This window comes from Aythya fuligula, chromosome 1 (genome assembly GCF_009819795.1).
Source record: "Aythya fuligula isolate bAytFul2 chromosome 1, bAytFul2.pri, whole genome shotgun sequence".
Taxonomy (NCBI): Eukaryota; Metazoa; Chordata; class Aves; order Anseriformes; family Anatidae; genus Aythya; species Aythya fuligula.
In genome coordinates this window covers 176,852,719-176,915,066 of record NC_045559.1, presented here as the reverse complement: position 1 = coordinate 176,915,066, position 62,348 = coordinate 176,852,719, and the positions used below count along the sequence as shown (strand labels likewise).

The 62,348-nt window shown below is 44.6% G+C and overlaps 3 protein-coding genes across 7 annotated transcripts; 2 read left to right on the top strand and 1 right to left on the bottom strand.

Annotated features, from left to right (window-relative positions):
- The first annotated feature begins 1,888 nt into the window (after nucleotides 1–1,888).
- LOC116485582 (GPALPP motifs-containing protein 1-like) lies at nucleotides 1,889–8,506 on the top strand. 5 transcript variants are annotated; one of them, XM_032181083.1, is made up of 5 exons: nucleotides 1,889–1,927; nucleotides 4,915–5,049; nucleotides 5,264–5,416; nucleotides 6,020–6,085; nucleotides 8,271–8,506. In XM_032181083.1, exons 1-5 carry the CDS (start codon nucleotides 1,913–1,915, stop codon nucleotides 8,436–8,438), a joined length of 537 nt encoding a protein of 178 aa, XP_032036974.1. In that variant the 5' UTR covers nucleotides 1,889–1,912; the 3' UTR covers nucleotides 8,439–8,506. The 5 variants fall into 5 exon arrangements, 4 of the variants coding, with proteins under 4 accessions (XP_032036974.1, XP_032036981.1, XP_032036988.1 ...); XM_032181090.1 differs by lacking the exon at nucleotides 1,889–1,927 and adding an exon at nucleotides 2,194–2,517; XM_032181097.1 differs by lacking the exon at nucleotides 1,889–1,927 and adding an exon at nucleotides 4,434–4,585.
- Nucleotides 8,507–14,206: 5,700 nt separating this feature from the next.
- On the bottom strand, nucleotides 14,207–21,564 carry GPALPP1 (GPALPP motifs containing 1). Its single transcript, XM_032195239.1, has 8 exons — nucleotides 21,510–21,564; nucleotides 20,015–20,159; nucleotides 18,896–18,991; nucleotides 17,171–17,279; nucleotides 16,639–16,773; nucleotides 16,242–16,406; nucleotides 15,526–15,621; nucleotides 14,207–14,612 (listed from the first exon to the last, which is right to left on the bottom strand). Exons 1-8 carry the CDS (start codon nucleotides 21,562–21,564, stop codon nucleotides 14,394–14,396), a joined length of 1,020 nt encoding a protein of 339 aa, XP_032051130.1. The 3' UTR covers nucleotides 14,207–14,393.
- A 192-nt stretch (nucleotides 21,565–21,756) lies between these two features.
- On the top strand, nucleotides 21,757–43,946 carry NUFIP1 (nuclear FMR1 interacting protein 1). Its single transcript, XM_032205465.1, has 10 exons — nucleotides 21,757–21,988; nucleotides 22,134–22,222; nucleotides 23,351–23,455; nucleotides 24,072–24,134; nucleotides 24,444–24,520; nucleotides 30,624–30,716; nucleotides 34,200–34,462; nucleotides 38,143–38,271; nucleotides 39,797–40,029; nucleotides 42,669–43,946. The coding sequence occupies exons 1-10, from the start codon at nucleotides 21,757–21,759 to the stop codon at nucleotides 43,002–43,004; spliced, it is 1,620 nt and encodes a 539-aa protein (XP_032061356.1). The 3' UTR covers nucleotides 43,005–43,946.
- The last annotated feature ends 18,402 nt before the right edge of the window (nucleotides 43,947–62,348 follow it).

Here is a 62,348-nt window from a genome sequence, read left to right as displayed (position 1 = left end):
GCAGTGAAACCAAATTCTTCCTCATAGGACTCCCCAGCATAAGGGCAGTGGGGGAGAGGGGGACAGGAATATGCTTATAGCTTTCACATGTGTATGTGTGCAGGGGAAAAGGGAAGAGGGAAATGGGTTCTCCAGGTTCCCATTGGAAAGAAAGTGGAGAATTCGGCTTGGCTTGCAGAAAAGGGCACTTATTCCCTTTAAGGACGTGAAGCACTGGATCTGGTTGCTCCAGAGGGGACACAGTCTCAGGCACTGAACGTTTCTGGCTTTTGTGCGGCTGGTTCTGCTCTGAGAAGGGCTGCTGGACTCAGATCCCCTCTGTACAGCCCTTTGGGCCCTACTGTATGACTTGTTCCCCAGCACTGGGAGTTTTTCTCAATGTCTAGACTAAGCTTCCCCTGTTGCACTTGGAGCTCATTATTTCTTTGCTGTTCACTCTGGACGTGGAAAGCATTTGATTACCTTCAGCTCTGCAGTTTCACTTTATCCCTTTACTGAGACAGATCCCTTTGCTTTGTTGCCAGCGTACTCAGCCACCTCAGGTCACCCAATTTGGTCTCTCAGCTCCTGTTTTCTAGACCTCTGGTCACGCCTGTTGCTCTCGAAATTCTCTGCCATGTGGGTTCACGTCTTCCTTGAAGTGTGTTCCACAACAGTGAAGGCCATATTCCCTCTGAGACTACACTAGCACCAAGCAAAGCACAACCCTGGCTCGTTATGCAAGGCATTGCTCACGTGGCTTGAAAGCAGGCTCAGTATGACATCTCAGGTAGGGCAGTCTGTCTTTTGAATTGCAGGCAAGCACCTAGCTAACCAAGAAGGGTAATGCTTTTTGTATGCCTGAAGGGACAGCAGCTAACGTGGAAATACTCTGATAAGGATTAATTATGTTTCATATATTTGGGGTTGGTTTAGTTTTATGTTAGAACTATATGTGTCTGTAGAATTCATCTGGGAGGGTGGCTTAATCTATACAGTTAGTCAGCTGCCACTAAAAACAGATTTCATTAAGATTTCATTAAGACAATAGTCACTTCAGAGCATCTCCTGAAATACAAAGATGTAATTTTTGGATGTGGCATGCCCCGCTGATGCTCTGTGCTGGTGATAGGGCATTTTTTTCCTGGGGGCTCTGAGGATGACCTGGGTGCAATCCCTCTAAGGGAGGCCCAGAGGCATGGCTGGATAGCCAAGGCGATATGGGGGCAGCCGTGACCTCACTCTCCTCCAGCGTAACTCCACAAAACGCTGCACCCACAACTGCACCCAAATCCTCTCTGGGCACTTCCCAGCTGACATGTTGCTCCCTGCCCTGCTGTAAAACAGCTCAGGGATGGGGCTGGCACAAATGAGGAGCTCAGCAATGTCATTTTCCTCTAGAACAGGCAGCAAGTTAGCGACAAAGTTGTCTCTCTGCCTCCTGTTTCAGCTCTGTTGGTGTGCTCAGGTCACATCCACCACCACTTAAAAACCAGACAGAGGAAGGAAGGAATTTTTCTGGCCCACGTAAGATGGCCAGCAGTGTGTTGTTACGGCTGGGTTGCTCTTGTGAGTGCCACATCCCTTCCCTAGGGCTGGTAATTGCAGGTGAAGAGCGTGGTTTGCAAGAGGCATGGGGGCAAGCAAAGGCAGCACGAGGAGCTGGCTTGTGACTTGTTGGAGAAGGCTCTGTTCAGGGGTGCCCAGCGCCAGGCCAGGGGCAGTGGGCACCAAGGGGCAGGCAGGAGGCTCCCTCAGAGCACCAGGCTATCTCACAGAACCTATTCCCTCTTTCCCCTCCCCCGGCCGCCATTTTGGGCGTCCCCGGGGCGGGCGCTCGGAGCCTCCAGCCCCGTGTCCGCCATCGGCCGGGGCCGTGCCATGGGGCGAGCGGGGCGAGCTGGACCTGAGTGAGGCGAGGCACAGCACCGGCATGTGGCTCGGCAAGGTGAGCGCTTTATCTGACAGCGGGGGGGTTGTAACAGCAGCCAGGGGTTTCCTATAAGCTCGGGGTTTTGCGTGCTGAGCCGCCTTTTCTCTCTCCGGGACAGCTCCTTTCCAAGCCGGCAGGGAAGTTGCAGACACCAGGCTGTGCCTTGTTATATATGGACATGCTTTTTCTTAGCTCTGTATCCCGTTCTTGTAGAAAAGCTTGTTCCGTGTTACCTTTTCCAGACCTCTCAAATAAGCATTCCCAATTTAAGAGCAGCTCGAGTGGCAATTTATGGCTTTTCAAAAGTATTTGAATCATTCCAATGTAAAATATATACATGTATGAATGGATTTCCTTCCCTTGTAGAGGGGATGTTGTTGTTTATCGATGTTATGCAGAAGTCCGGTACTTGTAAGTTTTCCAGAGGTATTGGTGCATGAAGGTAAAGAGCACAGATGATCTTAAAATGTGTACGTGAGCCATCAGGAAGATGCCACAACGCCCATCTTCTTGCTTGTCTTAGGAAGGACTCAGTTCCCAACACCATGAAAGCGTCCTTTGCATCTGTGAAATCCCAGGTGTATTAAAGGAAAGCTTAATTCATGGTAAGCTAGAGCTTTTCTTGAACCCCCTTCTGGGTTTGGGGGGTTCACCGCTGCCCTTGCCATGGCCTGAGCTCACGTTTGTGCTTGTGGCTGGATTTTGATTTCCCCCCCCTCAGATCCTGGTCATAACATCGCTACAGCGGGGCTGCACTGGTCAGGTTGTCCGTCAGCTCAGAGACCATAATTAGATTAATTCAGTTCACGTCACATTACGTTTAGTTGCCCAAAAGCTCAGAGAGTGGAGATCATCCTAAATCCAGCCTCTGCCTGATGCATTGTGAGGCTTCTGTCACCTGGATATTTCTGCAGGTGATAATTGTTTGGGTTTTTCATAAGCTTTGAGGAATATGATGGCAGATTATTAAAGAGCTCTTTCCAGTACAGCAGGCACAGTTTGTAGTCTGCTTTGAGCTGTGCTCACCATTGGAAATAAATTCTCACCTTTCTGTGTTCCTGGAGATAGCTTAATTATCACACTGCTTGCTAAGTTGCTGTCCAAAACCAAATCGGTGACATTAAAAGGCATCACAAAACCTTTCTTCTCTCTTCCCTTCTCCAAGGGAAAGCAAACTGAAGTTGATAGCAGTTTGCTGATGCTGTGCCTTAAAGGGTAGTGAAGCTGCCCTTGCAGTGAAGCAAGACAAGAAGGAGCAAACATGGCCTTGGTGCTGGAGAAAGAGCAGCATGCGTTTGGCCTCAGCTCCCTAAAGGAAGGCCCCTGGTACCATTCTCAGGGATCTGTATCACCTGCAGAGGGCTGGCAGATGGTGAGTGGCACCTCGGAGAAACCCACAACCTTCTTGAGAAGTACCTCATAAGCAAGCTTTTGACAATTAATTTATATTTCAACTGCTATTCTGTTTATTTCGAAGATACTGAAAATGTTTGGGTTTAACCCCCAGACGCTACAGGACATACGAGGAAGGCATGAGACGAGGGCTGCTCTGAAAGTTCAATTTTGATTTGTATCTGTGATGTGTGTCATTCACCAGCCTCCTACAGTGAGAGTTGTCATAATCTATCATGAAGAATGATTGTCTGACACTTCTAAGATACACATCATCTTGTATCTCCAAATAACGATTAAGCAATTTATCATCATGACAGATCTCTTGAGGTAGGGATGTCAAAACTGGTCTGCTCCTGTATTTTACAAACAACAGAAAAGCCTTTTTTTCCCCTGAACAAATCAAGCATCAGCTTTGCTGCAGAGAACTTAGTTTATGATACTGTTGTTTCCTCTTCTTGATAATGTATTATTTTATTTTTCTAACCTTTGACTATGATGAGTAATTTTGTATTTTGTTTTAATGTTATTTCACTATTTTGTATTTCAGTACACCTTTAGAGACAGCGTATTCCCTGCTGACTCTTGACTTCGTATCGATTTCCCCTTCAAACATGGGGCTGTATTTTTTAGTGTTTAATTGCATCTCATTTGCAGCAGGTGATAATGGAGTGAATTGAACTTGAGACTAACAAGAAGGGAAATGAGACGTGGTTCCTCAATTAAAACCCAGCATGGAGTGTCTTTCATCCTTAACTACTTTACAGCACAATTTATTATGAAAGCTTTATATCTCTGTAGTTTTCCATTTGTTTGTATACAGAGAGGGAACTGTTTTATTAGCTTGGCTTCTCAAGGTAGTTATTCCCCTTCTCTACCAGCTCCTTCTTTAGAAAATAGAGGAAATGCAGGCTCCTCAGTCTCTAAAAGAGCTATTGCAGTGGTAGTTAGCTAGTGAATATTTGGCTTCGTAAATCCTTTGGAGAAAACTTACAGGAGAAATTGGTGTTAGCTACTCACCTTGGTCGTGTTCATAAATGCCTGGTTATTTCTTCCCATCCTCGGCCTTTCAGAGCCTTTTGGTGCAGCTGGTCATAAAGGCATTTGAATTTTTTAATGCCTTTTCTTGCACCTTGGGGTCCATACGTGGCTGTGTCTCTTGCTATCTGCAGGCTTGCCTTCTCTGCTCTTTTCACAGCTGCTGACTGCTGCAGGCAGATGGAGCTGACTGGCTTGGCTGGCTCGGAGCAGTGTCATCACAGCACACCAGGGTAGCACAAGGTGCCCACAGGAGTGATTTCACACCTGCTATCCTCTGACTTCCTTAGCCCAAAGCCCTCAACAGCAGCGAGTTGCTGTCCGTGAGCAGCCATAAGCATTAAGCTTGAACTAAAACTTCTTTGCTGCCACCTCGTGTTCCCAAGTAAAGCTCTGTGCATCCGGAGCATCCAGCCTTGTTAGCATCCTGCTCCTGTTGCTCTACCACCCGCGCTCAGGCTGCATCATTTCACTTTTGTAGATATCAGCTCCTTAGCTTTGCTTCCAAGGCACTATACTGTTCCTTCAGATTCTTAACAGTGCGACTGAAGGAAATGTTTTATTTTTGGAAGGTAACAAGTGGCAGTGAGGAAGAAGACACCATAATAGGCCCAATGCCTGCCAAAGGACCAGTGGAGTCTGATGTGACTAAAGAATTTGAACGCAGAGCTCAGCGAATGAAGGAAAAACTTACTTCAGCAGACAGTGTAAGTTGGGTTTTTTCACTTACAATATTTTGTTGCTGGAGTGTGTTTGTGTTTTTCTTTGCCTGCCTGTGTCTGCTTGAGCCCTGTCACTGTTGTGTTCGTGATGCTAAGTGTTAAGACAAAAAAAGTTCCTGATTCCTGCTGGAAGCTGAAAGATGCACACAGTAGGTTTTGCTTATCTGCTTGTGTATTTTACACTCACTTTCTTGCCAAGCCAGTTCCCAGGCAATCATGGATGTCAGAACTTCCACCTGGATTGAAAAGCGTTGGGTTTGGCCCAAGAACAGTCAGGAGAGGAGCCGATGACAAATCGGGCATTGGATGTATTTGGACAGATACTCCAGCTGACAGAGAGAGACAAGCCAAGGTGAGCATTTATTCATTTGTACATCTATTTGTATATATGTGAAATATATGATCGCTTTATATGTCCAAATATATTCATGTGTATTTATATTCATATAAATATACATTTATGTATATGCACTTACTGCCCTCAAGTATATATGCAGACAGTTATTACATATGTTGCTGGTACTCTGTGAAAACAAAGCTGAGCTGTTCAAAGAAAAAAGTTCTTTTCATTTTTTTCTCCAATGAGTTACCAAACTTTGTAATGGAGACTTAAAGGTGAAGGAGAGGAAATAACCCTTTTAAGTAATGTTGGTATTTATTTGCTCCCTCACTCTTCTGCAGTAGTCAGTTATCATCAAATTTCCAATGCATGTGTCCAACTTCTTCTTCCATCAAGCTAAGCAAAATCTTGTGGCCTCTGCCCTTCAGGTTTAAGTAAAATAAACATGGATTTCTTTTTGTTTCAGACGTTCTGATAACCAGAGCATGTAATTTGCTTCTACTCATCAGGAAAGAGAAGAGGCAAAAAAGTTCAGCATTTAACAGCATGATTGAGAGAACTGTTTTATTTTTGGAAGGTAGCAGATAGTGAGGAAGAAGACCACCATTATCTAAGGATAATGAAGGAACTGTGTTATCTGGAAGAGACGAGAGACTTGCTGAGCAGGTGACTCCTTACAATGTAAGTGCAATAGCAGCATGCTTCCTCTTGGTGCGTTTCCTTCCAGTCTTCACTGTGTTCTTGTTCTTGTTGCTAGCACTGAGGCTTTCCATGGTGATGCCACTATGGTCTTCCCTTTTCGACCCCAAACCTATTGTTTAAGTCATTAGGACATTTGCCATTGACTTAAAAGATTTCATTTTTAAGCTGCTGCTGGAAACACTATGATAGTCTGTGGTTTGGTGTGTAGCGTCTCAGTTTATGTCTGTATATTATTTAAATTACCCTTGCATCAGGACTTGTTTGCTGGGAGTAGATAACTTCAACTCAAATATTATCCCAAGTATCCCAAGGAGAAAAAAAAAAATAGTAAAGGTTGAACTGTTAGGATGACATACCCAGTAACCCAAAAGGAGCTTCGTGGGCTACGCAGATCAATGCTGTCATCAACCACCTTAGTATAACAGCATTATTACATGAAGGTTTCTCAATCTCTGCAGAAGCATGTAATTTTTACAGACATGTTGATTAGTAAAAACTTAATTCCACGTCAAATTCCCTCTTACTTTCCTGGCTACCAACCCTGTGTATGGAGCATTGCCTGCCTTACAGCTGCTCTAACCTGTTCTTCCCTGGTTCTTATGGCCTGAAGCCTTAAGGAAGGAAGTCAGGTTTCTTGAGAGTGTAATTAGTTTGAGAATTGCAGCCTTGGCTTATATTAAAAGCTTGGAGTTTATCTGGCAGTTTTAATAATTTATTTGTAGTTCATTAAATCACATCCCTCTTGACTTCGAGGCTTACAGATCCAGAGCTATTGGCATACTGTTTACATTTCTTCTGTATTTTCTGCCTCTACTGTTATGAAGAAAGTAGAATAATTTATGTAAAGCTATGAGCTTCATTCTGTACAAAACAAACTTTCCAGTTTGTGTTTATTTTTTTCAAGCTTTTTTCACTCTCTTCTTTCTTTTTTCTTTCTTCATTGACTGTAGTCAAGGACACTTTCCTAAGACAGAAGCTTTAAACTCTTGTAATAGTTTCTCAGAGTTACATAGCTAGTGCTGATACATTTTGTAGCACAATTCTGTCAGTGTTGATTCAGTTACACCGTGTGTTAGTATCGTCCATTTTCTCTGTTCCATGAGGAACCTTTCTTCTGTCATATATGAATTCTTACTGTGTGTGAGGAACTAAGGGTTTGCACAGAGGACAAAGGGAAAATGAACCTTCAGAATAAATATGTTGTGTTCATGAGAAAATAGAGCTGCTCGTTTTATACTCTCTCTGAGAGATTGGGTTTAGTAGTAGTGATTGGAAAGTCTGAGGATTTGGCTACATGTGGGTACATAAACACACTTTGAACAAAGCAGGGGCCACGCTGTCTTGTGAGAGCACCGAAAGGTTTAGGCTGGCAATGAGGAGACATTTCTTCTCAGAAAGAGCAGTCAGGCACTGGAACGGGTTGCCCAGGGAGGTGGTGGAGTCACCGTCCCTGGGGGTGTTCAGGGAAAGGTTGGATGTGGTGCTTGGGGACATGGTTGAGTGGGTGACACTGGTGGTAGGGGATGGTTGGACCAGGCAATCTTGGAGGTCTCTTCCAACCTTAATGGTTCTGTGATTCTATACTCTTTATCAAACACAACTGAAGTCCCTGACTTTGCAAAATATATGTTAGCTTAAGCCTGTGACTGTGCCCTGCTACAGGGCTTGTAGCAGGTGACTCAAACACTGAGAATTTAATAGTGTGAGGGTGAGAACAGAAGAATATCTAGCTTGTTTCTGCTCCTATCAGTGACCAAAACCAGATGGTTAGGGAAAGCGTACAAGAAACTGGGCATGAATTTTAAATCTTTGCCTTGAAATGTTGCCTCTGATTTTGCTAATTATGGCAGAACATCTTATGTCTCTTCTGCGTTGTTTTATAACTTACCTTCTCTGGATGTGGAGATTCAAGCACGTTGTGGGTATTCTGAACATCAGTCACAGCGAGTTATGGGTGTTGTACCAAGCATAGCCAAGACTGATTACCCGTGCTTTCTGCACTCTGCATGTTAAATTGACCCTTCTGATTTCCAGTTCCTCAGCTTTCTTCTTTCTTGGGAATTCCCAGACTTGCTAATTCCTGGCCAGTCTATCCACTTGGAAAGGTTGCATTGTTAATATCTTGTAACATGTTTTTCCCTCCTCTTTCTTCCCATTTTTACAGGAGTCCAAGAGACCAGAATCTCCTGGACATGCATCAGAAAAAGCTGAAGAGCAAAGCATCAGAAGAGCAAACCTCAGGAGAGAAGGCCGTTTGACCGAGAGCAGGATCTCAAAGTTGATCAATCTGATGAAGCACAAAAAAAGAAGCCCTTGTATTTGTATCTCTTGATTTTTCTTATTCAGTATGAGTATTGTGAAAGCAACATTTTTTTAATAAGATAAAAGCATGAAGCTTTTTGGAAGACAATTAAAATTTGAATGCTTAATTTTAAAAGTATTTTTCTGTAAATATTTATATGCAGAATAAATATCCTGATGTTTAATACTCTACTGTGGAGAATCATGTGTATTAAAGCTAAACTGATAGAGGAAAGTGCTGTGTGTTGTTTTTTGTTTTGTTTTGTTTTGTTTTTTAAAGACGGGGACACCTTTTACATCCCCCCAGCTCTTGTGTTGTGGAGATTGTGTGTTTGTGTGAGCGGTGGTTGTGGGGAGCTGTACACACACCAAATTATTTCTGTATTGTAGCAGGAAGAGCTAGCGGTAGCAGAAGCAGCGACAAAGCTTCAAGATTTGCAAATTTCAATATAAAATGCTGGTATAGATGAAGGGAAAAATAATTTGAATTTCAATTTGCAGGGCTTATCATCTCTTTCAGGCAGATACAATGTGAAAATTAAACCACACTAAAGCCCATTTTGGATGTGAAATACCCGGTGGGTTAGTGCAATTTGAAGATGTGCAGCCAGCACAGCTCAGCTGGGGTTGTGTGGGCAGCCGCAGCAAGGGCAGGGTGAGCACCACAGGGCTAGCTTGGGTGTCCTGGTTTGCAGAGAATGATCCCCAAGCCCACTTGTGGAAAGCTGATTGCCTTGAGAAATTGGTTCATGATCAGGTGTTGCTGAATGCTTAGCTCATGTCACAAGCAGCAGTCTTCACTTGGTCAGACAAATCATTAGCAGGAATATTTGCACTCATGACAGCTTCTTGTATTAAGATCTTGTTGCTGTTAGGCACTTTGTTTTCATTCTCGTTCCCTTGTCCAAACGCAGGAGCAGTCACCAGGTGTTGCAGATGGCCAAATCTTGCAGTCCAGCTGCATTCCTGCTCCCCCCAAGTGCCCTCTGGTCCTTCTGTGAGGATGCAGTGAGTGCAAGGCTGTGAGCTCTTGACTCTTGCTCCAGAGGAGAGCTGCCAGGGGAGCTCTGACATCAACTTCATGGTTAGTGCGGTGCTCATCACATTGCAGTTGCTGCCCCTCGCTCCATGGGGTGCACGGCTCTGATCAGCAAAGCCTGGATGTGAGTCAGGAACGTGTTTTCCCTCATCTGCTTCATCTTTTCTGCTCTTGCTGCTGTTTTGAAGCAGCCTCTCGGAGGCTTGATGAAATCTGCGTTGCGAGTTAGGGGCAAATTGGAACTGTTGAGAGTTCAAATGAAGCTTTTCATTACCTTGTGTAAACTGAGCGAGCTGCTGAGTTGTGTTAATACACAAACTAATCTCTTCTCGCCAATGCCAAGCTGTTGCCGAGAACAGTCATTTAAATAAACAGCGACTCAGTAAATTACAAGCTCTGTAAGCTTTTGTGCGAAGAGATGAGCTGTCCTCTACAATTTGGCCAAGCAGAAATGTTAGGGGCTGATTTTTTCAAGATTCTCTTTAGGAAAAAAAAAAAAAAAAAAAGAATTTATTTCATGGAAGGTTCTTGCTATAATTAGTATGTAATGATTCTGGTAAGCAGCTCCCCACACCTGTTTAATGGGCTTCGTTGCTCCTGTGCACTGCCAGCCTGCCCAGTGGCTGCTTTGCTTAGGGCACACCAAGACACACCAGTTTGTAGCAGGATGTCAGGAAGAATTTCCCAGATGTGAAAAGCCTGTTAGACAGTATCTTAAAGCATTTTCTTTAAAAAAAAAATCTGTTTGAGAGTAAGGTTCCCTCCTTCTGAGGTGTCAAACGGGTGCGGAAGGCAATTCGTGGTGAAGGCAGTGAAAAGGAGGCTGGCAGGTGGTGAGGAATTGCTGCAGTGGGTGTCTAAGGGGATTTTTGAAAGAATATTATACGCGAATTAAAACAAACAAAAGAAAAAAAAAAAAGCCTTCTGAGTCTGCCTTGTTACCAAGGAAAAATTAAAGGCAGAAAAGACATTTTAAGAAAACTTACTGATTTTTTTTTTTCACATCTATCTTCAGGGCATATTCCGTATTGAGCTACCTTAACGCTTGATCCAGGAAAATTGTGATAGATTAGCAATACTCTTGCCTGAGAAAAAAAATCTGCTTTCCTAATTTGAACACCTGTTTCTGGAGAGTTAGTGTGTATTAAATAAACCCAAAGTCTCATTTGGAAGAACAGTCTAAGGCATTTCTTCCTCTCTCCTTTCCCCAGCTTTGTCTGGGGGTAGCACGGTGTACCTGCACAGCTAGCAAAGTGTGTGCATTTCAGCTAACATATGGAAAGCAGCTGGAAAAAGGACATTATGTGGTGTGTCTCAGCCAGCAGCTTTGGGTTTTTCTCAGCTGCTTGTTAACAAAGACAGCGTCTCGTTAGCTGAAGTCAGCAAGGAAGGAAAAAGACGGCCCCAGTTGACTCGTTCCTGCATGACACATGGTCCCCATGCTTCTGGCTCTGTCTGCGGAATGGGAGGTGAGGACTGAGCAAAAAAACTCAGGCAAACGTAGCATTTCTGTTGTCTTTAATCCCAACGTGATGACCGCTGTGTTGCCCATGCAGAGCTGGTCCTTCACAGCAGCAGCACTTGTGCATCCCTGCAGCAGCCAAGTCTTTCCTCCATCAGCCCATCCTCCTTCCATGTCTTCATACCAGTAACAAATCCCATTGCTCTTGAAATTATACTGATTTTGAATCAGTGTGGCAAATCTAGCCTTAAAAAAAAAAAAAAAAAAAAAAAAATCTCTCTTTTTAAGTGGGAACTTAAGGTCTCTAGGAGACAGCAGCTCAGACTGTTTATCACTTTGGCAGGAGCAGCTGCAGCTGTGACTTCTTCCAAACAAGCAATCCAAACATAAATATGCAAAAGCAATTCTCATCATCAGATTATTTTATTTTATTTTTTTTTTTTAAAGAAGTGTCTTGCCCGGAGTTCCAGCAGTTTAATGTTGCCCTTGCCTGCTCCACTTCCCAGGAGTTTAACCACTGTTGCTTGCACATCTCCACCTGACCAGGACCTTGATGACTTCCTGGCCTTGGGGCAAGTTACATATTCTCTTTGTCCTTGACTTTTATGATGTACGAAACCTTATGAAAGCCTCATGGGGAGATGGCCACCTTCCTTAGCCCAGGCAGCAGCCCCTTTCTCAGCAGGATGATCTCTGTGTCAGCTGTGCCCCTCTCCCAATGAAAAATTTGCAAAATTCACATTAAGAGATGCTGAAGACACAAATGTGTATTACCGTAAGGTCTTCCACGAAATATTACTGGGAGGAGAAGATGCTGGTCTTTCCTGTCCATGTTGATTAAAGTTCTATCAGAAGATTGCACTGTTAAAGCCACAGTGGCTGTGCACATGTTCAGGCCACCAGATTTCAATCCCATTAGATGCATCTCTGCATGGCTTTCATTCCCACCACCGGTGACATACTTTGATTAGTGTTTTCCAGAGGTCACCCCCTGGAAGAGGCAAACGGCCAAAACCAGCTGGGTATACTAAAAGAGCTTGCCACAGATCCTGGAAACCTGTGATTATATGCATGGATCTCAGTTTTCATTTTAAAAAGTGCTGTAGTGGGTAGCTGGGCACATCCAAACAGCAGTAGTTGTAGCCTTGAAACCACTGCATTTATTTGTTATTGGGGCTTACACATGAAAATTGAAGGAAAGTACACAGTGCTTTCCTCCAGCAGTCCCCCAGGCTGAGCCAGGGTTATGCTTTGCTTGGTGCTGGTGTAGTCTCAGAGGGAATATGGCCTTCACTGTTGTGCACCACACTTCAAGGAAGACGTGAACCTGCATGGCAGAGAATGCAGAGAGCAATAGGCGTGACCAGAGGTCTAGAAAACAGGAGCTGAGAGACCAAATTGGATGACCTGAGGTGGCTGAGTACGCTGGCGACAAAGCAAAGGGATCTGTCTCAGTAAAGGGATAAAGTGAAACTGCAGAGCTGAAGGTAATCAAATGCTTTCCACGTCCAGAGTGAACAGCAAAGAAATAATGAGCTCCAAGTGCAACAGGGGAAGCTTAGTCTAGACATCAAGAAAAGCTCCTGGTGCTGGGGAACGAGTCCAAAGGGCTGTACAGAGGGGATCTGAGTGCAGCAGCCCTTCTCAGAGCAGAACCAGCCGCGCAAAAGCCAGAAACGTTCAGTGCCTGAGACTCTGTCCTCTTCTGGGACAGCCTGGTCCAGTAATTCCTCACCTCAAAAAAGGTGACTTTTTAGAATCACCTATTGATAACGTCTCTCCCAGTGGCTTTTCAAACATCTTGTCATCTACCTGTGGTGGTTTCATCCCTGGGAGGAGTGGCTGATTGAGCAGAGGGCCGTGCTGCCATCCTGAGGGACATCAACGGGCTGACAGGGTGCATACACACTGTACAGTACTAGTTATGGGTATTTCCATTACAGGCACGCTGAAGCACCCTGCTCACCACCAGACACTATGTCCCAAGGGTCAAGCCCAGGCCCTGTGCTTTGCCACCTTCTGCAGCCACCAGGGCCAGGCCTGTCCTGGGCTCCGAGGAGCCCCAAAAGTTTGGGGCCTGCAAAAGGGATTTGGGCCTTTCCTTTAATTTGCGGGAGCTGGGACTTTGGGGGGGGGGGCTTCCCTCCTCCCACCAAAGACAACCCCATCAATGTTGAATGCCACAAAGACCCGCAAAAAAAACAAGATGGAAAGGCCAGTCCCCCACAAAAAGCCCAACCTCAAAAAGGCCGGTCCTCCACCAAGGATCCTAAGCTACCCCAACTCCCCAAAAAAGGGGACCCAAAAGACCCAAGCCCCCAAAATCTGGCCCCTTAAAAAGTCCCTCAAATAAGCCCATGCCTCAAAAAGCCAGTCCCCGTAAAAAGATCTCCTTGAAATTGACAGCACACAAATGGTTGGCTCACCCCCCAAAAAAGAAAAAAAATCAACTCAATGCCAATATGACAAGCTTCCCCAAAATCCCAACCCTCCACACCCCAAAAACGCCGGTCCCTTATAAACTGTCCTAAAAAAAAAAACCTTCAACCTCAAAAAGCCCCTTAGAAAAAATGTCAAAATGTTAGTCTTGAAAAAATTCCTCCAAACCCCCGAAACACTGCTCCCCTCAAAAGACCTCTGAGAAAAACAAAACACCGTGCACCTGGGGCTGAACAGCAGAGGTCACAGCAGGGATCTTCACCTTCAGGAGCACTTCAAGAGCTGAAAAAGAAGCCCATCCCATTCGGATCAGTCTAGAAAAGGCTTGTTGGGTGTTCACATTCAGATATTTTAAGGGACTCCTTACAAAACGACCCTGAACATTACTCCAGATGGAAAAAATAAGACTACAAAACAAGTCTGTTTTAAGTAACACAACTCGGCTGAGCAGCCACACATATAAGAATTAAAAAATTCTTAGCATGGACGTACATTTTTTTAAATATCAAATTTATTTCCTTTTTGATACCAAAGAGCCGTTCTGCTCTGCAAAGCAGCTGACAAAATAAGCTTTAGTTTGGTTCAATTTTCACATAGCATCTGCTTAAAAGAGATGGATTTTCTGATGATAGGCCCTGCAAACAGAAATTCAAGTCACTCTTCATTCATACCAGCATTTTATAATGAAATCTGCAAATCTGGAGGCTTTGCTGCTTCTTCTGCTACCACTATCTCTTCCTGCTAAAATACAGAAATGATTTGGTGTGTGTACAGCTTAATTAATTCCTTTTTACACTGAAAAAAAAATCTATCAAGTTCACATTTTTTTTTTCTTCCAAAGTTTTTTTCTTTCTTTTAAAAAACAGCACTTTCCTATATCAGTTTAGCTTTAGTACAGATGGTCCTCCATAGTAGAGTATTTACAGACAAGAAATACTAGTTGAACATCAGGATATTTATTCTGCGTACAAATATTTACAGAAAAATACTTAAAAAATTAAGCATTCAAATTTTAACTCATTTCCAAAACGCTTTACACTTTCATCTTATAAAAACATATTGCCTTTACTGTGCTCAAATTTACTATTCAGATCCCGGGATTTTCTTATAAGGGCCTTTTTTTGTGCTTCATCAAATCGATTGACTTTGAGATCCTGCTCTCGGTCGAATGGCCTTCTCTCCTGAGGTTTGGTCTTTTCTTCTGATGCTTTGCTCTTCAGCTTTTTCTGATGCATGTCCAGGAGAGATTCTGATCTCTTGGACTCCTGTAAAAAAGGGAAGAAAGAGGAGGGAAAAACGTATTACAAGATATTAACAATGCAACCTTTCCAAGTGGAAAGACTGGCCAGGAATTAGCAAGTCTGGGAATTCCCAAGAAAGAAGAAAGCTGAGGAACTGGAAGTCAGAAGGGTCTCTTGATCCATTCTCTACCCAACCTCTATTTATCCTTTGCATTGCCTCAGCTCAGCTGCAGGACCTTGCAATTGGCCTTGTTGAACACATGAGGTTCAAACCTGCCTCTCAAGCCTGCCCAGGTCCCTGTGGATGGCATCCCTTCCCTCCAGCATGTCAACCACAGCACTCAGCTTGGTGTCATTGGTAAACATGCTGAGGGTGCACTCAATCCCACTGTCCCTGTCACCAACAAAGATGTTAAACAGCGCTAGTCCCAATACTGGCCCCTGAGGAACACCACTCATTGCTGATCTCCACCTGGACATTGAGCCATTGACTGCAACTCTTTGAGCGTGACCATCCAGCCAAGTCCTCGCCCACCAAGTGGTCCACCTGTCAAATCCATCTCTCTCCAGTTTTTTGAGACATGGGTATCGTGAGGAACAGTGTCAAATGCTTTGCAGAAGAACACGTAAATGACGTCAGTTACTCTTACCCTATCCTTCAATAAAATAAAAGTTATTCCCCTACCTTCGTAATGATAGTACAGACAGAAAATAAAGAAGATGACATTTAAGACAGTATGCTAATAGCTCTGGATTTGTAAGCCCATCAGTCATGTAGCTTAACGGTACATGTCCTAATGACATAAACAGTAGGTTTAGGGCCTAAACGAGATTGTAGTGGCATCACCATATAAAGCAGCAGTGCTAGCAAGAACAAGAAGAGAGTGAAGACTGGAAGGAAATGCAGTAAGAGGAAGCATGATGCTATTACACTTACATTGTAGGAAGTCACCTGCTCAGCAAGTCTCTTGTCTCTTCCAGATAATACAACTTCGTTATCCTTACTGGTTGACTTTTTTGTCTCTTCCCTTTCCTGAGGAGTGCAAGTGAATGACTACAGTTATCACCACAGTCATCAGAACTTCCGAAGTAATAATTATAATAATGATGATGATAATGATAATAAAATCTATATTTAGTTTTTATTAAATCTGAAGGGCAGAAACCACTGCATATTTTTTGCTCAGCTGGACAGAGGAAAAAAATGGTAACTGGAAATTTGATGACCTGATGCAGAGTAATTGACTACTGCAGAAGGGAGAGGGAGCAAATGAATACTGATGTTACTTTAAATGGTTATTTCCTCTCCTTCATTTTTAAGTCTCAATTAAGGAGTTTTAGCAAGTCGCTAGAGAAAAAAATGAAAAGAATTTTTTCTTTGACCAGCTGAGCTTTGTTTTCACAGAGTACCAACAACACATGTAATAACTGTCTGCATATATAAACTTGAGGGCAGTATATGTGTGTATATATACAAAATATATCTCCAAACAATAGTCCATATATATGAATATAAATATGCACATACAAAATACATCTCCAAACAATAGTTCATATATTTGAATATAAATATGCACATGAATATATTTATATATAAAGCGATCATATATTTTCTCTATATATAAACACATACAGAAATGAGTAAGTGCTCACCTTGGCTTTTCTCTCTCTGTCAGCTGGAGTATCAGTCCAAACAGATCTATCACCTGATTTGTCATCAGCTCTTCTCTTGAATGTTCTTGGACCAAATCCAAAGTTTTTCAGTTCAGGTGGAAGTTCTGTCATCCATGATTCCCTGGTAAGCTGCTTGGGTTCATCCTTTACAAAAGAAAGGGGGAGAGAAAAAAAAGAGTGAAAAAAACACAAGCAGATAAGCAAAACCTACTGTCTGAGTTTTTCAGCTTCCAGCAGAAATCAGGAACTTCTTTTTGTCTTAACACTTAGCATTGTGAGCACAACAGTGACAGGGCTCATGCAGACTCAGGCAGGCAAAGAAAAACACAAACACACTCCAGCAACAAAATATTATGAGTGAAAAAAAACAACTCACACTGTCTGCTGAAGTAAGTTTTTCCTTCATTCTCTGAGCTCTGCGTTCAAATTCTTTAGTCACATCAGACTCCACTGGTCCTTTGGCAGGCATTGGGCCTATAATGTTGTCTTCTTCCTCACTGCTAGTTGATACCTTCCAAAAACAAAACATTTCCCTCAGTCATGCAGCCATGGAGCCCCTGAGAGTGCAGATAGATTAGAAACACACAGGCGTCCAGCTTTGGTGCTCCGAGCTTCATTATCACTAGCAACGTTTGGATGCATCCCCACCATAAGGATCCCAATTTCATGCTGCATGGAGAATTGCATCTGTCTAACAGCAAAATCACAACACACCAGAGCAGCCTGCTTCTTTTTTAGGCTTACTTAAGCTGCCGCATTCGATGCAGGCAAAAATAAGTCAGACACCTGCTGGTCTAAAATTAAACTGTCATGCAGAAAAGCTCGCCTAGTAGACTTCTTCAGGTTCCTACCTGCTTAAGCATCACTGATAGCTTATACTAAAGCAAAAGACTTGTGTTTTCACAAACCTCGTTGCAGAATTTGGAGGAAGCTGATGGTCCAGGGGAACATCTGGCACTCCTGGTGTCCTCTGAAGACTTCCTAAAGCCAGGCGGTAATGCAGGACCTATAATGGGCCTCAAGGGGGAAGAAAAAAAAAAGTATTTTTTTCAAGTTTGAAAAAAAGCAAAGGAGCCAACATAGCCAACACAGATGGTACATTAAAGGGCTACATTTCCTGCAGGAAAAAAAAAAAAAGTAAATATAAAAATAAAGATCAAAGTTTTAAGAGAAGTGTAATTCTCCGTCCTTCCTATGGCAAGTGTGCCTCCTGTGAGCACACCACAGAAGTGACTGAACTTGTAAGAACAGTCTCTCTCCATTTCCCATGAGGACCTCTGCAGGTAGCTGGAATGCAAGGAAACGGGGCAAGTTGTAGCACGTAGTCAAGGAAATCCCCTTATTTTCTTCCCCAGCTTCCTTCACCAGATTCCAGAGCAAGGAAAGGAGCGAGGCCAAACGCACGCTACTCTTTCTCCAGCACCAAGGCCACGTTTGCTCCTTCTGGTCTTGCACTACAGCTTCACTGCCCTTTAAGGCACAGCATCAGCAAACTGCTATCAACTTCAGTTTGCTTTCCCTTGGAGAAGGGAAGAGAGAAGAAAGGTTTTGTGATGCCTTTTAACGTCACTGATTCACTTTTGGACAGCAACTCAGCAAGCAGTGTGATAATTAAGCTACCTCCAGGAACACAGAAAGGTGAGAATTTATTTCCAATGGTGAGCACAGCTCAAAGCAGACTACAAACTGTGCCTGCTGTACTGGAAAGAGCTCTTTAATAATCTGCCATCATATTCCTCAAAGCTTATGAAAACCCAAACAATTATCACCTGCAGAAATATCCAGGTGACAGAATCCTCACAATGCATCAGGCAGAGGCTGGATTTAGGATGATCTCCACTCTCTGAGCTTTTGGGCAACCAAATGTAACGTGACATGAACTGAATTATTCTCATTATGGTCTGCTCTTAATTGGGAATGCTTGCTTTGACAGGTCTGGAAAGGATAGCACAGAACAACAGCTTTTCTACAAAAACAGGTCACACTGATCTAAGAAACAGGACGTCCATACACTGCAACGCACAGCCTGGTGCTTGCAACTTCTCTGCTAGCTTGGAAGAGAGCTGCCCTGGTGAGAGAAAAAGTGGCTAAGCACGCAAAACCCTGATCTTCTGGGACAGGTGAGCGCCTAGACTGCTGCTCATCTCTTTAACCTTCAAGCAATGCCTGTTTTTCCCCCTCTTTTCCTTTGCACACTTTGAGGTAACACTTTACCACTTCAGGCTTCATGCAAGAAAGCTGGAAATGTACCTTGGCTGATATTAAATCTCCAAGCACTTCTTTGTGGTGCTGTATTAGGGACTTCTTTATTTTTTAGCGACTGCCTACATTTTATAACATTCAAAGAACAAGCTGTGCATGTGAAATGTCAGGAAGAGAGCTGGTTCCTCCGGGAACTGTGGAAGCACCAAATGAGCCCACTGAGCAGGACACCCCACAATTACAAGTGGATTACAGAGAAAATTGGTCAAAAAAGGTATGGAAAGGACACTCCCAAATAACCTCAGCATAAACTGAGGAAGAAATTCCAATCACCTGAATCTGCAGTGTACAATTGAAGCATTCTGTAGCATTGCCACAAAATATTTTATGTAAAATAATCGTGTTCCTGAATATAATTCCGTTTTAATTACCTCTCTGGAGAATCATCCTCTTTTTTAAATCCGGGAGGAAGAGCAGGCCCAAAAAAGCCATCGTCATCATCGTTTTCCTCCATTCTTTTTGGCTTTCTGCAAACACAGAGATTTCACTTACTAATTACCTTGACACGCACAGCAATTATCTACGCTTTAAGAAGGGAAAAAAAATGAAAACCAACAATATGATTTCAGTCTTATGTACTAAATGTCTCGCTGTTACCAAGGAAACAGTACAAAGGGTTCCAAAATAATTTGAAGCAATTAAAAATTTGAGACCATAAGCCTCACTCCAAAGATATTTTGACATTTAAGGAAAAAAAAAAAAACAAAACAGCCAACATGAGGAGTGCTTTTGCAGTAGAAGGAAGAGAAGTAGCCTGGTAAAATACCATTTTTCCAGTCACAAAGTAATTTTAAATTCAGCACACTTCTTTTTACATTTTTATATGTCGACTACATTTTGGCTGGTAGGTTTCCCAGTTGAATTCTGCTGAATTGAAAAGCTGCTGAGTAAGACAGCAAGAGAAAAGTGAGCAATATTTACTCTAACACTCTCAGACGGAATGATGTGCTTCAAGACCCTTACACAAGGTCTAAAACACAGAAATTTTTAGCACTGCAATCATGAGTCATCGACCCCCCCAAAATGAGAGCATGTGCAGACTTGATATTTACTAAACAATTTTGATTCAAGTTGGCTTAGCTGAACGTGTAAATCCCTGCCCCTAAATAGTTCTTCTAACTTTATGAGTAAGTGTAATAGAAGCAAGGCTAAGCTCAAGCACCACACACTTACATGCACTGTAAGTGGAGCCTGTCCTCAGCACAATCAAAACATTAAGGAAATTTATTACTTTAATTGCAGAACAAAATTCATACATGAAAATACACAGACGAGATTGCCCTAAATATCCAAATTCCACCCTAACAAGTCACAGAGGTTGGCTGAGCCTTCTTGACCCCAAAGAACACACCACCATGTTTTAGGTAGCTACAGGGTTAACCTTTTCGTTTATATAACACAGTTTCTCCCATTTTATACAGACAAATTTCAGTCCTATTTCTGCAAAATTTTTCAATGTAACAACACAAACAACCTAAGAACAGACTCACTTGGGTGCTGAAGCTCCTTCTGGCTCCTCTTCAGAGTCTCCATGTGCGTCTCTGGGTAGAGGAAGAGATCCCGAGTCGTCATCGCTGTCAGGGCTTTCTGAGCTGCTGCTGCTTCTGTAGTCTGGAGGCAGTGCTGGTCCTGCAACTGAACATCCAGAGGTACACACAACAGTTATTAGACATTTCCAAGAACTAATTATATTAACAAAGCATCTGAAGCTTGCTAGTGAAGAAGCCTGTCATTTTTACACACGCAGCACTAGAGACCACACATTACCAGTATTTAATTGCCCTCCTGCTCTAAGAACGGGCTAACAGTTAGGAGTTTTCTCACTCCAGTTTTAGTCACGCTGAGCCCAGGAGCGAGCAAACAGCAGGCACAGAGTTAAGGCCTCTGCTGAGCGAGGGCTGATGTAACGCCCTGCAGCACAGACACCATCCCTCCTTTGAATATTTCAAGCATGGAGCCTGAGACTGATGGGACAAAAAAGATGCCTGGTGGGGAAAAGGCATTGTTAGCTTTCAGAACAGGGCTGGATGAAAAGATGAGGTGTGATAAAACCACAAAAATGAAGGGTAACAGGAAATTACCCCTTCAGCTAAAGGTTTTTTTTTTGATGGCACAAATTGATACCTGATGCAGGCTGAGGTCCCACTGTCAGCTGACAAAGGCTGGGCAGAAACTGAGCCCTTCAGGGGAGTTTTATAACGCTTTTGTCTGTCTTTAGCAAGAGACACAGCACGAGGGCAGCTGGCTGGTTTGTGAAGCACCCAGACAGACCTGCCACGTACTTTTTCTCCAATTTAATGGGATGGACCTTAACCAGGACGTACAGACCCATTTTAGCATTAAGAGGGCAAAAAAAAAGCCAAATAAAAAAACACGTCACCTTATAAAAGCAAAGTAAGTTCAAGATAAGAAGGAACAATCACAAATAATACAATAAATGAATATAAAGACTCAAAGAGTCTTCCCGTATGGGCTGAGAAACACCCCCGAACACAAGGCATTAAAAGTATGTGGTGTGGCAAGCCAGGAAGGCACCCGGCTGAGGAGTTACAAACCCAAATAATACTCAAATACACACTTATACATAACTTTTATGTTTATTTTTTTCATTTTATTTTTTTTTTTATTTTTTTTTTAAGCTCCCTCTCCAGGTCCCAGGGGAACGGGACCACCCCCCGCCCCAGGCGGGGTCAGCGTGTGCCCGAGCCCAGACGCTGCCCAACCCCTCGGTGCGGCGAAATCGCGGCCTAACGATGCTAATTACCCGCCCGGCTAATTAATTAATGAAATAATCAATTCATTAATTATCGCCCGTGCCGCGGAGCCTAAAATCAGGCAAACGCCGCCCCGCACAGGAATGGCTGCCGCAGCCCTACGCGCTCAGGGCTGTTCCCCAGCCGGGCGGCGACAGGGCGACAGGGGACGTTTCGATCGCGATAGGACGTGTCGCGACAGAGCCCTCCCCCCCCACCCCGCAGGACTCACCGCGGGCGCAGTCCTCCTCCGGGTCCGGCGGGGCGGCGGGCACCTGGCGGGGCATGGCGGCCGCCGGGGGGGCGGGGCCGCGCGCGCGCGCCAGCTACGCCCCGCCCACTCGCTGCGAGACCACGCCCACTTGCACTTGACCACGCCCACCCCGGCTGTGGCCACGCCCCCACCGCGCCTCCCCTATAGAAGCGCCGCGCGCGCCGGAAGTGACGCGCAGAGCGGAAGCCAGCGGCGCGTGGGGACGATGCAGGCGGGCGGCGCTGCTGCTGCTGGCGGCGGGGGAGGCGGCTTCGGGCCCGGCCTGGCCGAGGTGGGCCCCTTCGGCTGGTACCCGCCGCCCCTCCGCACGCCGCTCTTCTGCCCGCCGCCTCCCCCCTGGGAGCCCGCCTTCTGGCCGCCGCCGCACGATGGATACGCCCCGCCGCCGCCGTGGTACCCGCCCGCCTACCGGGAGCCCCCGCGGGGGCCGCAAGCTGGTGAGGGGGCGTTGAGGGCGGTGGGGGGGAGCCAGAACCGCGGCCTCACCTCGGTCCCTCCCTGTTCCAGGCCCTCAGATGAGGTGCACGTGGGTTTTGCCGGCTGTGCCTGACGCCTCCCCCTTTTCTCCTTCCTTTTTTTAAGGTGGGAATGGTAGTTTTCCTCACGACTGGCAAGGAGAGCAAGCGCCCGCGTTTTGTAAGCGGTCTTCGGGTGGCAATGCCAAGCAGAAGGTAAGGATGGGCGGTGGGTTGGGCTGTGTGACCTCCTCCAGGGGTCGCTTCTCATCTTTGCTGTTGTGTGAATCTGGTGGTGGTGGCAGCCACGTGGGGCTTGTCTTCGTGGGCACGTGTGCCTTCTTTTCAATACACTATCACCAAAGAAGCATGGAAAGTAGGTTGCAGGAGGCAGTTCTCCATGTTTACTCTGCTCTCATGAGACTCCACCTGGAGCACTGTGTTCAGCTCAAGGACCCTCAGCAAAAGAAGGACATGGATGTGCTGGAGTGAACCCAGAGGAGGGGATGAGGTTGATCAAGGCACTGAAGCATGTCTCTTTTAAAAACAGGCTGCAGGAGTTAGGCTTGTTCAGAGACTTTTTTGGGAGTGTAGTGACAGGGCAAAGGGAAGCTAAATGAAGGTAGGATGAAATTCACCACTGTGAGGGTGGTGAGGCCCTGGCACAGGCTGCCCAGAGCAGCTGTGGCTGCCCCATCCCTGGAGGTGCTCAAGGCCAGGCTGGATGGGGCTTTGGGCAACCTGGGCTGGTGGGAGGTGTCCCTGCCCATGGCAGGGGGCTGGGACTGGGTGGGCTTTAAGGCCTTATCCAACCCATTCCATGAATCAGCTTGCAAATCCTGAGCCCAATGAAGGAATGGCATATCTGTAACATTCTAAAACAGGTAGAGTCCATAAAAGCTCTTACTGTGGTGATGTTCAGTTGTATAAATTACATTACTCATCCCCTGTGTTTTCAGCCTGGTCCCACTGCTGTGTATGGTGGGAGAGGGAAGGATCTCTGCTGCCCCCTGAGCTCTTCTTGCCTGTCATGTGAGAACAGCCATGGACTGACTAGATGGCTAGGAGACTTGAGCTATACCCTGTCCTCCTTTCAGCTGCTGATGAATCTGTGTCTGCCTTATATGTTTGCATAAGTGATAACTGAAAGGAAGTTGGTGAAGGTGGTGGAAAGGACTGAGTGCAGTGTGTTTTCTTTGGAAGATAAGAGACTTGAACTTTGCCTTGTGTTGTTTTAGATGCTCTGAAGCATGTTTGAATGATTACATGTGAAATATGTAAATAATTTTTAATTAAAATGTCTTACTGTCTTCTGACTACTGTCCTGATATGTTATCTTCCCAGAATAAAAAGAAAAAGGAGCCAGTTTTCTCCCACTACTGCGATACCTGTGACCGTGGCTATAAAAACCAGGAGAAGTATGATGAACATATTTCACAACATACACAGGTTGATGAGCTTGGCTTGTTTTCTTTACACTTTGATTTTTGATTTCATGCCTAAGTAGATAGCTGCAGCTGTGCTTTGAATGGAAGACTTAGCAAAGACTCCTGAGCTAGAAAAAGTCTCATACCAGGACTTTTTGTGATCCCTGTCATGGGGGAGCTCTCAGTTTGGTTTTATTGCTAAACTCACTTTAATGTCATTCTCATGAGTCACTGCTAATTCCTCTCAGTGCTATGAATTACTTCAGTGATATCAGTGTAGCATGTTAAAAACCTGTGTGAAAATGCTGTACAGGAGAAGCACTTTAAAAATGAGTTCCTTTATTGCAAAGAAGTAATAAAATAAGAAATTTGACAGCCTTGCAAATCTTTCTCTTATTTTAACTTTGTATCTTCTCCAATTACCAGGCATGTTGGCTTCACTGGCTATTCAAAAACCACATGGAAGTTACAAGTATACTAACACTGCTAACTGGTTTTAGTTGTGTCTGTTGGAATTGTGGCTTATGCTCTGTGCAATCATCTGGCACTGACTCTGACCTTTGCCTAAATGCTTGCTCTGATTTGCTTGTATAAAGTGTTCTTGTATCTTAAGATCACCCCTTCCCTTTATCTTGCAGTGCACAGAAGAAGGCTGCAGTTTCAATGCCCACGAGAAGTTGGTTCAGATTCACTGGAAGAATGTAGGTATCCCGGCTGGCCCTAAAATACAGATCTGTACACTCTTCCCATATGCCCTTCTCGTTCTTCTGGGGCTTTGTCACTGTCTGGAATGACAATGTAGCACCTCTGAGTTGAATCTGTTATAGGGATCTTACAAATGAGAATGTTCAATACTTTTGTTTTCTAATGGATTCTGTCTGTGATTGCTGCCTGGAGCCTCAGCACTACTGGAGATGAAAGCAATATGATGCTGATATAATTGTTGTGTGTTTTTTTTGTTGCTTTTTTTTTCTTGTCCCCCTTAAAAGACCTGTGAAATTCTTCCGTAGGTACATGGACCTGGTGCTAAAAGAATAAAATTAGATAGTCCGGAAGAGATTGCTAAATGGAGAGAAGAAAGAAAAAAGTGAGTATTGTGACCTGTGAACATGTTTTATGTATGTAGCATGAGTGGTAACTGGATGGCACCAGAAGGACAGTAGGCAGCTTTGTTTGGCTCTGCAGAACTCCTGAGGTACCACCCTGTGCCCTGAGGGTGCTGCCTGCATACAGATGGGTTGGGTGGCTGTAGTAGAAAGCCAGGCAGGCACTGAGGTTCCCCAAATGTTTGATTTGGGTGCCCCAGGTTAGGTGGACGATCCATTCCTTTCCTGATTAGAGACATAAATGTCAGAGTGTTGTGTGCGTGTTAATAGCTGAGAAATCTGCAGCTCTTGTACTGACTCCACTTGTAACATGTGTTCAAACTTGTGCAAACTTTCACAGTTGGAGTCATTTCGGTAGATTCTGTTAGGGAGTTCTAACTTTCAAGACATTCCTGCATTGCTTGACACTTCTCGTGGAAAAAAGAATCCATGAATGATACCTCAAGCAGTCTGACTCGCATTGTAGCAGGGATACCAGGTTAAGTTCACGTGGAAGTGCTACTTCTCATTTCACATTCTGTGATGTGAGTGGTGTAACTCTTATTTAGCAGCACTGAAGTGTTTAAAAAAAAAATCTTTGTACTTTCAAAGACCTTATTACAGTGCCTTTTCATCTCTTTTACTGTGAAAAAGTCTAATCTTCAGCAGATGAAAGATGATGCAGGTTTTCCTCACTTCTATCCCTGACTTGAATCCAGTCTTGTGAGTGAGCAGTGCATGGGTTTGCTTCCATGGTCAGGAGTCTTGTATGCACAATGGGAAGTGACATAAATTACATCAGGTTCACTGATGATTAACTTTGGCATTCTATTGGTGGTCTCTTTAAATGAAAATAACCTGCTGTGTGTGTTTTCCTCTCAAAAGATATCAAGCAATTCTCTTTATTTAACAGCTTTTCTTGATCTGGAAACAAAAGTTTCTTCTGTGCTTAAAATGCCTTAGTTAACAATACTGGAGTTGCTTGTGGTCTGTGCAAGTCCATATTTGGTGTTAAATTAGTTATTGTTCCAAGGTTTCCTTCAAAATGTACTTGAAAAAAATAGCCCATCCCTGTTTTTTTATTTTTGTTCTAAATGTTTTTCTCTCTCCTCCCAAGACATTTCAAGTCTATTTCTTACGTTGTCCTTAGGTTTCTGTCTTGGAGCTACTGTAATGAAACCAAGTCTGGGCCTCAAGGGAGAAGTGAATGGTTGCATGTAGGGTCCCTTCATTTTCAACTTATATTTCTCAACTTCCATACTTGTGTGCTTTGGGATGGTGTAGGAGAGTGGCTGGTGCTAAGGTGTGAGCTTTGAAGTGGTGTTCAAGGTGTGTGAGTACACACTGTACCATGTACTAGGACAGTAGGGAAGCAGGAATTGAACATACAATCATGTTTTATGTCCTGTTTATTTGGGGATTGGGTGCTGCGACCCAAGGCCATGGTTAACGAAGGATGATGCTCTGCCTGAGAATATTTGTTCTCTTTCAAGAGACTCTGGTAGATACTGTTCTTTCATACAGATGAGTATGATTTGGCTGTGGTACAAGGTTGCGAGCTTTTCGTTCTGTGTGGGACGGTAAAACAAATGGAAATGCCTAAGTGTAGTCATGACCAAGGAAAAAGGCAGTGTGTGAGGAGGGCCTTCCGAACCGCGGCCACTAGATGGAGCAGTGCGGCGGCTTAATTTGGTACTTCTGCTGTGCAGGCTTCTTTGCTGTAAGGGATGTGTGTGGAATGACTGCCTGGGTGGCTTGTGTTACTCTTTGCACAGCGAGGAAGCTGTCCCAACTTTCTCTTTTAAAAACGAAGGAAGCTTTTGTGAGGCATTAATTGGGTCTCCAGCAAAGCAGCAACTTCGCACTGAAGACCTGCTGTTGACTGGCAGTAAACACTGCATGGTAAAGAAAAGGGGGGTGCCAGAGGGAGTCTGAACTAGTAGGCAGCTTCTGTTTGTGGTCAAAGGAGAAATCCTTTTTCTTCATAAAAGTTCTAGTCAGAGCTAAGAATAAATCATCACAAGCTAGTTAGAAACAAACTACTTATGACCTAAAAAGATCCAATGTACTTATTTCCATGTTGCATCCCTAACATTTCTGTCTTGCTTGTTCTTTCAGCTCTCATAAATTACTTAGAGTTGAGATTTTCTCTTTAATCAGCTGCTGTGCTGCTCAGTTGTCTCTTGCTAACATCTATTGGAAAGAGGCTGTGTTTACAGTGCAGCATTACTCATGATGAGGAAAGGGAGAGGGGCAAGCTGGTAATGAGTGAGTATCTCTGCACTAAGCATGCCAGGTCAGAATGCTCCTTCCCACTCTTTCTATAGGATGGCCTGGTTGCTGATTCAGTCCTTGTGTCTCTACCTGAAAGTTTTTTTTTTTTTTTAATGGCTTTTGGCCTACTGAACCTGATAAGGCAGGCAATCTGAAGTTAAATGGGCAGCGATAGAGACAAAATTGTGCAGGATCTAATGGTTTTTCTGTTTTTGCAGACAACTGGTTGTGGAATCGGACATTGGCTTCGGTGATTACAATTGCTTTTCTTGTTCTGATTTGTCCTGTCTGCTGTAACTGCTGGGAAATGTGCTGTCTTCAGCACTTTTAAATGCAAGCTTAGGGGGGATTACCAGCAGTGCATTTCCTTAGTGTGTCAGAATGTGGCATTGCTGTCTTCCATTCTTTCCAAGTGAAATCTGAGTTGTGGTAGGCCAGCTGTTTTCTCAGGAAGAACTGGTTAGAAAGATTATCAGAAAACATGACAAAGCTGCTCTGATGCTGAAGCAAATGATTAAATATATTTCTTTTTTAGGTTCTAATATAGCACCGGATGACTTTATCTTGTGTATTGCTTCTAAATTCTGCCTGCCTGCCTTGCTGCTTATAATCTGCTGGGTTTTGGTCCAGTTCAGGAAATACAGCAGTCCAAGCCTGCAATTTATCTGATAGGCTGAGCATGTGCTTAATGAATGAGGGCTGGTGCTGTCAGCCAAACCACTTCTTATTAATTTGTGATCCTCTAGCTGAATAATGATAGTTCTAGAACAGCTTGGCATCCTCCCTGGTGGTGCTTTCATAGTAGTTAAATACATAATAAGGAAAATGAATTATTAGGGTCTGATAAAGCTAAAGACAAAGCCAAGTGGATTGGATGCGTTGTTAGATTAAGGTGGATGTGGACGGGAGAAGTAGTTGGGATTGCTGCTGTGCACCAGTAATAAAACTGCCTCATGGTGAAATCACCCTGGAGATGCACTGCCTGATAAAATGCCTGGGAGTCTTGGAAGGGGACTTCATCAGCTCCATCAAATTCAGTTTGAATTCCTCAAATTCAGTGCAAAGTGCTGTAGAAACAGCTCAGGTCTGTTTTCAGCTAGGCATTGGCAAAGCTTTTTTTTTGACCAGTGCTTCCTTAGAGCTAGTTTATGTGGACAAGATGGAGTATGCTGGGCTATGAGTGCAGTAGCCAATGTCATATGTGATTCATTTACTGAAAAATCATCATTTGTTAAGGCACACTGGGTTAGTTACACTTCTGTATTACCATATCCTGTCTCTGGAAGGTTAGAGTGTCCTTTACCTGCATATCATTTTGTTGGTGCAGATATAGTCTTAGCCTTTGAGTTTTCTAGTGTTACCTTGACACCTTCTGCTGAAAAACTTCCACATGGTTATAGAAGCATCTTTGGGTGAAACCTGCAGCTGTTACGAAATGCGGCTGCTGCCTTGGGCAGTACTGACTTCTGTCAAAACTGTCTGTCCATCAGGGCCTGGTTTAACTCCCTCTTACAAGAAGTCACCGGGATTTGTAAAGCCTTTGTGTTGACTGATGAGGCTTTCTGTAGTCAAGCTGTGACAAGCTGTTTACAGGACCTGGGTGCTGGGTTACTTCTCTTTCAGTGGTGCCTGTAGCTAACATTTTAGGAACCACATCTTACAGGGGGAGGAGGGCATACCTTCAGAGAAGGATATAAACCTGGGTCAGCTCATCAGATACTGTTATGTAGCCCTTTATCTGGAGGCACTGAGCATGGGCCCTTGTCACACATCGTTCAGGAGCAGTCTTTGTAAATTTAGCCTGCCTGAATAAGAACTCTGTCAAAAAAATCTTTCTGGCCTATCTTGAGTATTTACTAGCTGTTCTTGTTGATTTTTTTGTAAACCATGGGGCTCCATGATGTAGTTGTACCTCAAGACCAGGCATCAGCCTCCACTTTGGGATGACGTGGATCTTGCTGCCTCCTTGGATAGATCTAGCTGCTGTGATGTGCTTGCACATGCAATAACAAAGTGAGGTAAAGATAATGAGTAAAATGCTGTTGAACCTCTCAGTCCAAGTTGGAGAAGATAATCAGTACAGGTGCTATCAGATGTACTTTTGCAGGAACACTGAGCCTTCAAATTTGAGCTTTCTACAGCTGTTAGCTCCTGTCTGTCAACTGAAGAGGCTTTCTGAGGGAAGTTTGTCTGTCTTGGCACTGAATCTTGAACTAAAAGCATTCACAGAGTCCTTTATGGTGGCTCAGTAGAGGGAGTGGTAACTCAGAGGAATGAGAGTGGGAGGCAGTTGTGTCTCAAACCACGTTTTGAGAGCGTGTCTGAATATGTCGTTAATCAGCATAACTGCAGGAGCACTTGGAAGACACTTTGTTCCTCCAGAATTAAGGGTCTTCCCATATGTCCTCTTAAAAGAATAAAAATGTGCCTAAGACAAGCTTGGGGTTCTTCTGGGCATAGTTAACTCATTTAAAGAGCACTTTTCCTGTGGGCCTTACTCATGTGAAGGAAAGCATCTTCAGTTTTATCCTAAAACTGTGGAGAGCTGCCAAGCACAGGGGTCTTTGAATGTAAAACTCTCAAGATTAAATAATTCATTCCACACCTGCTGTTTGCTGGGAGTTTTATAATGTGGATGAAGGAATGTAGCTAATGGGGAAGAACAGAAGAGACATGTCCCTGTGCTCATTTGAGCTGTGTGGTGGATTTCTGGGAGAAATCCAATGAAAATAGACTTTGACAGCCCATACTCAAATCCTCTTGAACGAGACAAGTTCTGCTTAGGTGTGTCTTAGAAAATACTTTTCATCTTTTTCTCTTGGTATGTGGTTGAAGCTGTCTTCCATCAGTGTGAAGCTGAATGTTCTTGCTGTAAAACGGAGGAGATGCATGTGATAAGATTCAATAATTAAAGCTAGGTGTCCTTTTTGATAGCTACGCTTATAGTAAGGAGCTGTTTGAAAATGGAATATCACTAAACTTAATAGACTTACCAAATATTGATACTCTGTGCTGTTCTCCAGAGATGGGTGGGGGTGTTTCCCATTTCCTACCTTTATCTCAAAGCACAGGGATTTAGCTAACTGGTGTTTACAGAGCAGCCAGTTAAGGCTTTGACAGCAATTTACAGGAGGCCTTGCATGTTAGGACCAGTGTGGTGTTCATCCGCAGGGAGGAATGGTGAGGGGGGTGGGGAGTGGGAAGAGAGGGGTGGTTTGTGAGATGATTATAACAGTAGGTTTGTTTTCTTTGTCTGCATGACTTAGCAATTCTTGAAACTGGAAGAAAAAGGGGCAGTAATATTGGTGTAATAGAGGTCAGTATGCAAGCCCCATAGTGAGGAAGCGTGTAGGTTTTTTCCTTAGCTATCCTATTAAGGGAATTGTTTTCACCCAGAAGCTGTTCTTGCAAACTTTTTTTGCAGAAGAGTCTGGCTGTCCTTTTGCTAAAGGAATGTTATACCCCAGGATCCCTCAAATACTCCAATTAAAGCACCATAAAGTGAAATTGCAGGACTAAATCATGCCCTGTTGTGCGTAGGAGCAGGTTGAGGGACCAGAAGCATGACTGTACTGTTTGTCTGTAGCTCGTCTGTTTATGTAAATCTAACAATGCCAATTTATGGGATTTCATGGTATTGATGTAAGTAAGCGTAATTACTCAGGCGGCTTTTCCTTGCCATGCCTTTTGAAGGAAGAAGCGGGCTGCTGCCTTTCCATGAAACACCTTAAAAATCTCTTATGCTTCTAGAGGATGTTGGTTTGATAAAGGGTGAATTGACCAGCTATGGTCAACATCTGAAGAACGAATGTTTTTTTTTTTTTCTCCTAGAAATTTTCCTACGTTAGCGAACATCGAGAAGAAGAAGGTGATGCAGATGGAGAAGGAAGAAAGGGGAGAAGTTCTGACTACCCCACAGTTTGGGTAAGCATTTCAAAACAAAGCTGTTACTTCTGAGCTCATGAAGAGGAAGGTACGCTCTCTTACTGTGGTGTCCAAGTACTCAGTGCATTCACTGTTCACACCATCTCGCTGACTTTAGCAGGGGACAGGCCACTTGACAAATTGCAGATGTAGTGTTCCTTTTGTTTACAGTGCTTCGCAGTCCACTTCAGTGAAATTAAACAATAATTGGTCTAGAAACCTGATGTTCTTGCTGAATTCTGCACTCCGGCTTGTTTGAGAAAAGCCCATTCTAGCAGCCATTTGTTAGATCACCCTAACCTTGGTTTCTTAGAAAGAAATAATGGGGATGGAACGTAATGAATCTAGTGGTCTAATCCTCTTATGCCTGAAAATGGCCCAGGGAGACTTTAGGAGTGGATTTAGCTTCTTAGCGCTCTACTTTCAGATGATAAATCAAACTTTAAGTGAAGAGCAGAGGAAGAATTAACTGTTTTTTCATAGCTTAAGCAATGCTTTTGTTGCTTTTTTTTACCCTCCATCTTCATTATCTACCTGCTACCTTTGTTACAGGCCCAGTCCTTGGTCCTCTTGGATTTTTATCTCCCTGATACTGTGAATTACTTTTCACTTTATTATTGCTTCATTTTCTACTCTCCACAGTGTCAGTGTTATATGGAAACAGCTCCATTAGCTCTGCTTTAGGGCCTGTGGGAAGACTTTTAGATAACCTAGGAGTGGTGGATTGTTGGTTTACTTGTTTATACTGGAATGACTGGGCCAGAAGGCAGGAGTGGACCTACTTCGAAGGGACTTTTGCTAAATTACATTTGACTTTTTCATCTCCTTGGAAAAAAAAAGAACTTTCACTATTTTAAATAACGTGAACTAGTGCAGGATAGGGTTTGTGTGAGGCTAGTATAATTTGTTAAAGGCAATGGTGCACAGTTGCCTCTTATGAAGGAAAGGCTTATAAAAAACTGAAATAACATCTTTTTCTTCCTTCAAAAGATTAAAAAGGTGCGGGAGGGACCAAAGCTACAAATGTGGAATTATGTTTGGAGATTCTTCTAAGCAGGGATGAGTTTTGCTTGTCAGAGTAATAAACTGCGTGGTGTCTACAGGTTTATTCGGTAACTCTTGTAGCTCTTCTGGTGAACTGTGAGTCAGAGACCATATGTAGTGTTAAATGTCAGTCAAATTCCATGCTTATCTATTAGATGTGTCAGGAACTTTATAGCTGGAAAATTGTTAGGGAAGAAAAAAGCCCTAAAAACCACAGGTTGCTGTTTGCTTTCACTTTGACTTTTTACCTCTGGTTGATTTTAGAAACTAACTTGGTATTTTTTTTCCCCTGAACTGCTAGCCCTGTCTGCTTCATCTGCTGTCCAAAAACCTGTCGCTTCTGCTTGGTGTATCAACAGGAAAGATTCTGGAATTGGTGCTTATCTGGCAAACTTACTGATGCACGAGGCAAAAATAGAATAGAGCTTGTTCTCTGCAAGCTGTACTATTAAAGCAAATAGCTAAGGAAGATTTAGAAAGGATTAGATACTTAACACTTCTGCAGCACTTTCCATTTGTGGTTCTCTGAAGTGCTTTACAACTGCTAATTCTCAGCATCCCTGCGTGTGAGATTAGAGATGCAGAAGGACCACTTTGGCAGTCTGTGTGGTGTCTTGCAACAGCTAATTAATAGAGCGTGGCTCTTCCACCTCTTTGAATGGGAAGTGACGAGTACAGCTTGCAGTAGAGGAAGGCAGATGCCAGGCTGAGGTTTGTTGGGATATTTGTGACCTTGGGGCTTCTTTCTGGGTGTTTGGGGCCCCAGGGAAATCCAAGGTATTTTTTAACCCTTGGCCAAGGATGGAATGTCTAATTGAGCCTATACGTGCTCAGTAGCATCTGTTTTACAACAATATCCTGAACATGGAGCCCTGTTGTACAATTCAAGAACGCAGTTTGGTCTTAAACAGAGGTGAGTTATGGGAGATAACATCAGCCTGATGTTGTGGATGAGAGACTGATGCACAGGAAGGAGGTGGCTTCTCTTGAATCACAGTAGAGCTAAGGTGGGTGATGTTAACAATGATGGCTGAGAAATCAGTGCTAGACAGTCAAAAATGACTGGAGAACTGAGTGTTTTGTCATGATATAAAGCAATTTTGAATGCTAAACCTGGTCCTGTTCTCCTTTCAAGAAGAGCTTACAACTGGAAAGGTGTAGAAGAGGGAAACATGAGTTACAAATGGAAACGCTTCTGTGCAAATGGAGGTGGGTAGCTTAGAAGGGTATCACAAAAGAAAACTTGCATAGGTGTGAAGAGGTAAATAGAAAAGATAGTGTTTCTTCTAACTCCAGGGAGAGTAGTTGTCAAATGGCCATCTTATTCATCAGAATGAAAACTGGAGGACATTTTTTTTCACAACATTTAGCACTTTTCTGCAAGTCTTTGGGAAATAGAAAGCTTTACACAGCACGACACGAAACTATCAGTGTCTTGTGAGCATCTCTGGTTGGAGAGGGTCCCTAAGCAGTTGGCTTCTGAACGCTGGAAAAAGATGAGAAATGTGACTGCTTGTGAGGGAAGGAAGAGCACAAAAAACAGATCTTCTGCTGGTTGCTTATCAGTGACAAGGTGCCAGGTTGAAAATGTACCTTTGGGGCTGTCCTTTAAGATAAGCGGCTCAAGAACCAGGGAGAAGTGTCAGGAAGAAGCTCTTGACCAGGCATGGTGTTACGCAGTAGACTAGGGCTAACTCAAAGGCCCTAGCTAACAGGATCTCTGCTATGCTGTTGGTGAGACTGAGGGAGAGAGTGCTGAGCCAAATCAACCATGGGACTCATTCAAGATTGTCAGATCTGTCTTTCGTGGTTGTTTTTGTTACTTGAAAATAAGTATCTTCAGGAGGCTTACATTTTCATTTCTGTATTTGCTTTTCTGATGTTAACACCTATTCTGTCTGTAGATTGAGTTATTCTGTCCAGGTTTGTCTTCCTACAAACACGTTTAGAAGACAAGTGGAATTAGCATGCTGTTCTCATCCTATACTTCTGTAGTTTGCTTTAAACTCTGCTGTCCTGATGGAAGCTTTCCTGCCTCTTCTACCAGAGATGAATGGCCTGTTAACTAGATGCAAGGGTAGGCAGTCACTGAAATTAATTCTTCACTGAGCTGTAGCTGGAAAAAGATTTAAGAACTGGAAGTATACTAACAGTAGATGCCTACCTTCTAATTCCACATATGCTCTGCCTGTTTTCAGTGACTTCATTGTTTAAGTGCAGTGAATGTTTATTGATTTTGTAATTTGAAATGAAAACACTGTCTTCACATGGTAGGTGATCAAGGAGCTTGCTTAGCCCTTTGCCTTTGTTAAAAGATAAAATTCATCAACTTCAAACTCTTCACTAAGGTTCCAGCTTGGTCACATCCTGCCAGTGAGATGGTTTGTGACTGCGTGTGGTCAGGTTGTCATTTCTGTGAACTTCCTTTCTCTCTTCCAGCAAGATGAAGGGGATGTGGAAAGCTGAAGATGAGAGGCCTGGGCAGCAAGGAAGGCAGAGGAGGAAACAGAAGTGCCAGTTCTGGAAGAAATTTAAGAAAAATGGTGGTGATGATAAGGTACCATCACAAAGAAATCAAAACGAAGCTAATGGACCGGAGAACAGCATGTGTGAGAAAGAACAGGAAAAGCAGCCTGTTTTGGAGGCTCAGCCATGCATGAAGGACGTGGACCCTCTCAGTCTTCTGGCAAACAGCGATGTTGGTAAGATGAAAAACTTCATGTAGCACTGCTTAAGTTTTTACTAACCTCTTGTGCAGCTAGCAGCTTCTGGGGAGAACTGGGGATTTAAAAAATAATAAACACACCACGCAAACTTAGTCCTTGATGGAAAGAGGGCTAATTGGGCATGTTTATTATAAATTCTTTTAGTAGAAGACTAATGAAAGGCTTTCCAGTATGCTTGGACAATAATACTACAGAGCCTGTTGTCATACTTCTCATTGTTATTAACAAAAAAGTCCAGTTCTGTGGCTAAAATAATTCTAGGGTCAGCAGGGTCAAAAATTTATAACTTTGAATGTAGACCAACATCCCAGTGTCTGAAAGTTGGGTTTAGAACTTCCTTTTATCTGGAGACTTCTGTACAGATGTATCCTGATTCAGGACGTGGTCTTCTAAGAAAATTCAGTGACTGTTGTGGAGTGGGTCTGTGCTTTATCTAAAGGAAATGGGGTAAATCTTGCAGTTCAAGCAGCTTCTGCCCTACTTTCCTGCTACAGGCCTAGTTGGTGAAGAACCTAAAATCCAAAGTCAATGAAGAAGGTGAAAAGTTCTGATTTAGAAAAGCTGACACAATGTTTAGGATGCTGACAGCATTAAGAACTTCTTCGTAAGATTGCTTGCAAGCCAAGTTAATCATATAAACACAGGGAAAATCTAGCAAGTTATTCTGAAGTGTTTTTGCTTGAAGCATCAGATTTCTTTTATCAAAAACATCTTAATTTGAAGAGGGGAGACAGGAAGTAGGAGTGTCTTGAATATGAAAAATATCCACGCTGGATATTTGTCTTGGCGTCATATTCCCAAATACATTACTAGCTTTAAATCAATATTTAGCTATCAAAATGAAGAGGGTTTCTGGGCTCTTAAGGGAGCACCTCAGTTCTATTTTTGTTAAAAACAAATACTTGACCATAATCTTATTCTATCCATAATCTCCAGAGATAAGGAATCCTTTTTTCAAAACACTAAAGGGCAGCAAAGGGAAAATAAGGCAAAAGCCTTAGGGAATTGATATCAGTAATTTTGGGAAGGAGACCATAGGGATTGGCATCAGTAAATGGAACAGTGTTGCAGACAATGTACAGAAATGTCTGTACACTTGGTGGTTTGGTGCTTGTCCTTGGTCTGAGCTAGATTTCTTAGGAAGATACAGTTTTTTTTTTGCTGTGGTGTTCAGGAAGGTGGAGACTGACTGGGAGACCAGCTGCCTATGTTTTGGGGGTGAAGAGGAGTCTCATGAGGTAGGCACAATGGTAGGGGAGAAACAATAGCATCTGAATTAAGGTACTGGAAGTTTGGCCTGCTAGCCAGGGCATTTTGGAACCATCAAGCAGTGTGACAACAATCATTTTTAAAGACTATTTAATATCCCTTTGTCCTTTAACACTGAGAGCATGAAAACAATGTCTTGCCTTCTATGAGTTAAATCATTTAAAATGACATTAAAATGCAAGCATTTTCCCCTTAATTTCAGTTTTTGCTAAGTTATCTAGCTTGTTCTTGATATTTTCCATATGTGTATATTTTCTGAAGTATTGCTGCTTACCTTTTTTCATGAGCATGTTTTGTTTTCCCTGTGCTGGCAGCAATATAAACTCCACTGATTCAACTATTTATAATATAGTCAGCGATGATGTAGTGCTCCTAGAATATGGCAAGTAAGCTGGCTTATACTCTATTTTTAGCAATAGGGCTAGAATGCATCCCCTGGAAAGACTTCGGATGCTGAGTTTCTCCTCTGGAAATCATAATCCCCAATTAGTGGGAACAAGAGCTCAGCATCCCTGTGCGATGTGTTTATTCCACTAATCTCAGCTAGTTGGGAAAAGAGGGGTGATCAAATAGAACTGCATTTCTCCCCAGCATCTGTGTTTTGCTTAATGATAGAAATTTGAATTATACCAAGTACAGCTAGTAACTTCTGGTATAATAGGTAGAAAAGGAATGTGTTATCACACGTTATTAAAAGCAGTTGAATTTTTATACAGTTAAGTAGAACAAACATTTTCTTTTAAAATCATACCACTGAAAGCCATGATTTTGCTGTATAGAAGCATTTTGTTGGAGTATTTAGAGCTTTCAAACAGCAGCAGCCCTTTCTCTAGAGGCAATGCCTTTTTTGCATAATGCATTCACTGAAGTTCTATTCCTTAGCTGGTTCCTTCAAAGCTAAGGAAATTGAATGAGATGAAGAAAAGGACACTTTTCTCCTGATTTATAAACAGAAATCAGGTAAGATCAGCCTGTCAGGTCTAAAACTGACCCGGAACAGTCAATTCTAGTCAGTAGTTCATAATGCATCCTCCAAGGGTGGTACTGTCAAATAGAGAATGTACTGCAGTAAGTGTCTTCCTAATTAGCCAAGAAGCAGAGAAGTTTGTCACTTTTAACAGTTTCTACAAACTGATTTTTGCATATTCATTAACTTATTCATTAATTCATTTTTCATTTCATGTGGCTAGATGGTTTTTAAGCTTAGTGTAAAAAAAAAAAAAGGCATCTGACCCCAGTGTGCACTTCAGTTTGAATGCGATAGAAGTAAAGAGCAGCTATGAATCAACATAATTTGGAGTAAATGTCAGAGCTTTACAATTGCTTAAATTTATGTGAATGCAGTATGTTCTGGTAGGAAAACGCACTGCATTTCCCTGAACTTCCAGTGTGTTTGGGAGTTGATGTGACTACTAAAGATAATCAACCTCTCAGAAAACATAAGGAGTAAAATGAGGCAGATAAGTAGCTTTAGATAAAGACCTGTGTATTTATCTGAAGTTATTCTAGCATACAACATGAGCTCTAATAAATCAAGTTGACAATTGTTGATATATTAGAAGAAAATAGCCAAACACTTGTGATTTAAAAATAAAGATCTCAAAAGTGTTTATTACAGCATATCTGCTTACAAAGTATCGGGCAGCTTTCCTGTGGGGTGTGATATTCAAGCTTAAACAGATGGGGGGCAGGAGAGGGCACAACTTCCTTGTGAAAATAAGACTGCAACCAGGCTTTTCCTAGTAGCCATTTCATCACTTTTGTGCTTCTTGCCTCTTTTTTGCCTTCCTGGTATTCTTTTTTTGGAGCAGTAATATTACAGTAAGGCTGCAGTACCTCACTTACTCATGCATATCTATAATACTCTGTGGAGATTTAAGTATCAGCCTGAAGTCCTGCTGAAACCATATTTGTTTAATTTGTGGCATAGGCCCTAAAATGTCCCTTATGATCTCTTTTACTGTCCAAGAATTTTTGTTGCTCGTGCTTTGCATGAGGCTAACTGTTGTTGTGAAATTATTGGCTTTCTGAATCCCCACCCCTGCCTCCACAGGACTAAATCCAGCGAGACTTCAAAACATATTATGAAATCCTCTTTTTTTCCCCTGAGCTTTATAATAAAACCTGTAATTATGTTTAATATGTGAAGAAAACCCAAGCTGTTGTTCAGGGAATTTGAACTTCACCTTGCTTCCATAGCTTTGCTAACTGTAAATCAGTGGTGAGGAAACTTTTCCACAGAATATCTGTAGAGAGTAGGCAGGTATGTTCTTTATCAATCCATGGTGTTGAGCAATGGTGCCTATCAGTCTGTCATGATCAGTTAAGGTGGCTGTTCATACAGGAGAACTCAGGAAAAAATCATCTTGGCTTCTCTTCCCCCGCAGAGTCTGACAAGGATGAAGAAGCAGCTGAAGATGGGAAGCTGGGGATGACAGTTGTTCCCAAGCAGGTCACTTCAGCCCTAAGTTCGTTGTCAGCCAACTACGGCAGTGCCTCTGAGAGTGAGCCTGAAGGTGTGTATATGCTCATACTCTGCTCTCTTTTCCTTCACAGTGCTGATGTAAACTGCAAGCACTGAGTACTCAAAACTTGTCGATAAAGCATAGGTGTTGCAGGATAAAATGCAGCTTGTGAACATCAGCCAAGCTGTCAAAATAATACCAGTTCAGTGGCATTGGCTGCATCTCCAAAACATCTGCTTATGGAACTGCCTTGATTTTTTTGGTGTCTGTCTGGTGGTGCTGTAATTCAGAGCTGTCTTGTATAAGCTTAAAAATCATCAGATAAAAGTGAAGAGATAAGCTTGGTAAAGGTTATGCAGAGGGATGTTCTTGCAGTCTGTGTTGAGATCTCTCCAGCGTGCTTTCGGTGGCATGCTGGTACTGGTACAAGTCCTGCATAAAGAAGCAGGGAGGAGTGAAAGCATATGTCATCCTCCTCCCAGTCTGTTTCCCCATTCTTCCTTCCTCCCAGTTTGAGCACTAAATGGGTTACGTTATGGTGTGAGCCGTTGCTTGTTCCCAAGTACAGCAATAACTCCTCATCTTGGAGAAGTACCCAGACAGAGTGGGGCACTTGTGCAGTCAGCTGGTGCACTGCAAGGACCTTGTCCACTTGGGCTGTGCCACATCTAATTCCTGGCCTTTTTCTAGCCCTACAGCATATTTCAGAACATCTCAAATAGTGTTTCCTGGAAGATTGAGTGGGTTTCTTCCCCTGCTTTGTTTGCCTTTTCTCAGCACTGACCTGGGTTGAAGGGTGGATGTAAATTTCTTTGGTTAGGGTGCGTATCATCAAGCTTCCCAAGGCTTCTAGGGGTGTTGGGGAGGAAGGAAAGCAGCCTGTCTTGAGTCTTGCTTCAAATCATGTTTGAATAGAGCCAGAAGAGTGCTGTTACACACTTGCAGTGAGCTAATTTCCATGCCCTTAAGGGTTTTTTCCTCAGAAGGCTTTTGGGTTTTGTAGTAAGACCTGCACTCTGTAGTGCTTGGATTTCATGCTTCTCTGAGTGTGTACATCAGCGTATGGCAGAGCTGCTGCTCCTTGTTCTGCAGTTAATTAACATCCCTGTCTTGCCCCAGATGGTCTACCTGGAGTTACAGAGGGCATCCACTGAGCAGGGAATTGAACCTGAGCATTTTCTCCCCTGTGCAGTGACTTCTCTCAGCTGCCAAGCTATGCTGTAAAGAGGAAGCAATGTACTTCCACGAGGCAGAGCTGAAAATCTCGTTCAACTTCTCAAAGTCAACCACACCTCCCTTCTGGTATATTGAAAAAAAGGCAGAAGTATTAAAGTATCTCACTGTTCTGTGACTGTTTAGAGAAGATTCTTTGCATTTAAACGCCAAAACCAAACAAAACAGAAAAATCCAAGCCAAACAAAAGCCTCCCTTCTTTCAAGTAATCCTTGCATGTTTTTTTACATCAGGTTATGTGAGTAAGAGGAGTACTAATGAGCTGCCAGTGTGTGGGGATATAAGCATGCTAAGTCTAGGAGATAAGTGTTGGTTTTGTTATGTTTTTTTTTTTTTTTTTTAGAAGTCTCTGTCAGGATTGCAACAAAACCTGAGGAAAAACAGGCTGTGCTCAGAAACACGCCTCAAACTCCTGAAGCTCATCAGAATCCAAAGCTGAAGCAAGAACCTCCAGAATCTGTGGACACAACATTGAGAACCTCAAATACAAACGCAGGTTCCCCCAGAGGCCCTGATAAACGGGCCAAGAAAACGTTACCTCTCCTTCCAAAGCGTCGCCCCACCCTGCTGGAAATGGTAAGTGTGAGCACTAAAACGATGGCTGCTGCACCAGAGCAGCTCTGTGTGAGTGGTTCTCTACCCTGCAGGAAGTTAGAGCACCTTGTTAGCTTAGCTGGAGCAAAGGCCTTGGCTTAAAATAGCCAAGGGAGTGTTTCCCTCCAAGTGTAGATGCTGGAACAGACATACAAGTACCCTGGTGTGTGTTCAGGTAATGACTGACCTTGAGCAAGAGGTGACAACTTAATTGTGTGCCTAAAATGAGCTGCACAAAGAATAAGACCTTTCTTCCTACCTCTCCCCTTTCTGTGGTAATACTCTGTAATTTATTTGTACGTGAGCCTGTCAGGTTGGTGCTGATCCTTCTCCCTTGGTGCCCAGCTTTGCTCTTCAGCCACCTGACTGAGGAGACAGCTTCTTCAGCTGCAGTCAGACTTCTTCTGGTGTTGGTGACTTGAACTGCACAGCCACAGCCTGCAGATGCATGGATTTCCTTGTAGGCATGTTTAGACCCCTCTGAGGAAGTGACAGCACGGGTGCCTTGAAGAGCAGGCTGTCTCAGAAGGGTCAAAAGACTTGTAGGGGGCAGTTCTGAGGTGTCACAGTTCTGAGTAACGATGTGAAGCACCCTGTTTGGAACTTTAGCTCTCTTTGTTAGAGATAAAGCTTTAGCATGGTTTTTTAGTAAGTGCTCAAAGCAGTACTGGCCAGGAGGGCAAGAGGAGGTAGGCTGTGCTTGTGATCCTGTGAATAGCCAGCATGAAGCTTCCCTGCCAAAGGAAGAGTCTGGGCAGAGCTCAGGAGAAAGCCGGGTGCCACTGACATCAGGGCTCTGATACAGCACAGGATGTTGAGGCAAGAGATACTGGGGAAGGCACATCCCAAGCTGCAGGTCCGGGAGAAATCCCTTGATAGTCCTCTTAGCACATACTGCGTTTGCTGCCAAGAATTAAAGCTGCTAGTGACTGAAAAAGGAAGTGTTTGCCCTTTGTGCAGCTCCCCGAGCACGCAGTTGTCTTTATCTCTCGCTCTTCAAAGTCGTGGGTGATCAAAGCAGTGAAGATTCTGGAAAAAAGTCATATGAAGGTCCTGCATGCTGGGAGAGGCATTAGAGATGCTGGCAGAACAAGGAAGTCTGAATTGTAGCTTGCCAGTATAGCCCACTTTTAAAATTGCCCTTTTTTGGCTTTCTAATGTTTAAAATTGTTGTTCAGGGATGTGTGCTGGGGCTGTGAATCACAGAGGGGCGCTTGAGATTTGCAGGTAGGCTTCTGCTGCATAAAAACCTTGAGGAAGCGAGGCTGAAATTTGGTAGTGAATCACCGCTGAAAACGTGTCCAAAAAGTGTAGTAGTAGTATGGCTCAGAAAAAGATGTCACCTCAGTGAAATGCTTTAAAAAAAGAAAAGGAGAGGGGGTAGAAGGTAGGGAAATAGCTGTGGAGATGTCTTGGCACTCATTAGACAGTCAGTTTGGGCACTACTAAGCGTGTTTATTGTAGTCACGCTAACGATGTGTGTTTAGCAATGCTACCAGAATAATAAGGCCGGCATTGCTGTTATCTATCAATGCAGTTAAAAAAAAAAAAAAAGGTGGGGTGGTGGTGTCCCACCTGTGCCTTTATCGGGCTTTTTGGGAGCTCAGCATTTCCTCCTGCAGAGAGATTCCCATTACACTGCCCCCTCCCTGCCCTGCTGTGCACCTCCTGCTTGAGGCAGGAGGCTTAGGAAAGCTGGTTACAGGTGCCAGTGCTCGTAATAGCTGGTGAGAGCTGCTTGCAACACCTCTTAATAAACCTAAACAGAAATATGTACTGCAAAGTGACTGGTGTAGACCACAAACTCCCAGCAGCAAGCTTCTCTGTGACTTTACGAGCCCAGTTTAAGCTATTAGACCTAGCTTGGTGGAGTACATCCCAAAATAGTTGCTGCTATTTAAACCCCCCAGTCTAGTAGGTGCTGAAAAATGCCCTTTCTGTGTATTTAAAGTATCTTTCACTCAGGTATTAGCTAATAAAAGATGCATGGACTATTAAATTACAGATACAGGATAGCCTGCAAAGCTTAAGAGATGCCCACAGACTTGCTACCCTGCCGCACTGCCCATGGCCTAGAAGGCGTTCTTTAGTTTGGGTGTCTCTTGTAGTCCATAATAGGAGAATTTCATCATCTGGATCTACTCTGGGAGATAACTGAGGAGGAAATTCCCAGTAGTTAGGTGTATTCACTGGCTTTCTATGCCACCTGAGACTTGTCAGCATGTTCAAGCTGCCTTAGTTCATCAACAGTGCTACATGAGTGGCACTTAAACGCCTTCATTTTGGGCATTTCAGGGTTTTCATCTGTTTCAGTGGAACATTTGTAAGTAGTATAGCGGCCCTTCTGAGCCTCTCATTGCAGAAGTGGTGTTTGACCATCAACCTGTGCTGCTGTAGCAGCTGCTGCTGCTTCCCAAAGGGCAGCTCCCTCCTTGCCACCTTTCCAGATGCCTCATCTCACCTTTTTTGTGCTGTGCCAGGCCTTCTGCTGACAGTGTATCTTCTACTTTCCTGCACACACCTTGCAAAAGAAAGAAAAAAAAAAACCTCCATGAAACCTAGCTGTGAGTTCCTTCTATTAATCAGATTTGTTTTCTCCTGGGTCTTTTGTTGCTTTGCAGTTGCTGGCCCAGGACATCCGACACGAAAGGAATGTTATCCTGCAGTGTGTTCGGTACATCGTACGGAACGACGTGTTTGGACTCTTCTTAAAAGCAGAACCCGAAGCTGGAACAGAGACTGGCCAGCCCTCTAAAACTACAGCAGAGACTTTGACAGACAAATGTGATGGATCTCATCGTTCCTGTAGCTCTGACCTTCAGTTAGCAGGAGGAGAAAAAGATGAATTAACAGCCTGTGGTGAGGAAGCACCCGTAGATCAGCCAGCACGGATAACTCACCCAGCAGACGAGGAGACGTGGGAAACCCCAGCAATTCAGTGTGAAGAAGCACCGTAGGAGATACCTGTGCTGGACAATAAAGCAAAGGCTCAGCTTTTCTACTCGACACTTCTGAAAGACATCGGTCTAACAAAATAAGGTGTATACTGAGAACTCTTAAAACCATGTTTCTGTTCTGCCAGAGGTTCACATTTCCTTGTGAGAACAGCAGCTGCGCTGGGTAATTGCATTTCCCCATGGCTGGAAAGCAGCAGTGACACAGGGTGAGCTTCCCTAGAGTAGGTGTGGATCCCTGCTTCGGAGCTTCATTGCTCTGTGTGTTTTCCTTTGATGTGGGCAGCATCAGTCCATCAGCAGAGCCAAAGCAGTGCTAGGGTGGATCCTCCTTATGTGAAATTCTGGCCTAGAGTGTTTGTGAGTATCTGAGTGTCTAAAATTAGCTGAATGTTCCTCTGAAGCGGTACCTGCTGCATTTTTTCATGTTATTGGTCAAGTATAAATGAAGAGACAACTGACCTGGCTCTAAAAGTACTGCTTGTGCCAGGAGTCTCCCCTTCTCTGAACTAATTGAGTTGAGCAGAGAAATAGAAATGAGGGTGCAGACTGATGCAAGATTCTTCTTTAAAAAAAAAAAATTATTAAAAAGTAACCACTTTTACTGCTTGTGTCACTGCTAGATTGATGTTTGACCTCAGGTACCCACTGTTAAATCACAGGCCTTAACTCCTGTTGTTACCAGGCAGATTTAACTCTTGAAGCAAGCTCTTGGTGTTGAGAGCTCTAGGTTTAACTTACCAAAATTTGAAAAGTTTGCTAAGAGTTACTTGTTTGTCCCTCTTTAATATACTTGAGGAATTTCTTAGTCTGGAGAAAAGTCTTCCTTGGCACACTGTTCTGATGTTTGTTATGCTGTTTGTACATCATCTCGTGGCTTTCCATGAATCTTGCATCCTTCTGTGTGGCTGTACATACATGAACGGTTGTGAACATGAGGGAAAAAGCAAACCAAAACAAAGCAAACCAATTAGCCAAGGTTTATAAACGAGTTCAGTCTTAACACTGCATTTTGAGTCCTTGTGCAGGTATTAATTTCACACTGACATGGAAACCGTGTCATGAACATGATCTATTACAAATCCTCCACTTCAAAATGTTTTGCTGCACTTCATCTTCTAGTCATGGTTAAATGTTGGAGATTAATTACCTTCTCAGGGATTGATTTTAGTTGTTTTTTTTGGGTAGGAGTCTAGCCTTCAATTCCACCACCTCAAACAGACTCACGTGGCTTTTTTTTTGTTGTTGCTTAACTGTATTTTGTCCTCTTAATTCCTTAACTTTTAACCCGTGCCATACATCTCATCCGTGGCGTATAGAAAACGAGGAATAGCTGAAAACTGTCCCACTGCTCTGCTCTTTGTGGCTACAACTGCATATTGTGTCTGTAATGCACTAAATTTATGGAATTACATAAATATCAACACCCTTGTACAAGTTGCGTGTCTCAAGAATGTGTAAATAGGCTGAAGCAGTGATCGCAAACATATTTCCAGGGCAGATGATTCATTCTTCCCATGATGGTCCCACAAAGCCACCTCAATTGCACTGTCTTGGGTACGGCTCTCACATCTTTACTGCCATGGAAAAAGCAGCAGGGGACTCAGCCACAGAGATTTGGCACTCGGGCAGAACCTGATTTCGGAGGGGATTGGTACCAGCGCTGTCGAACACATGGGTAACAACTGCACACATGCAGGAAAAGGAAATGGAGGTGTTGGAATTGCCATGAAACTGCACTTTAATCAACCCTGAATGTGCTTCTATCCCTGTCGAGTTGATGGCGGAGCTTTCTCTGACTGTATGCTCTGCCCTGTGTAAAAAAAAAAAAAAAAAAAAAAAAAAAACTTTAATCTGAATTCTTTATACCATTGTCATAGACTTTAATATTAAACTTTCACATAAAAAAAAAAAACTTTGTCAAAAGAAAATCATTTTTATGGTCTCTTTTTCCTGAGTAGGTAAGAAGAGGTGGGCTTCTGGGGGTGGTCTGTACAAGGTTGCTGTGTATGCAACACAGATCTTAGGAAATAATTGTTGGTTTATGCAAAATTGCTCTTGTTTTGAGTGAACCTTTTCTGTCACTTCCTACAGCAGATGCATGGAGACATGTTGCAGGCCTGTTAAACCCTGGATTGCAGTCATGATCAACAAGTGGAAGTTCTCTCTTTCCCCACTTTTACTTTCCTCTTCTTCTAGGTCACGTTTGGACTGCATGTTGCCCTTCCTGATGTTCAACTTTGAATTCCTCCTTTGGTTAGGAGAGCTGCCATAATGCCCTTTTTGTTTTTAGGTACAGTTAAATACCTACAGGCTAATACCTACAGGCTTCTCCTGTCCCTGTGACTTGCCTGTTCTTTCCTGGATTGAAAGGGTTTTGTGTAATCCGTTACATTCAGATACCTCTCTCTGTGTAAAAAAAACTTGGTTTTGCATCATGTCAGAAGCAACAAGTGTCTTAAGCTCTCTGTAGCTTTTAGCTTTGTTTTCGTGTTGTGACTTTTTTATTTTCCCCCCAACAGCACTGCAAAAAGAAGTCCTCCTCAGGCTTTGTGACTCATTTCAGCTAAAAATATTCCAGTGACAACTTTCACGCTTCTGAGATTTTATTTTTACCTTTCTTCTTTTGTAACTTAGCCACTGAGAATGTAGCTGTGAGTGCCTAGTTTAAATTCGGTTCCCTTGGATTTGTTTTTTTTTTTTTTTTAAACCCATCTCATCAATTGAGAGAACAGTTGAGAGGGGTTGAAAAAATCAGGTTTTACAGCTCTTTACTCTGTTTTGGTGATGGTGCAACTTAGGCAATCCAGGCTTTACTGTGCAAAGTCATGCTAGGGTTTGGTGGCTCCTGTCTGAGAGGAGTAAGAGGAGCAAGTGGTGTGTTTTTGTGCTGTCCCAACCAGTATGGCTTGGTCAGGCCTGGTATTTGCACCTGATTTAGCATGTTGATGTTGCAATCCTTGCATCAGGAGCAGCTGGGATGGTTTGGGCCCTGTGCAGGAGGGAGGTGCTGTCCCTGCTGTCAGCACCCATCCCCTGTCAGCTCCTCACAGCTGGGTGCCTCTCTGCTTCCCCTCCTTTGTGTTAATGACTTCACGGCATGACTCGGTTTATTTAGGATTAAGTCATATGGTTTTAGCAGTTCTCGCGTGTTTTGAAGGTGTTGAGGAGCAAATATAAACTATTTGGGCAGGTCATTGTGTCAAAGGCAGAAATTTGGGCTGGAATATTGCAATCCCCAAGCTATCTGCCGTATCTGGCCTGCCATGGACCAGTGTCGGTGTGAGGCTGCTCTTGAATGCCTTTAACAGCACGTGGGAATTGGGTAAGTTCCTGAGGGCTGGAAGAAATGCAAATGTCACTTCTACCTTCAGGAAGGAGGAGCTGGAGATGGACACAGTTGTCAACCTCATCTTGATGCCAAGGTGGTGTGGCAGGTAAGTCTGGCAACTCCTTCCAGATCCCCAAAGGATGAGAAGGTGTTAGGAAGTAGTATGGGTTTATGGAGAAGTGCTTGATCTGCTGGATGGTCTCCTACGAGATGATTTGCTGAGTGGCTGAAAGAAGGGATGTGGATGTTGCCTGTTGTCTTTACAAAGCCTTCCTGTGAGCAGAGGCCGGGAGAGCTGGGACTGCTCAGCCTGGGGAAGAGGAGGCTCAGGGGGATCTCCCCCAGGGCTGGGAATCCCCGCAGGGAGGGGGCAAAGAGGCCGCAGCCAGGCTCTGTTCAGGGGTGCCCAGCGCCAGGCCAGGGGCAGTGGGTACTAAATGAAGCACAGGACGTTTCTCTTAAACATGAGAAGAAGCTTTAACTGTGAATTTGATGAATGGCACAGGCTGTCAAGAGTGGTGGTGGCATTGCTGTCCTCAGATCTTCAAAAGCCACCTGGACATGGCCTTGGGCAACCTGATGCAGCTGACCCAGCTCTGAGCAGGAGGCTGGATGGGATGATCCCCGGAGGTGCCCACCAGCCTCAATTCTCCGTGAGACCATGGGCTGAAGTGGCTGCATTGCTTGCAATTCCTCATTGCTTGCAGTTCCTTCTTGGTGTAGATAACAGTGTTGGAAGCTCTGCTCTGCAGGAACCCCCTTCTGCTGCCCACACAGGGTTGACAGACTGCTCACAGGCTTAAAGAGAAGGCACCAGGGTCCAAACTCAGCATCTGTGACAACAGACACGAGTCCATGTCCTACTTGGGTTTCTAGCACCTGAAAAATGACACATGTTTGGTATTGCTGTTACCTGGGGAGGTGAAAAAGAGTTGGGTCCATCTGGTTATTTATTGATGCAGTCTGGAAGTGCTCAATGCCCACAAGAAAACTCCCCTCTCCCTGCTTCTCCTTCCTCTTCTGGCTTGTGTTTGTGACTCTGTTCCTAAATTGCCCTCTGATTTCTAAATACACCCTTCAGGCAGCGGCTCCTGTCTGGTAAGACAGCTTTTTTTGGCATGGTCTAATTTTTTCCATCTTCCTTCAATGTATACATGAAGGAAGTTGTATAGACTATGTATGGGCAAGGGCTCTCATGTAAAATAAGTGCCAGATGAGTAACATAAATTTATGTTGGGGAGTGTATCAAGTGCTGAAACTCTTAAGTGGTCACAGTAGCAAGTTGTGAGAGGATTTAGCATGGTGTTTAAAAAAAAAAAAGCCTCCTCCACTTTGTAGTCCAAGACAATGCTTAGCTTTCTAAAGACTTGATCTGCCTGGATGGTGTAAATGCAGCCCTGGTTTGGGGGGAGATAAAGGAAAATCGCTGCTCTCAGTGTTTGTGCCGGTCCTGTGACTGGCTTGGGGCAGGGTGCCTTTTTAACTCTGCTTCTTCTGCAAGCACGTGGGGCCAAATCTCTGCCTTTCCCATGGGAATGGCTCGCGGATGGACTGGTGCAAGCAGGATTTCCGCAGTTCCAGCGAAGCCCTGAAGAAGCCTGAAGTAGTCCAATTCATGAGATGCTGTAAAGAAACCTCAGATTATTTTCAGAGCATAAATTTGTTTTGAAGGTTTGGCTTCAGATCACCAATATGATGTAGCATGAAGATGTTCAACCATTGTAAACAGAGGCCAAGAGAGATGGAGCAGGTTCTCCTTGGTGTGGGAGGAGATGACCCCCCTAAGTGTGCTGCTTGGAGTGCTCCTGGGAGGGAAGACCATGGTCTACATCCTTGGGATGCTCACCTTTGCCCAATTAGACTGCTAATTAAAGCTGTCTGCTGCCTGGGTTAGTGGATCTGGTCTGCACTCCCTTGTTCGAGGCAGCCTGAATTTGAAAATAGCCATGGGATTACTCAAACCACGCTTCTCAGCGAGCATGCTGCTGCTAAAACTCATCCTCATTAAATGCTCTTTAGTTCCTCTTTATTTCTGTTTGGTCTCTTAGCCAGGAGATTTTGATGGTCGAGGGCAAGATGTCAGTATTGCACCAGGCAATGTTGGAGTGAAGGTGATTGCATCAGACGGCCACAAAACATCATTGCGCTTCTTTAAAACTGGAGGCTGTTTCCCAACTTTCCTATAAGCTAATTCATCATAAAATTGGTGCCTGTCTTTTCTTTTGTATTAGATGATGCCATTACTACAGATTTTCTCCCAAAAGAGAATGAAATTCTCTTCTCCTCTCAACAAGGAGACAAAATGGCAATAGTGCAGGAAAAAGAATAATTTCTATTGCCCCTTGGTATCATGGCAAGAAGCATGTTTTCCATTTTCATCTTCAGATGGGTGTTTCTGAGAACCCAATGTTTGTTTGTGACCTTCAACCATGCACGAGAGCTCCAAAACCTTGTGATACCCTCCAAAAAAATCTGGTTGTCATCAGAGTCAGCATCTCTGGTGCTCTCTAAGGAGTGAAGAGAGCAGCACTTCACTTCATGCAGGTATTTTTAAATGCATTACATGCAAATGCATGTATTGGTAAAATAGTATAAAACTTCAATGCTGAAGAGGTTAATTAAAATAAAACCTCTTTTGGCATTACGAATTGGTATTTATCACCTCTTAGGTCAGGAGGCTTTGCTGTACATTTCCAGTTTCTGCAGTAGTGGTGAGGAAGGTGTGCCAAATCCACTGCCCCAAAGTGCATTTTTGACCCTGATGTTATTTATGATTCATGCTTGAAGCCCTGGTTAATCTTTCTTTGCCCTTAGTGGGGCCATCACCAGCTCTTACCTGGTGCCTGAGTCTCCAGGATGCACCTCAGCGATGCCCTCTCCTGGGATTTCAGACGGCTTCCAGATTCCCTGGCGGGGGAGATGAAGATGATGTCTTGGTAAATGGGTTGGCCACCAATGGCCCCCTCCCCAGGAGGGTGGCCAGGTAGTGGTGCATGCAGGAGGGCTCCTCGCTTCGTGGCATGGAAAAATAAACAGGGAGAGCCCCAGGTGTGAGCATTTTGTGTGGTGGTGCAGAAAAACCTGCATGTAAAAATCAACTCTCTTAATTTTTGAAACAATTGAACTGTTGTCATTTTCCAAGGTAGACGTGATGTGGAATCCAAGGTAGAGGTGGCGTGGAGCACTGGCTGTTCGTGGTGGAGGATTGCTAAACTCGGGATTTAGAGCTGGAAATGCTTTTAAAAACCCTGGGCTTAAGTCGCAGTTTTCCTTTTATGCTCAGAACTGAAGTCTCAGGCCATGGGGATGCTTCCTACACATCCAACCCAGCGCCGGGCATGGGCAGGAAGGGAACACTGGGGTGTGTGCAGCTGGGGGTGAGGATGGCTGTGCCCCATCCAGTGAAGCCAACAAAGCCCGGACTTCTGAAGCGCAAGGCTGAGAAGACAGCCCTGTGACCCAGTTTGGATTTACCACTGAATTCTTCGTCTTTTTCAGCGCTATAAATAATTCAGCCCAAAGCAGCGCGGTGGTGATAAATAGGACAATAAACTTGATGCTGCAGCAGAGGCTACAAAGAGCAGTGCCTTTTAATTGACTGCCGCGTGGTGACTGGGGAAAGCAGCGCAAATCCACTCAAAGCACACAAACATCAACAACCACCAGCTCTTTGATGGCTTTGAAGTTTCCCAGAGTAATTCAGCCCTTATCACGGGAAGGAGGTTCACACGGTGGAGGGGGGTTTGAAAGGGAGGATCATTTGTGACCACTGATATCTTTGTGCAAGCTAATTTAACCTCAGGGGACCACCGTGAGGGTCTTGTTTTATATCTGGTAGGTAAGGTCCCCAGCTGAAATGTCCTCCTGGCTAGTGAAGAGCCTTTGTTCCTCCCTGGAGAGAGCTGGTTAAAGCTCCCTGGTTCACAGTTGCATCATCTGAAGGACATCCCATGTGTTACGCCTCTGTACTCTCTCATGAATTAGGCTCAGAGCTTTAAATTACCATCCTTTCTTAATGTGTGGCTATATTTAGCTTAATTTCCCATGGTCTGCTGGGCTTCTCTGTAGTTTGCTGCTGTGATCTGGTTCAATGGGTTACTGTGCTACGCCTGTAGCCGGTGCAGCTCGTCTTGCAGCCAAGAGAAAAGTGGGACCGGGGCATCTCGGTGCTTGCATTCGTACAGGGATTGTGCTGAGCCTCTGGTTTTCACTGAGAAGATCCCAGTGTAGGGGCCAAAGGTGGCTGGGGGGAAAGGCTTACTTAATTTTATGGGCCTGGGTTGGGGTGGTGGGGATGGTGGAGAAGGAGACAGCTTGGTTGCTGTTGCCAGCCCAGCTCTGATATATGGGTTGGGGAGTGTGTTGCCCTATTAAGGGCAAGCAACTGAGCGGGTGCTGGCTTATAAATACCTGCTCTTTCTTGGGAGAAAGGACCCCAGAGGCAGATGGCAACCAGCCATCGGTTTCTGGTCTCAAAAAAAAAAAAATGAAAAAAAAAAAATGCTGTTTATACCAGCAGCCAGCAACTATATCTAAACATACGTCTAAATCCATAATTCCAGCTGCAAGCCTCAGAAGGGTTAACCATAATAAAAACCTATTTCAATATTGCTTTTTTTTTTTTTTTTTAAACCTACTGAGAATCACTGAAGTAGAGATTTTCATTGTGACTCAGGTAGCTGAGCTCCAGTCACTGGAAGGTCTCTTTAAATTCAGGCCGGCGTCCCCTGAGACAGCACTGGCTCTTCCTTATAGCCCTTTCAAATTTATATTAAAAATGCAACTCCTAAAGCCGCTTTGATCCACTGATGTATGATCTATTCCAAACCAGAGGGTCAGGTTGCATCCCACCTGTCCTTGGTCAAGTGAGACTTTTTTTTTTTAATGGTTTTAACTGCAATGACAGTTAAAAAAAAAAAAAAAAAAAAAAAAAAAAAAGAATTCAGTTTCATGTAGTGATACATCAGAGAAAGCACATAAATTCAGCAGGCTACCAGGGACAAAGGGTCATGGGAGCAGACCTTGGCAGATAAGCAGATAAGCTGATGCGTGGAGGCTGGTCAGTACCTGGCTGGGTAATAAATCCATCACGGCTGCTGCAGGGCCAGGGGCCGCCCTTTGGTGCAGCTGAAAAGGAAACCCCTGCAGGAAGGGGTTCTTGCTTTATGGATTCTCAGACACGAAGCTGATGGGTGCTGTCAGCACCACTGTAGGTAAAAATGTCCAGTGGGGCGGCGTTGATGTACTTTGTAATCGATCAAATCATTTCCATGGGGCTGCGTGGTGTTTTAGACAGGGCATTGCATCAAAACGCTGCCTCTAAAATTTAGCCTTGGGACTCTTGTGCTCCCCTGTAACCGCCCTCTGCAGGTATTCGAGGCTAAAAACTAGTGCTGGGTCTGGTCTGAAGGCAGAAGGACTCCAGCACCCCAGGAAGTTTGTCTTGGAGGCCCTGAGCAATGCTGTGGGAGCTTTTTACCTCAACAGCGTGCAGCAGGAGCAAGGAGGCTGGAGAGCAGAGCAAGTCCTAGCAGGCAGCAGGGATTCAGGCCACTGTAACAGACTCGTGAGTTAAAACTCATTGATAACTTGCTTGCAAAGCAGTCCTTTAGATCCTGCGGGACCACGGAGAGATACGCTCTGTGCCAGCGCCTTTCTCCAGCAGGTCCTGAAAGCAGGAGCTAAGCTGTTGCTGAAAGCTCTGAAAAAATTCCCCCACAGCCCTAAAATGGAAAATTACTCCTCGCAGCCCAAATCAAAGGTGGCTTTATAAGCGGGAAGGAGCCTGGGGAAGACCCTGGGGGGCTGTGGCTTCCTCCTTTGCCTCCCTTAGCCTTGCCCCGTGCAGCGTGCGTTCATGCACCAGCAGAGAGGCCGCAGCGTGCCTCTTCCTCCCTCCTTCCCCCTTCAGCGAGTGCTGCAGCTGTGCCCAGCGTTGCAGTTTCCCATAATAGTAGCTATAACTAACCCCGTAAGTCAGGCTCTGTAATTACGGGACCCAGCGTGGAACAACAGGATGGACGTATCGGTCAGCGGCCGCTTCGAGGAAGGCACGCGAGGGGCCTCAGTGGGTGCTGAAAAGGGTTGGTGCTGGAATCCTGGTCATCTCGATGGCTTGTCTCAGTGGTGCTTTGTGCTTTTTTTTTGGCTGTCTCAGTGGTGTTTTGTGCTGCTGCTGTCTCCAAAGGTAGCTGAGAATCTGCTCCCTCCTTCCTGCCCTCCTCTGTTACCTTCTTGGAGGGCAACCACAAATGCAGAGTGAGCCATGCCACCTTGCACAAGAGTTTGGGAAGGAAAACAGGCGGCAGGGCTTCCATTTCCCTCTCTGTCTTCTGTGATCTACACTTGCAAAGCAGCATCCAGATAAAGGGCTCTGGTGTTGTGCCTGAAAGTCCAAACTTTGTTCTTTCGGGCTTTCGGTCATCGATAAGCAGCGATTACACGCTCCTCCTGGATGCACTCTCTCTCCTGCAGTGAAGTTCTTTGTTGCCATGGATATTACTTTGACACAAGAGGCATGTCACCAAAGTGGATTTAAATGAACCCTTCTGGGTCAATATTTCCATAGGAGCAAACGTGTCCTGGGGCTTCCTGGATTTCTTCTGCTTGGCCTCAGTGCAGCAAGCACAAACCACCCAGAGCTTCAGCTGAAGGGGTAACAGATGCCCCTTAACTGGCAGGAAAGAGGAATAAATTTTGTAAATTATTTTTCCCTACCCCACAGAGATACAGGAAACTCTCTGACCACAGGAACCTGAAAGATCAGGTAGAAGTGTCCCCATTGTTTGTTCTTGACAATTTGAAACTACTTTTTCTTGCCAATCCCATTATTTTTTTTTTTAAGAAGTGCCTTTCAGTCTGGGGTTTCCACGATGTGTCGTGTTGCAGCTCATAAATGGACTTGTGTTCTGGGCAAACAATAGTTGTTACTGTTTAACACAGAGATTTGATAAAATTTGCTAATGACTGCTGCAGAAAACGGGCAGCTCGAGCGGAGAGAAGTTCTCGGTTTCTACCCAGGAGCAAAACTCCCACTCCCTGTCTTATGAATTTCATTAGGTGGAACTAATTAAGGGGATGTTTCTTATTACCCAGATGAGAATCGGTCCAAGAGGAGTCCAGGGAGGTTCGTACGCTGCGGCACAACTGCTCTGCTTTTAAATACTGCGAAAGCCTTGTGTCCTATTTAATTTGACATTCCTTGTGTTTGTTTCTCTTCGTGACTCATAGCACAACACTGGCAGCGGGCCTAGGAAGTAGGTTATGGGATCTGGCGTGGGGACACTGGTGGATTGTATTCCAAGTGTTGTGCTTACATTGCACCACGAGCCGTGAGAGCATCCAGCAAACTGTGTTCGTCCGGCCCCGCAAGCTGGTGCCTTCAGAAACCAGACTAACAGCTGCAGCAGCCGTCCAAGGCAGCCTTGATTTAGCATTTAATTTGCCCTATCTATTAGCCTGGCTTATTTGATACGAAGCAATTTTAGCACTCCAATATAAAAACAGATCACGTACTTCTATCATGTTTTTATTCATTTTTTTTTTTTTTCTTAGCTGTTGCATTCTGTTTTTAAGGAACAGGTTAATCCCCTAACAGAGGCGCTACTCTGCAGTCATCAGACCTTCACGGAAACAGGGCGATCAAGTCATTGTTGGCAGAAATTGCATGAGGGCTCTGATTTCACCCACTGATGGGAAGAAAGCACATTCTTTTTCATGGCGATGGGGACTTGATGGCTGGGGGTATGGCAGGTGGCAGCAGCTCTGCCTCAGCTCTTGGTCTCTCCCATCAGAGATCAGAGCAGGAGCTCAGATCTTCACTTCCTCTAGCATAGGCAAAGGCATCACACTCCACTTGTGGATACTGAAGGTGAAAATGCTCGTGATGTGTCTTGGGAAAGACTGGGTAGCTCATTTAGCATTGCTGTTAATTTGGTCTTCTGCAGGGTGAAGAATTCACTGCAAAGCAAATAAAGCTTTTAGAAGAATCCCTTGGATTTGCACAGATATATCACGACAAGAGCTCCAATAAAAACAGCACAAAATACAGCTGGATACTAGGCTACTTCAAACTCCACTTTCTTAGCCCCATCTCTCTCCGTAGAAGGACAGGAATCAGGATTTAGGTCCTGTTTCTGTTGATTTCTTCTGACAGAAGGCAGCTCAGTGATAGAAAATGAGCAATATTTTGGGAAAGGGCCACGAGAAATCATTGTTTGCAAGAAGAAGAAAGAAAAGCATCACTAAAAATATTTGTCTGTAGCTTCTAACACAGTTACATCAGTGGCTTCTTGTGTCACTTAAAACAGGGTGTGCATTTGGCCGTGCAGGTGTGTGTGTGTGTCTTTGCATGTGTGATGATGGATGCTGAGCTACAACCCTCACTGAGTGCAACTTTTTTTTTTATGGGGAAGTTGCAAAGTGATGGGTCAAGGGCAAGATGTTATGTTTGAACTGGCTTCTGAAGATCTGAATAGCAGAATGGATTTTGAGTGATTCAGAACTGTTTGTTTGTTTATTTAAATATTATACAGAATTCAGCCAAGTAATGAAACAAACCCAAGACTGTTTCCTGATGCCCTTCTTGGGCCTTGCTTTCTTAAGGAAAGAGTTTCTTAAAAGCAGGCCATGCCTTCAGGATCAAAGAACACCACAGCTCTTCTGCCGCCATGCAGCATCTGATGCCATCGATGCCATGAAGGGTCCGGGGTTTTCTTGAGTACCCAAGTCTACCTGCAACCACATCACATTTTCCTGGAAATTGTTTTTTGTTCATGCTCTCGGACACTCAGAAAGAAACTTCAGAGAACACTTAATTCTTCTTGAACTGAAATATATATTTTTTTCATTTTTGTGAGCTGTAGGTGTGAAAATGTAGAGTTTTTTTGTCATTGGTGAACTTGCACCAGCTTCTCTGTCCTTTTCCACAGTGCACGCTGTGTCTTTGGAGATTGCTTGGTGGGCCGTTTCTCTCTCTTTTACTTGTGACTACACAGTGACACATCTCTGAGGCCAACTGAGTACCTGGATACGTAGGAAAATGTAAAATTAAGTAAGTCATTAATGCTTTGCTTAGGTTTTTGTTTTTATGGTTATGCTACAGATTGGGAACAAAGAAGAGAGCATGCACCGTTCCGTCAGCCAGCTGGAAACAGGCCAAAACGTGGAGACACACACAGACACGCTCTCACACTGTCTCCTCCTTCTTTTTAAATTCTTGATGAGGTTTTTGAAAGCTTCTGAACCAGCTGTCTGGCTTCCCTTTCGGAGAGGGGGGGAATCCAAGATGGGGGCGGTGGCTGAGGCTGTGGGCCTGCTCCGAGCACTTGCAGGCCCAGCCACCTTTTTGCACCCTCTCTGCTAGAAAACAGACCCAAAACATCACTTTGTTTGGTGTCATGGCTTTGTGTTTTCTTTCTCCACAGGTGAAGTGGTAGGAAATGCATGATTGTGGCAGATTTTCCTTCATGTTTGTGTTTTTAAAGACGTTACACGTTTTGGTGGTAAATGCAGTGAAAGGGCGATCTTTGTTGTGCCGCTTTGGGTCCTGGAGGAGATTAAGCTCCAGAAATGATGTTCCTTTGATTGTCATGTGGTTCAAATCAGTTAAGTGCTGGTAAAAGGTTGCATTATCAGTGAAAACAAACCTCTCCAGCCAGGGGTGTCAACTCTTCAACGCTTTCTTTTATCTTCTCCGCAATAACGTGTTCTTCTCCAAAGCTGTAATTTTCTGTGAAGAGAAACATTAGAGAGAGGTCTGATTTACCAATTATCGTGATAAAAATTATGAGGCTTCCCATGCTAGATTAATTTTATTTTTAGAAGTGACATTTTGGCTTGTAGTCAAATAATAAACACCATACATCGATTTTTTTTTTTTTTCTTAATCTTGTGCATGTGAAGTCAATGTGTTTATCCGACTGAGAAAAATTCCTGATCTTCTTTCTCGTTTGCCCCTCCTCAAGCACGGCTTCTGCCGCAGGGAGAGGTGCTGTGTCAGCAGGATGTGCATTAAACATTTAAGTGCACTTTGTTTTTGCAATTTTTAGCACAAGGTCAGAAATAACCAAAGGGAACAATCTGACTGGCGGCTTGGTAGCGGCAGCCTGTTGAAACACCAAACCAAACCCAGCGTTGGTCACTTGACCAGAAGAAAACACATCTGACACCAACTTTTGCCCTCCTGCTATGTGGTGTGCTTTAAGAGTACACCTGAAAGATGAAATAATGCCCCCTATACCATTTTCTCCACCTCAGCATTGGATGACTACACAGGAATAGGAATAATTAACTCTCCTATTTTTCCAAGCTAGAAGATCCATCCATCTGCAGTCTTGCTGCTCTGTTTTAAATGACACACTTGTCTGTATGTGTGTGCGATTTCTGCGTGAGAACAGGCTCTATAATAGTTTAGCAGTAAGCTCATAAGAAGCTCTGCCTCACCTGAAGGCATAATCCTTTGTTTGTGACATCCCAACTAGTTACCACTGGAAAGGATTATGGCTCCATGGGAGAAATGAGCAGGCCACAGGTGGAACTGAAGAGGTGTTTTTTTCCACACTTTAAAATGTCTCAGACACATTTATTAAAAAATAATTAAAAAAAGGGCTTGGGTGAAGCTCTGCCCACAGGAATGCTCCTGAGTAAGTTTGCTCCCCATATGTGCTGCTAATATCTTCCTTCTGTCCTGTTTAGACCTTGCTGCCAAAGAGAAGTAGACAAGCTATATGACTTTTAACATAAGGAAAAATCGGACATGACAAAAGGTGCCTGTGCTTTGATCCTGTAGAAGTAAAGATGAATGTTATCTGACAGGCTTTTTCTGGTGTAATAAAAGGAGGGTCTTCCCACCAAGGCAATTTAATGAGAATTTAACACAGGATCAATATTACCGTAGCTGCATGGTGCTGCAAGCCAATAAGCCTTACCAAGGGGTGCTCATTTGCTCAGGTAAGGGTGCGGTGTGCCTGGGGGCATTGAGGTGAGGTGTCCTCCCTGTTGAGCTCTTCAAAAGCCATCTGGGCACGGTTCTGAGCAACCTGCTCTAGGAGTCCCTGCCTGAGCAGGGGGTTGTACCAGGTGTCCTCCAGAGGTCCCCTGCAACCTCAGCCATGCTCTGATCCTTTAAACCTTAATAGTCCCATAGACCCTCGGAGGATCTTTTAATTTTTCAGGGAAGTGCAGCCTGCTCCACTGACCTGGCTCTGCTCCCATCCCGTATTATAAACACAGGCTTGACCTTGTGGCCTGACTCTGTCCTCAGATGTTCACGCCTGAAGGGTTCAACTGTAACACTATACCTCCCCATAGAAATAGGATAGGAGGAGATTTCTTGGAAACTGCTGGGACAGACACCAAAAATAAAAGGCATCCGAGCAACAAGTGGAACTCCGCAGTCACGGCCCTGCTCTTCTTTGTTTGTTTCTCTGGCTGGCCTTTTTATGTTATCTTTTCCTCTTCAGGACATACGTGGGAGGTTACAAATATACGGAGTCTGCACAGTTATTACCGTGGAAATGAATCTCTCCATTGTCCCTTTGCTTGTGACTGGGTGCCAAGGTGTGCATCTGGGATCGGTGCCCATGAATGGGCTCTGCTGCTGCTGTGCTGCTCTGGAAGGTCCCTTCCAGTGGCTTAGGGAAGGGTAAACAGGAGGTTGACATTTCAAGGTTGTGCTTATGTGGCACAAGTGAAGACACTGTTTAAGGGCTGAGGACATTCGTCCTAATTCAGGATTGTAACATCCCTTCCTCGTTGTGGCTTGCACGGAAATTCCTCTGTGCCCACGGCAATGAGTGGCTGAGGGAGAGACTTGGCTTGTTCTGAAACATGCAGTGAAACATCATTATGAGGCCCAAATTACCCCCAAAATACTCAAGCTTGGGAAGGCTCCAGCCCAGAGACCCTCCCACTCGGCTGAACGAAGAGCACACAAAAATCTGCTCGTGCCGTTTTTACTGGGAACGCTACTTGTAACTGTGAGCAAAACCACAAGATTAGTGATGAAATGCAACCTCTGCTGCTTTTCGTGGCAGAGCGCTTTACCATTATATGGTTTCAATTACAGCGCTGGGACCCAGATTGCCTGAGCAGGCTTGCTGGGGATGATGCCTCCTGTGGATGCTTGCAGGCAGGTGGTACAGGAGATCAAGATCATGCCCTCTGAACCCTGATGCTTCAATTTTGTGCACACTTGTGAAGTGAATTGTACTGCTCTCAGCTAACTCCAGAATATCATCTCCGCTTAGTTTCTGGCAAGCAAGAGGTTTTGGGTTTACAAGATGGGCAAACTGGAACACAACAGGTTCTGTTTAAACATCAAGAAGCACTTTATTGTGCAGATGATTGAGTGTTGGCCTCGGCTGCCCAGAGGGGCTGTGGGGTCTCCTCCTTGGAGATCTTCAAAAGGCATGTGCACGGGGCCCTGGGCACCCTACACTGGGGGGCCTGCTGGAGCAGGGCTTGGGGACAGGGACCTCCAGAGCTCCCTGCCAGCCTCAGCCGTGCTGTGGTTCTGTGGTTCTGCGATTAATGAGTCCAGGGAGAAGCAAACCAAGTCAGAAAGCTGACAGAGTCCTCTGCTTGCTGGCTCTGAAGCTGGGAGCAGCTACTACCAAGCGGTGTCTGTGCATGGTGTGTTGTGTGTGCAATGCATGTCAAGGCCTTTGGAGTTTGTGAGTGAGGACAGGGAAGGAACCAGGGGGGTTTTGCTCCACAAACAACTCAGTGGAAGAGCCCATGCTGTAAAATAAGGCTAAATGAAAAATTACAGGGTGAATTTGGCCTCATAATCACACACAGATAATTTGTTGCTTGAACAGAGTTGGCTGAATATAAACAAGCCTACAATGTACCTCATTAATTGGAGCTATTTTTCCAGCAAGCCCCATGGAAATATGAAGTGGTTTTGCTTTGCAGTTTGTGATAGAGCTTGCTATTAGATGCGCTCAGTTTAATTGTGGCCGTGCATCTCATTCTGGACGCTTTTGCAGCCACTGTGCACAAATAGCCGAGGCCAGCAGAAGCCAGCCCCCCAGCCCAGGTGTGCTCCTCCTTTTGCTGCCTGCTGCTGGAGCAGATGGGTGTGCAGGGTGGACGGATGGCCCCGAGAGGCATTTTGGGACAAGTGGCTTTCTCCTTCCAGTAGCACCACATGTCTCTGGTTTTTGACTGCATGGCAAGGCCCAATGCCCTGCATGACCTTCGTCCAGCTTGGGCTTTCCATCCGTAGTCGCAGTGACAGACCCCTACATCTCTGCACAGGCGTACTGCCTAATATTAATCATATCTGACCGTTTTATGCACTAATCCCATGACCTCCCGACGATGAGATCATGCTGGGTTGCCATATATCAACCCCTCACATCAGCCTGTTGTTGACTTTGGCCATCGGGAGGCAGAACAATGAAACAAAAACATTTCCAACCTTGACACGCCGGGGCTTAAGACAGTAACTTAAAACATTTCCCCGTACCAGGGGGCACAAAGATTTCTCTTTAAATGTACTGTTTATTTTAATCCGCATGCCTCAGAGCGGGCAGAGACCTACGAGAGGGTAAAGGACAAAGCTGATTAGGAGCCAGAGGAGCTTGCCCAACTCAGAGATCTTTGTTTTGATCACAGGATAGAGTTGCCACATCCCCGGCCGTAAAAGGCTGCTACTTGGCACAACCAAAATAGACCTGCACAGCTATCGAATTTTTGGGTTTGTTGATCACAGTGTTGATCAGAAATCTGAATGTGAGCGATAAAGGGATCCCCTAGGCTTTTCGGAGCACTCCCATCTCGGTGCTGCATGTGGCCAAAAAGTGTGAAGAGGAATGTGAGTTTGGGAGCATGGAAACAGCCATCAAATGTTGTAGCACAAGCTGGCACCTCTGCTCTGCCCTTAGGGCCATGGATAGTGCTGTGAGAGGCACACCTGAAGCAGCTTCGGGATGTTAAGGAACCCGCGACAGAGGATGAATTTGTGGCCTTACGGACCGCAGTGCGAGGGGCAGCTCTCATTCATGAGGGAAGCAACAACGCAGAGATATCTGAGGGGGAAGGTGCCCAGAGGCCTTATCTGTACAAGTCAAAGGCATGCACAGCTCTGTGATGATCTGTGAACTCGGTGACACTTGGCAGCGGGAAGCCTCACCAGCTCCTAACCCAGTGTTGGCACGGCGCACCCGCTGAGTGGTCTCTTGACCAAGACCTTCCGACCGCTGTCGCTGCGCATGGGAGCAGCACGTCCTGGAGGACATCAGAGCGATCGCACAGCACATATTTTTCAAGGACACGCACTGTGATGACACGTGTCACCCAGTGTCATCTGCGCCTGCAAAAAAATAAAAAAATACGGCCTTCAAGTGTAAACACTTGGCAGGAACAACAGCACAGGCTCAAATTTAGACAGGAATAATTTATGCTGCGCAGACCCCAGCTTGCTGGAAGGGGGCACGCACTCTGGAAGGCAGGGAGGAAAATGTGTTGCTAATTTTGCTAGACAACCTCTTCCCTCCTCTCGTTTTCATTCTGCAGTTGCCAGCCTCCCTGGTTTCTCTGAAAATAGAAACATCTGAAGTTTGGCCTTGTGTAACTTGTGCTGGGGGCCTGCGGGGAGGAGGAAAGGATGAGTCCCCTCTGTGTGGTGGGTCGGTCAGCATCTTGCAGAAGCTCTGCTGGCGATTGCACCTCATCTTGCCACCTGCCTCCAGCATCCTGCCTCCTTCCCGTTCCCCTTCTCCTGCCCCAGCTTTGGGCCAGTTTGAGGACTTCCCTGCCATCGTCCCACCATCCCACGACGCTGCTGTCAGCAAGGTGTGGAGCTGTTGGTGACCACCACGTAGGGGGGACTTCATGCTACGTGGGACTGGGCAATGCTGGGGCACCTGCAGCCCGAGGAGAAGCTGGAAGCGACGGGACAGAGGGGTATTTCAGGGCGGTGGAAGCGTCTCAGCTCCGGCCGGGCTCTCCCTGCATTTCAATGAGCCCGTTATTGTTGCTGTTTGTTTGCAGTTAATCTCTCCACGCGGTATTAGCTTGGAGAGGCACGGCTCGGTCATGTTGCCATGCTACTGAGCTCAATGAGCTAGCCGCGAGGCGGGGCCAGGCTGTGCCTCCAAATAGTTCAAGTGCTTTCCAATCCCCGAGCGATGACCCGTGTAATGGCTGGGGTTCTCCTGAGTCCTCCCTCCCACCGGGAATCTCATTACCCCTCAGGGTGGATGAGAAAGTCGGTTTGATTTCTGATTTTCTGAAGGGAATACGTAGAGGGAACCTGCAGGAGGGCCCATGGGGCTTTTTCGCAGGGAGGGCTTATTTCCATCTTTATTTGGGGAAAATGCAGGGTACCCTCAGAGGTGTGGAGCCCTCAGTGGTGAAGCTATTTTGTCAGCACAGCCTTCCCTGGGGTGACACTGTGCAGTTGTGCATCACGGAGGAGCTCCAGCCCATGGGATCATCTCCCCCATGGTCACACTGCCCCATCCCAGTGTCCAGGGACACCCACAGGACAGCTCTCTGGAGGGGGCGGCCTGTCCCGTAGGTGATCTGGAGGCTGCTGTTTTTCAGAAGGGGTTGCAGTGCAGCCATGAGGTCATCAGGCTAAATTCTGTCCAAGCCACGTCCTATGTAATTTTCTAGTCCTTGTTGCCCTGCCAGCTTGCGAGTTGTCTGGTCTTCTGAAATCCTCAATTACAAAGCAATGGGAAATGTAACAGAGCATAGAAAATGCCAGCGAGCAGGACATAGGGATGAAAAAAAGTGAAGAAATGTTTCCTGGCAGAACCAGCACTCCGGAGATATGGGAAATTTCTCAATTCCTCTCTCTTTTTCTTGTTTGACAGACTGTTCCAAACCTCATTTTCGGTCTCTAGCTGAGAAGCCTGCGAAGGCCTTGGGAATGTCATCTCTTTGTGAGTATTGCTTCTCTGTTTGTTTTCTCATGGCTTTGTGACTAGTGCAGGGGAACAGGGGACGAATATTAAGGCCCAGCCCCAATTGCATTCCCACTGCCCAGCTGAGGCCGACCT

Coding starts and splice junctions, on each gene's coding strand:
- LOC116485582 (XM_032181075.1), top strand. CDS start 4,897: ATGTTTTATTTTTGGAAGGTAACAAGTGGCAGTGAGGAAGAAGACACC. Junction 5,050..5,263: donor AACTTACTTCAGCAGACAGT/GTAAGTTGGGTT, acceptor TTTCTTGCCAAG/CCAGTTCCCAGGCAATCATG. Junction 6,086..8,270: donor AGCAGGTGACTCCTTACAAT/GTAAGTGCAATA, acceptor CCATTTTTACAG/GAGTCCAAGAGACCAGAATC.
- GPALPP1 (XM_032195239.1), bottom strand. CDS start 21,564: ATGCCCCGCCAGGTGCCCGCCGCCCCGCCGGACCCGGAGGAGGACTGC. Junction 17,280..18,895: donor GAGGATGATTCTCCAGAGAG/GTAATTAAAACG, acceptor TTCCCCCTTGAG/GCCCATTATAGGTCCTGCAT. Junction 16,407..16,638: donor AACTTACTTCAGCAGACAGT/GTGAGTTGTTTT, acceptor TCTTTTGTAAAG/GATGAACCCAAGCAGCTTAC.
- NUFIP1 (XM_032205465.1), top strand. CDS start 21,757: ATGCAGGCGGGCGGCGCTGCTGCTGCTGGCGGCGGGGGAGGCGGCTTC. Junction 22,223..23,350: donor GTGGCAATGCCAAGCAGAAG/GTAAGGATGGGC, acceptor TTATCTTCCCAG/AATAAAAAGAAAAAGGAGCC. Junction 30,717..34,199: donor CTGACTACCCCACAGTTTGG/GTAAGCATTTCA, acceptor TCTCTCTTCCAG/CAAGATGAAGGGGATGTGGA.